This window comes from Setaria viridis, chromosome 3 (genome assembly GCF_005286985.2).
Source record: "Setaria viridis chromosome 3, Setaria_viridis_v4.0, whole genome shotgun sequence".
In the NCBI taxonomy this organism is placed as follows: domain Eukaryota; kingdom Viridiplantae; phylum Streptophyta; class Magnoliopsida; order Poales; family Poaceae; genus Setaria; species Setaria viridis.
In genome coordinates, this window is record NC_048265.2 from 7,277,105 (window position 1) to 7,338,460 (window position 61,356).

At 45.1% G+C, this 61,356-nt stretch overlaps 8 protein-coding genes across 8 annotated transcripts; 4 read left to right on the forward strand and 4 right to left on the reverse strand.

Annotated features, from left to right (window-relative positions):
• The first annotated feature begins 1,569 nt into the window (after positions 1–1,569).
• On the forward strand, positions 1,570–3,391 carry LOC117848989 (protein ANTAGONIST OF LIKE HETEROCHROMATIN PROTEIN 1-like). The gene has a single exon (XM_034730602.2). It carries the CDS (start codon positions 1,649–1,651, stop codon positions 3,164–3,166), a length of 1,518 nt encoding a protein of 505 aa, XP_034586493.1. The 5' UTR covers positions 1,570–1,648; the 3' UTR covers positions 3,167–3,391.
• Positions 3,392–9,132: 5,741 nt separating this feature from the next.
• On the forward strand, positions 9,133–10,837 carry LOC140222140 (uncharacterized). Its single transcript, XM_072292342.1, has 2 exons — positions 9,133–9,537; positions 9,584–10,837. Exons 1-2 carry the CDS (start codon positions 9,133–9,135, stop codon positions 10,262–10,264), a joined length of 1,086 nt encoding a protein of 361 aa, XP_072148443.1. The 3' UTR covers positions 10,265–10,837.
• A 1,741-nt stretch (positions 10,838–12,578) lies between these two features.
• On the reverse strand, positions 12,579–16,190 carry LOC117847119 (uncharacterized). The gene is made up of 4 exons (XM_034728281.2): positions 15,980–16,190; positions 13,880–13,969; positions 13,589–13,792; positions 12,579–12,916 (listed from the first exon to the last, which is right to left on the reverse strand). The coding sequence occupies exons 1-4, from the start codon at positions 16,164–16,166 to the stop codon at positions 12,828–12,830; spliced, it is 570 nt and encodes a 189-aa protein (XP_034584172.1). The 5' UTR covers positions 16,167–16,190; the 3' UTR covers positions 12,579–12,827.
• Positions 16,191–16,492: 302 nt separating this feature from the next.
• On the reverse strand, positions 16,493–17,836 carry LOC117847118 (chalcone--flavanone isomerase). Its single transcript, XM_034728278.2, has 4 exons — positions 17,560–17,836; positions 17,299–17,457; positions 16,961–17,190; positions 16,493–16,873 (listed from the first exon to the last, which is right to left on the reverse strand). The coding sequence occupies exons 1-4, from the start codon at positions 17,654–17,656 to the stop codon at positions 16,703–16,705; spliced, it is 657 nt and encodes a 218-aa protein (XP_034584169.1). The 5' UTR covers positions 17,657–17,836; the 3' UTR covers positions 16,493–16,702.
• Positions 17,837–21,933: 4,097 nt separating this feature from the next.
• LOC117848765 (uncharacterized) lies at positions 21,934–35,334 on the forward strand. The gene is made up of 22 exons (XM_034730301.2): positions 21,934–22,948; positions 24,207–24,322; positions 24,733–24,941; positions 25,638–25,754; positions 25,848–25,976; positions 26,060–26,185; positions 26,734–26,789; positions 26,883–26,982; positions 27,691–27,808; positions 29,377–29,583; positions 29,671–29,983; positions 30,835–30,928; positions 31,409–31,517; positions 31,947–32,218; positions 32,312–32,439; positions 32,565–32,799; positions 33,015–33,203; positions 33,285–33,568; positions 33,655–33,835; positions 33,940–34,182; positions 34,678–34,760; positions 34,858–35,334. The coding sequence occupies exons 1-22, from the start codon at positions 22,089–22,091 to the stop codon at positions 35,000–35,002; spliced, it is 4,314 nt and encodes a 1,437-aa protein (XP_034586192.1). The 5' UTR covers positions 21,934–22,088; the 3' UTR covers positions 35,003–35,334.
• Positions 35,335–37,488: 2,154 nt separating this feature from the next.
• LOC117849744 (protein CHUP1, chloroplastic) lies at positions 37,489–41,399 on the forward strand. The gene is made up of 4 exons (XM_034731409.2): positions 37,489–38,645; positions 38,765–38,829; positions 39,298–40,077; positions 40,305–41,399. Exons 1-4 carry the CDS (start codon positions 38,435–38,437, stop codon positions 41,148–41,150), a joined length of 1,902 nt encoding a protein of 633 aa, XP_034587300.1. The 5' UTR covers positions 37,489–38,434; the 3' UTR covers positions 41,151–41,399.
• A 303-nt stretch (positions 41,400–41,702) lies between these two features.
• LOC117849745 (pseudo histidine-containing phosphotransfer protein 2) lies at positions 41,703–44,012 on the reverse strand. The gene is made up of 6 exons (XM_034731410.2): positions 43,859–44,012; positions 42,739–42,869; positions 42,533–42,601; positions 42,276–42,347; positions 42,122–42,194; positions 41,703–42,001 (listed from the first exon to the last, which is right to left on the reverse strand). Exons 1-6 carry the CDS (start codon positions 43,916–43,918, stop codon positions 41,951–41,953), a joined length of 456 nt encoding a protein of 151 aa, XP_034587301.1. The 5' UTR covers positions 43,919–44,012; the 3' UTR covers positions 41,703–41,950.
• A 3,665-nt stretch (positions 44,013–47,677) lies between these two features.
• LOC117847164 (NADP-dependent malic enzyme, chloroplastic) lies at positions 47,678–51,038 on the reverse strand. The gene is made up of 9 exons (XM_034728329.2): positions 50,802–51,038; positions 50,000–50,347; positions 49,746–49,917; positions 49,553–49,648; positions 49,373–49,444; positions 49,201–49,284; positions 49,007–49,105; positions 48,834–48,881; positions 47,678–48,757 (listed from the first exon to the last, which is right to left on the reverse strand). The coding sequence occupies exons 1-9, from the start codon at positions 50,906–50,908 to the stop codon at positions 48,053–48,055; spliced, it is 1,731 nt and encodes a 576-aa protein (XP_034584220.1). The 5' UTR covers positions 50,909–51,038; the 3' UTR covers positions 47,678–48,052.
• Positions 51,039–61,356: the final 10,318 nt, after the last annotated feature.

Genomic DNA, 61,356 nt, shown 5'->3' on the forward strand with positions numbered 1-61,356 from the left:
TGTTGCATAGCTTTGCGGAGGACAACCTTAATCAATCCAAATTGACGTCTCTAAGAATTATGTTTGGACTTCCACTGTTTTTGATTTGGATCATGTACATGTCTGCAGTATAAATTAAACGGTTCGACAGGTATGAAGAAGCATGAGGTTTCATTGAAACAACCAGAATGATGGATGTAGATGGCAGTGGTCAACTGGTCATGGTCCGCCGCGCCGATCCAAGCCAGATGGCACAACACCTCGAGGTCGGGGGTCGGGCAGGTGCAGTCCCTGGCTCACCGCAATATTATAAGATCGCGGGTTATAGAATTTCAACGGAGTGCTCTTGGAAAAATTATTAGCGTTATAGCGTAGCTATAGCAGCTGCTATGACCTTCAACGGTATGAAAAAGATCAACAAAATTTAGACCTAGACATTCATAATTTCATCACCTCATATTTCATACATGTGAGCATTAGTACAAACTACAAACTAAGAAAAATCACAACTCACAAGGTAAATCATAAGTCATAACTTATAGTTAATAAATCACAAGAAGTTTGTAATTCGGATTTAACTCGAAGTTAGCAGTGCTAGGCTATTGAATTTATCAATGCTATTTCACGCTACAGCGCAGTTAGCGGTATTTAACGATAATATTTGCAATATCGTCGCGGCACCCACCTCTAGAAGCTTTAACAACGCTATAGCAGACTATTTGCAACATTGCTCATCGATCACGTCATCAGGAAAGCCTAGGTCGCCGTCCAGGGTAATCCCGCACGTATAACCCCCCACGTCATGTTAATACTACCACACAAATAACACAATGTATACAAACAGATATTTGAAAAACTATATGCCATGAATATTAATACAAATATATTTTAGAAACACCGTGTGCTGATTAGATACGTGTTTTTACATAAAATTTTTCAGAAATCACCATCTCGAAGATTTGATCATCACTGATGATCAGGTTTTTACACCCATCGAGGTAAGTTGTTTTTCGAGTACACAGTACAGATGCAGACGCTCACATAAACACACACACTTGTTCCTACGAACACACGCATGCAACCCTACACATATGAGTATCTCCGAAAGACTGAGCCAACAATTCTCGAGATTGATGAAGTCATCACTGACACTCGCTATCGACGGGCACGTTGCCTACCCTTCACTGTGGAGGGCCACATTACCAATTAATAATGGATATAAATAGCTGAATTGATAAGCAAAATACATAGCACCAAACATAAACCAAACCTCAGCAAAGCTGGTACCCGCCGGTTTTCGGCAAAGCTGGTATTTCACTTGTGCCGTCCAGACCCACAAATTAAGCAGCTGGCTGAAACTGAAAGGGAGCTACGTCACCTTCCATCGTGCCTCATGGATGATGTCAGCCAAATAGCTCGCTCCCGCTCTGCTCGCCTCTCCCCCACCCTCATCCTCGTCAGCCGCGGCACGCCCAGCAGCAAGCCAGCACCACACACGCCAGCGCTCGCTTCCCCCCTCGTCTCCAATCCCCGCCGCCCGATACGTATATATAAGAAGCCTCACCATCCCAGCTCTCCTGCTCCACCTCACTAGTCACGCATCGGAAGCAACGGCATCTCACGTACGCGGACGCGGCCTCGCAGAAGCTTTCAGACTTCAGAGCAAACTATGGGCACCTTCCACGCGCCGTTCCCCGGCTCCCGGCCCATCTTCCACACAGCCGGCCCCGAGTTCTCCTCCACCACCGCTTCCGCCGACGCCGAATTCTCCTCCATGCTCACCCTCCTCGCCATGCAAGACGACGTCGGCGCCTGCGCGCCCATCCCCGCCGACGCCGCGCCTTTGCCAGCCTTCTTCCCCGATGGACACGACCAACAACCCTTGGCTGGCGTCGGCGTGACGATGCCCCCGCAGATTTTTGTCGATGCGATGGTGACTCCCAGCAGGGTTCACGGCTTCCCAGCTGCGGGCCACGAAGCCACGAACAACGGCGCCTCCCGACCGGCCAAGAGGAAGCGGTGGCCGCAGACGCCAAGCTCGCCGCCGTCCGACGACAGCGCTGGCAGCGGCGGCCAGGCCCAGGTGCCGGCAGCAGCGGACAGGGCCAGGGCCAGGCGGCGGGTGTGGGTGCGGGAGCGGAGCACCGAGTGGTGGGACCGCCTGGACGCGCCCGCGTGCCCGGACGCCGAGTTCCGGCGGGCCTTCCGCATGTCCCGCGCCACGTTCAGCGCGCTCTGCGACGCGCTAGGCGGCGCTGTCGCCAAGGAGGACACCGCGCTGCGCGCCGCCGTCCCCGTGCGCCGGCGCGTGGCGGCCTGCCTCTGGCGCCTCGCCACGGGGGAGCCCCTCCGCGAGGTCTCCCGCCGCTTCGGCCTCGGCATCTCCACCTGCCACAGCATCGTGCTCCAGGTCTGCCACGCCCTCGCCACCGTGCTCAAGCCCGGGGCCATCTTCTGGCCGGACGCCCCCGCCGCCGCCGTCGCGGCCAGGTTCGAGGCCGCGTCCGGGATTCCCGGCGTCGTCGGCGCTGTCTGCACCACGCGCGTCCCCATCGTCGCGCCCAAGGCCAACGTCGCCGCGTACTACGACCGCCGCCTGACCACGCGCAACCAGAAGGCGTCCTACTCCGTCGCCGTCCAGGCCGTCGCGGACGCCCACGGCGCGTTCACCGACGTCTTCATCAGCCACGGTTCACTGTCCGACGCCGCCTTGCTCGCCAGGTCGGCGCTCTGCGCGGGCCGAGGCGAGTCGTCTGGCCTGCTCGGGGGCCAGCAATGGCTGGTGGGCGGCGCGAGCTACCCGTTAACGGACTGGATGCTCGTGCCGTACGCGCACCGGAACCTGACGTGGGCGGAACACAAGTTCAACGAGCGAGTCGCGGCGGCGCGCGGCGCGGCGCGGGGCGCGATCCGGCGGCTCAAGGCGCGGTGGCGGTGCCTGCAGCGCCGCACCGAGGTGAAGATGCAGGATCTCCCCAACCTTATCGACGCCTGCTGCGTGCTGCACAATATCTGCGAGCGCGCCGGCGAGGGGCTCGACCCCGACCTCATGCAGTACGAGGTCGACGACGACGAAGATGGCGTCGTCCCCCACGACGACGTGCCCTCTGCAATGGAGGCCCAGGAGCGTGACAGGATCGCGCATGGCCTCCTCCACGGCAACCATGCCAACGACGGAGCTTTTTAGCTGTAGCCTGAATGTGATCCTCATCAAACTCGCAAAGTTCAATGAGCAGAATTGTTCAGGGTTAGCGTGCTGCGTGTGGTACAATTCCCACGAGTAGAAAAACGACATTCCATCCTTAACAAAAATCTTGGTTGTTTTAGGATCCGGGACTAAAGAGGCTTTAGTTCCGGATCTAAATTTCATGGTCCGTAGAAACACCTTTAGTCCCGGTTGGATCCCCACGAGTTACTACAAAAGGATTGCATCCCCTACTTAGTTAGATGTGTTGTGTAAGTGAGATGGTAATTCGCGTGACTTGTGACTTGCGCGTGTGGGGGCCCTCCCGAGAATTTATAATATTTTTTTGTGCAAGATCCTTTAGTCCCGGGTGAAAAACCCAGGATTAAAGGTCGGGACTTTAGTCCCAAATGATTAGTCCCGGTTGGGAAAATCGGAATCTACGAGATTTCCCAACCGGGACTACTACTCGTTGATTCCATATTTGACCTAGGCCTAGAAAATCACCACATTTAGAAGAAAAGCAATGCAAAGTGTCTAAATATAATTGTCCATCGTGAATTGTTGGTTTGGTTCGTTGTGACGAAACATGCATGACTGAGTTAGAGTCCTTCACTTAGCACGGTGATCTTGTTTTCAGGATTTATTCCATGAATTAACGGTGTTACGTTGTTTTAGTGGTTGGTGACACACCCATCAATATATAGCGAGGCGTATACAGTGACTTCTCAATCTTAAGATATACATACCCAGTATCTTGAAGGTGCTCTTTGGGTTAGTGTGTGTAAGCGTGCCTTCGTATAGGGTGAGTGTGCGGATGCGTGCATGTATATGCAATTATGCATATGTATAGTTAAAATATTTAAGAGAAGAAGCAATGTGTCAATGAGTACTGAAACAAAGTGTCACGGAGTACTGGTGAAATTGTCTGAGTACTGAAACAAAGTGTCACGGAGTACGGGTGAAATTGTCCGATACCGAACGTGATCAAGGTAAATGTTGAGCCTTAGGTCTTCCACAACGTGGAAGTGATACCCGAAAAAAATATGGGCTCCACAGTTTGAATGGGCATCGAATCTTGAAGAGTTGAAGCGTGTAAAATTTTCAGCACCGATGCTCCAATCTCCTCTTTCCTTTACAGCCATCACTCTGATAACACGTTGGGGAGGGCCTTATTAAATTCATATAGGGTTACGACCAACACGTCACAAGGATGAGAAGCAAAGTCCGGAGCTCATCGTCAAAGCCGCACAGTCGATGACATCTCCCTACAACCATATTCTTTTTTCCCTCCAGTACTATGTAGCAATATTATTGAACCTGCGTCTATATATAATAAAAAATTATCTCAGGTGCCGATCCTGCGTGGTGCGCCAGACCGAAGTGTCTGCCGGGGAATGTGTGCACTCCAGATATGCCTTCGTTCGGCGGCCATGCTGCATGACTTGAGAGAGAATAGCATATCGAAGTCCGTGGCCAACAGGTCAACCATCGATGAGTCACCGGGTCGTCCTGAACTTGCTCGTTCATTTTCGGAGCCAAGCCCGGCCAACCTCAACCTGTGTGTACACGTGCGCGCCGAAATGCATGAAATGTGGTATCGCCTGTAGTGGCCGTCCATATATGCATGTAGTATAGCCTGCTGTCTGTCAGGATCAACAGTCTCTATCTTTCTGACAGACACACTGCCTGTCAGCGAGGCAGCAGCAAGAAAGGTCCAATGTTCCATGTGAAGCGACAGTGATACCAGCGAGAATTCGAGGCCCCCTGCCGGTTTGTTTCATGTGAAGCGCTGATCACCTGGTAATCGCTCGACCTCGTCCGATCCGGCATCATGATGGATATCATCGTATCGTATATGGCTGAGGCTGGAGCTGGGCCAGCAATGGGCGAGCAACGGGTCGTCCTATCTCCTCCGCAAGACCGAGGATTTCAGGTCGTCGCCTGAATACGTAGCTAGGGCCGGCCCGTCACATGCTCATGTCGTGTCAGGTAATACGATCAATAAAGTCAATGAAGTCTGGTCATTCCTCGCGGTTAATTTCGTGCAGTGTCACTGTCACGTCAAGCCGCACCATATATAGGACCACAGCAATTCAAATAATAAAACTATAGTCGTGCATTTCAAACTCAGAAGACAATGGTCAATGGGACCAAATTAAACAAAACCTGTCCATGAATCTGAATATGATATCACACATTTATTAAGCAAAGATCAACGAAACAGCAGCGTGGCAAAAGAATTAAAACGGGCAAGTGGCCGGGCAAAAGATTAGAGAGATTCTAGACCATGAAAAGTAGGCAGCTAGCAGGCGGGGTTTTCTTATGCACAACCGAATGTTGCAACAGTAATGGGGAAAAAAAAGGTTCTGGCTTCAACTCCAAAGAAGCATCAGGACACAAAAACATTATAGTGAGCATCACAGACTACGGTCCTATTATTTGAGCATTTGTTTCTAATCCTGGGAAAGCTACCAGGGCCCTCGATTGACGCCTAGACGCAGACGCAAACGCAGCTGCCTGGCTCGAGAGCGCATCAAACAAGCCCTGTAAGCATCACAATTCACACACCTATGATGATAGAGAAAATAAAACCTCATGACCATACTCCATTTCGTCCGAATAATTAATTTTAGATTTTTTTTTAAAAAAATATGTGCACGTCACACCCAGTTTATCATATAGGAGTACGAAATGTGGCATGGAGAAGAAAACGCCAAAGTTATAAGGGAAGAAATGTCATTTCGTTCATACTAAGGTAGTTACAGCATGTAGTTAGAGCCTGTTTGGAACGGAGGAAAGGAAAGTACAGAAAAAGAAAAAACGTAGGGGTAGGAATGGGATGTAGTGGTAAAATAGAGGAATGAAAATGGTAGGAAAATATGAAATTGAGTATTGCCTAATTTTCTTAGAACCAATATGATTTTTTTCCATTTTTCAAGTCATCATTAACGAGTAGGGTTATTTTTCTTGAGGAAAAGGCTCATTTAATTACTTAATTGTATTCCCTCCATCTATGTTTATAAGGCATGGTAAGACTTGGCACGGTCTTCCAAATAACACTTTGACCATTCATTTATCTTATACTCCCTCCGTCCAGAAATGATAGGCGTATTTGAACTGGGGAAAAGTCTTTCAAAGTAGATTTTAACTCTTAATTTCTCTTATAATATAATATCAATCGCTAAAAACTCAATGTCATCTCAAAATAAATTTAAGTGCAAATATATTAATGCAAAATTTATATACTAAATGTGCTTATAATTTAACGAATTGTTGGTCAAAGTTTGTAAAGTTTGACTTTTGATTGATCAAAATACGCCTATCATTTCTGGACAGAGGAAGTATTATATTATTTATAGTTATAAATTTATGATCATTATAAAGTATATTGATCACGAATCCAACCATATGAAGTTTACATTATAAAAAATAAAAAACTAATAGTCAAATTATTGGTCAAAACTTGCAAAATTTGAATCTTGATATGTGCGCACGCCTTACAAATAAATACGGAGGGAGTATAAGCCAACCAGCTAGCCCAAACACCACTAAACGACCTAGTACTTATTTTTACAGAAAAGCTATACGACAATCGTCATTTTTGGGAGCTTCTACACGTGATTTTTTTCTTGCTCTTTTGTGCTGTCTTCCATGCTCCGGCAGGCCATGGCTTAGGGTTTTGGGGTTCAAGACTTCGGGATTGGGAATTTGGGGGGGGGGGGGGGGTCCAGCAAGTTAGTTTAAAGGGAAGGCTGGGGCGACCAACCGGCCCGGTGAAGGTGGTGGGCATGGGGCAGTGAGGCTAGTGGCAGTGGCGCTGCCAGCCCAAGCAGTGGAGGAGGTTGGTTGGGCTAAATAGGAGCGAGGGCGACGATGGTGGCGACGGCGGTGGTGCGAGGCAGAGGCAGAGGGATGAGGAGGTGGCTGCCACGAGCGGCTAGCACCGTTGTGGTAGGGTAGCGGGTCGTTTGGGTGGCGGTGGAGCAGCGACCAGCGAGCTTAGAAAAGGAGAGATGCATTAGGAAGAACGGAGGTTGAAGAAAATGGCTTGGGCGTTCGATCTGTATCGTGCAGCCACAAAATTCGGGTGTCAAGAGCTCGAATAATACATAGACAATCCCTATTTTATCCCTTTCATATTGCATATTTTCTTTCCATCCTCAGGCAACCTTATCTCTTCCGCAAGCACTGCCTGCCTATGTAGTCCATGCCTCCGTGGCCTCTCGCTCATCTCACACCGTCATGTATAACCCCTGCATCCAACTCCCAAGCACAAAGAGCAGGCCCTCAACGCCTTTCCCATCAAGAAGCTCCACACCTGCTCTTGCACATGCACATGGTCCGCGGAGAATGTGAGAAAATACGTGCTTGATGGTGAGATGTCTCTATAGCTTTGCATAGCGATTCGACGCCGACAGCTGGCCGTCAAGATCCAATCGCTTCTTGTTTCTCTCGCCTCCATTTTTTCCCCGCACTCCTTTTCTCTTGCACACGCGTGCGCTTTGGGCATTCACGAAAACTTTGAGCTGGAGTGGATGTTCTTGTTCGTGCGTTTTGTGAAGAAACGAGTCTTTTCTAGAGGAATGGTTAGCTTCCTTCCTCCGTTCCAAACGACGCGTGACGTTAGCAGAACCTAGAAATTGTATTCCTTCTAAATTCCTTTTGAAATTCTTTCGATCCAGACGGGCCTATTAGATGGAGAGAGATCAGCTACCATATCTACAGTCGGTAACTGTTCCGTCACGTGCTATGAAATTTGATGTGTCGTTGAAAAAAACCCACAGGCATATGCAGCCATCGTCGTCCCTTGCAAGACACCAAGAAACGTCGAGGTCGATGGACGGCCGGGCAGCTGCAGTCCACAAACAATGCGGCGGGGACGCGTATGTCACGTGTGGTTATATGTCACGTTAGTGTGGTAAACCCCGACCCCCCTGCACCGCTGCACGGCTGCACGGCACGTTGATAAGAACACATGTCTATCCCGATTAGGCTCGTCCAACTGCCGTCCAAATCAATCATAGTCTCCGGTTCCTCAAAACACTCTTAATAGCAATGCTGACATGTGCATATGCAGTACTACATGAATACTATCATGTTTCATACTCTCTCCATTCAACAAGAACAGGTATATTCTTTTGGTCTTTATCTTTAAAATCTAGACTTTGATGACTATATTGTTTTCTCACACGTCAATTATAGTTCCAAAATCAATTTGAGTGAAAGCAATTTGAAATACATATGAATCTAATTGTACAATTGTATAGGCTATATATACATGCTTCTTAATTAAACTAAATGCGGTCAAAATTTATAAAACTTCTCCAAAACAAAATATACCTTGCAGTTTTGAACATACAGGGGCGTCAAGTTATCCGCATTTCAGGAATTAAGAAGAACCTTCACATGATGTAACCACCGTTTCACGATGCAAAGCAAACTATTCAATAGAAACATGAAGCATCATTTAGCGGTCTTATGTTTAGTGTTACTTGCATCGATATACATAAAATAATACTTTGACAGCGGCATGTGGACACTAAGACCGACAACTGGTGGGCTCGGTTTTGGCCAATACATTTTGAACACAATTTGATCAAATTTATCAAGTTTAATAAGGAAAAGCTACATGGTACCCACTACGTCCATGTTTATTTGACCTCCTGTGCACTTTTGGACCATTGGTTTTTGGGATCTCCAAATTAAAGTCAGAATATGTGCTTCTAGATATCAGTTTTATTTGGAAATCGGAATGATTTTGGCTAACGACCGCCGGTTTTCGGCGAAGTTCACTTCAGTGCTGCCGTCCAGGCCAACAGATCGATCCGTCCACATGGAGCAGCAGCTGCTGTGAGAAACGCGCACCTGTACAGCTCCGACGGAGGACCCACGTCACCCACGCGTCAGCTCGCTCTACTCGCTTCTCCTCCCTCGCTCCACCGGAACCAGCGTGCTGTGCAAACCACATGGGCACCTTCCTCGCGCCGCTTTCGTCTCCCCAACCCATCTTCAACGCCGCCAACGACCCGGAATTCTCCCCCATCCTCGCCATGAACGATGACGACGTCGGCGAGCCGCCACGGGCCGACGAGACCTTCGCTGCCGCCGATAGCACCACTCTCCCTGCCTTCTTCGTCGACCAACACGACCAACCCGCCGCCATGCTGTTCCCGGCGCCGGTTTCCCTTGGCCCGCCACCGCCACTTGCCCCGGTTGATGCTGCGCACCATGACGGCTCGGCCGGCGCCTCGCGGCCGGCCAAGAGAGGGCGGGGGCAGCAGACGACAGGCTCGCCGTCCGCCGGAAGCGGCGGCGGGAACACGGGCCAGGCGGCGGGAGGAGCTAGCGCCAGGGCCAGCCGCCGGGTGTGGGTGCGGGAGCGGAGCACCGAGTGGTGGGACGGCCTGAACGCGCCCACGTGCCCGGACGCCGAGTTCCGGCGCGCCTTCCGCATGTGCAAGAAGGCGTCCGTACTACGACCGCAGCCTCACGGAGAGGAACAAGAAGGCGTCCTACTCCGTCGCCGTGCAGGCCGTCTCGGACGCCGACGGCGCGTTCACGAACGTCTACGTCGGCCTCCCGGGATCGCTGTCGGACGCCGCCGTGCTCGGCAGCTCGGCGCTGTGCGCGCGCTGCGGCGACGCCGGGCTGCTCGGGGGGTTGCACGGGCAGGAACAGCGGCTGGTGGGCGGCGCGAGCTACCCGCTCACGGACTGGATGCTCGTTTCGTACACGCACCAGAACATGACGTGGACGCAGCACCGGTTCAATGAGCGGGTCGCGGCGGCGCGCGGCGGGGCAATGGGCGCGGTCCGGCGGCTAAAGGTGCGGTGGCGGTGCCTGCAGCGGCGCACCGAGGTGAAGATGCAGGACCTTCCCAGCCTGATCGCCGCCTGCTGCGTGGTGCACAACTTCTGCGAGCGCGCCGGCGAGGGGCTCGATTCCGACCTCATGCAGTACGAGCTCGACGACGACGAGGGCGACGTCGATCACGATGCAGCGCCCTCGGCAGCGGCCGTGCTGGCGCGGGAGAGGATCGCGCACGGCCTCCATGGCAGCCACGCTATAGAGAATAGCGACATGGCATTTCAATTGTAGCCTGCATAGATCCTCTCCGTTCAGTGAGCGTGATTATATTGTTGCAGCATGCATGGCACATCGTCACACTGAAAAATTGCAGGTCTTGTAACAAGGATGTTGGAAAGCTCATGTTCCCAGATCATAAGAGGATTATCATAAGAGGCACAATTTCTGATAGGATTTTATTTTGCAAGCACCTGGCAGCGGCAGGAACTTGATAAGAATTTGACCTAGAATTTGCAACAGAATATGTACTCCAAGTCTTCAAGCGTGCCGAAGATCCATCGCTCTCTATCGATCCAAGTTTACTTCGGTAGGAAGAAGCAGGAAATCAGAATCTCAATATCATCTTATGTGAGACTTAGTAACCTGATAATCATGTGTGCACCTATTTCATATTGCAAATGATGTTATATTTGGTTAAGGAACCGGAAATTTGTTCAAGTATATGCTTAAATTTTGCTTTAGCTTTTCTCGAAACAAAAATGAATTAGCCAAAGTCACACTTATGGTTTGTTTTAAGATGAGAAAGATCCTTGTATCGTATGCCACTGGAAATTATGCAACTCTCATGTACCAAAAACCTCACTTTCTTTCTATGCCACCTGTCTGGTTCAAATTTGTGATCCTGGGTCGATACCGCATGTTCACAACATTAGTTAATGAGTGCACACAAACCTGTGTACATAGTTGTAGACCAAACAAAATAACTGAACCAATAGCATTATTAGCTGAACATTCAGTCTGTACTTCTTCTTCCCCCACTTCTGCCCATTGCAGGTTCTTAGAGTCATTATTTTTCTTCTGCTGCCAATTGCAAGACTGCAAGGTGGCACCAAAATCTTGCTACTTCTTTGCCATCCTATATGCGCTTGGATGTTTTCACCTGAAGCTAGTAATAAAGGGTACTCAAACTCAACAGAAAGAGGCTAAGCGTGCAGTGGACAGATTTTCTAGAACACAAGTTATTTGTGCATCCCCGTTTGGGTTACAAATTTACAAAATATAGGTAACTCAGTGCAAAATTATCAAAAAAGAGAGAGAACATATGTCCACACTCCACAGTGAGAATTTATTTTTGTCAGTTGTGGAAGGAAGCGCCTGATCGTTTCTTTGGATGCATGGCTTGTGCTTCATGGTCGTTGTTGGACATCCAATCGCCTACCCAATAAAGATGACTGCACCTTCCCAGAATACTGGATTCGTGCTAGGAAGAACGTCCCCAAGCAAAGACCACCGTAAAATGTTCCAGGTCAATAGGTCATGCAGGGTGCTTCGGCAACCTGGATAGCCGCCTCGGTTCTGACTCAGTTAGCAGCGGAGCATTGTAACGTAGGTTGGGCGTGTGGCTTTCCGCACCCTTTCCCTCTTCTTTCTCGGCTCTTTTTTCCCCCTTTTTTCCCCTCTCTCGCGTTCTTTGTCTGTGTAAGATCTGTAACATAGGTCGCATGTACTGTTTTTTCTTTGCTACTCTATTCCCTAATTAATGAAAAAAACGTGCTATGCAAGTTCTCAGGAAAAGAAAAAAGAAAAGATAAAGCGGAGTTAGCAATGGAGTCAGGGTACTAATCCACACGTACAGTTTGATCCGGAAAGTCATTGGAAATTGCAGGTGCCAAAATCAACAACGTAGGTCTAAGTTAAAGCTGGGAAAGTTAATGTGGGCCTATTCGCTTCAACTTATAAGCCGGCTGAAAAGTTGAAACGGCTGATTTGTTGTGAGAGAAAAACACTATTTGGTGGCTGATAAGCTAGCTGAATAAGCTGAAGCGAACAGGCCCACATTTTCTGGAGTTCCCAACGGGTTTGATTATTTGTACACAAGTAACGACTTCAACGTGCCATCAAAACCAAGTACAATGAGCACTTGTTGCTTAACCGAAACCCTGTCATCGGAGGATTGTCCAAGCTTGCTGGAGAAACCAAACCGCCTCCACTAACCCTTAACCTGCTTGGCTGCTTGTTGGTGATGATCATCGGAGTTTGGAGACGGAGAAAGTGCACAATAAAGGGGAGGACAAGAAAATATTGAGCTTAAAGTGTAGTGACTTAGAGAAACACTTGATTGCATTATAGGATTCCCCTTTCGTAAGAATATAAGCGCTCTCCCGAATAGAGGTTAATGTCAGCAGTTGGGTCCCGACTAAACTCATACAGTAACATACAAAATGCTTGAAGAATCTTCATAGAAACCTTCACATTAGAATGTGCTTTGCACATAACTTGGGATGCAAGTGAGTTTCTCCGCGAAACACTTCAGTGTGCTTGGCGAGAAGTTGAAGTTCAGAACAGATGTACAAGGCACAAAAGATAATAGATATCAAATGCCAGATGTCCAGAACCAGTCGTATAATTTGGTAAATGATTACGTGATTACGGTTTCAAGTTTCACGCCCTCTGAGTAATAGAAACCATGAAACAAGTCAACCTCAAATACTTGACTGATATGCCATATGTACAAGCTGTATTCCCTTGCCGGATCTTGGTAGCTACAAGCAAGGTTTAGGACCTCTAGGTATAGTGTACTCTGACAAGAGTAAAGTCTATGAGATGTTCTAGCGGAAAAGGCATCTTTCAGTTGCTACACTTGGGTGAACTCCAACGCGTTCCCATCTGGGTCTCTTGCGAATATCGCTGGGCGCCCAGATTTGCTGAGTGTGTAGCTGATTCCTGCATTTCAGTTTAGTAGCAAGGCCATCAGATTTTAAGATGGTTGGTAAAGGAATGGTGATACTGTTATGCTGAATGAAGATCGTATCCAATGATAACATTATTTGACGGGAACTGTGGGGAGTTCCCCCACAGCATATATTTTTCAATTTTCAAGGGACTGTCATAAAAGAAAAAAAAGCAGTTAGGAAAGAGGTAATGTCAAGCTCTACATAAAAACTGAAACACGAGTCTCATGTTACAGTCATGTGGATCTAACTTACTTCATAGGAAATTTGTTGAACAGACTTCTGATGGATTATCAGAAAATCATCATTAAGATGACTGTAAAAAGTTATAGCTACTTCTGAACAGTCAACAACGCTGTGACAAAATGCTTGCTTAAAACCATGTGCAAGTTTTTATGGAACCTATTTCCCCCCAAGTGTGATTTTTATTTAGCAAGTCAGCTGCAAAACGAACACTGGTAGGCTATTCTTAGAAGTTTTGGCTCAAATAAACATGTCACAGCTTAATCTGTATAGCTATTTCATTAATAGTACAAGCAGTTATTTTAGGATGGTAGAAGGCATATATAATCAACAACACAAAGATTCAGGCAAGGAAGACAAAAGAAGAGTATCTACAGTGCAGAATGAGCAGCAGACAAGGAAAGTAAATATTCAGGCATACCAGCTTTGTCAAATATTTCTTTCAGCTTCGTTACATCTTTGATTGCTAAACAGGTATGACGATCGCGCCCACCGTGCTCTGGGCGTCCTGTCAGAGGATCAGGATTTGGCAGCTCCATCAAGTGGATCATCTCAGAACCAACCCAGAGCCAAGCCCCTCTGTATGGAAGCTTGTCAGTTGGCCTAGCAGGATTCACCTTAAGACCTGATTGACCAATGCTTCAGTTAGCTTTACAAGCACCACTGCAGAACAGCAGAAACATGGAACATATAGAACAGACAGCTAGCTTACCTAGGAGATCTTTGTAGAATGCCATTGACCTTTCAAGATTTTCACACAGAATTCCAACATGATGAAGGCTAACAACTCCATAATCAGGCTCTGCAACAAAGATCAGGCAACGATTTTGTTTAGACAAAATCTAGCTAATGGAAGTTCAATAAAACATACATGTTTGTGTCTGTAGCCACGAGAATGCTGAATATTCCATGGTAGGAGTAAATTAGGCTAGTAATAACTCCCTTCTACTGAGAGGTGAAGACCTGCTAAACACTTTACATCATTGTCATAGATTTGCTAATATATTATAGTATAACATACAAATAAAAGCAAAAAAGGATGCCAAACCCTCTCCATTTTGGAGAGGGGGTGATGTGGGCTGCCATAGCTAGGATTGGCTATAGGTGGCAAATAGGAGATGGTACGCAAGTAAAGTTTTGGGAAGACAACTGGCTGGCCTCAGCTACCTTGGCAGTGTTGTTTTAGGATGTGTATATTTTAGTTAATAAGCATTCAGCTACTGTAGCTGATCTGTGGGATGACACCAATCTGTGATGTGTGCCTTTAGAAGGCGTGTGGGGAACCAGATCAGGAGGATGCTCTGATCTGACAGTAACACCTCCTCAGGGGTGTATTCTTCCCAATCCTTGTACAGAATCATCAATTTCAGGGGCTTCAACCATGTGTTTGCATCAAACTGCATGTGCCGCCCAGGGTACATGTTTTCTTGTGGCTGCTCGGGATAACTAGCTAAGAGGAGGAAAGTAGAAGATGAAACTTGCCTTCTTTTGTTGTAAAAAAAAGAAGGCATTCACCACTTCTTTGAGTGTGTAGTAGCAAAAAAAATATGGTGCTGCTTCGCTTCATCAATTTGCATGCTGTCATTTGCTCTGAATCAATAGCCAAGATTTTTTATTTGTGATAAAAAGCATGCAGCTCTCAATTTATTGAGCTGTGCTACTCTGTTGGGGGCTGTGGAAGCTAAGGAACCATTGGTGTTTTCAGAAAGGAACTTGTCTGGACATGCCGATGGTGTGACGCCAGGTGATCCCAATATTCAAGAGTTAGATGCTGCTCTGCCCAACACAACACCTTGATAGTTGATACATACAAGAAATGGGCAGAAAAGCTGGAATATATGGTGTCAAAACCAGAGAGGCTATATCAGATGGATGGTGTGCATCACGATGCGCAATCTAACACTCCATATTGGTGGCAAAGGTGAGTTGGGCAAGCAAATTCTGTGGCTACTGCCGCTGGTCCAGCTACAGTTACAGCAGTAACATGCTCTGAGCTGCACACGAGGATACTGGATCCTGTATATGAATGGCTCTATGTAGCAGTTGTGAGTCCTAGTTCTATGTATATGTAGGCCTGCATCATATGGGAGTGTTTTGCTGTTTCTTGTCAAGAAAGTGGTGGAAGTAGGTAGAACTGTAATTGTTTCTTTAAATTGGAACAAAAATGATGAAATATTTGGTCATGTTGCAACCTGTATGGACCGGGGCTTTGGTCCCTGGAACTCTAAAACAATAACATACAAACCAACAATGTCAAAGAAAAATGTAGAAAGCATGCGTGAGCACTGAGTAGTAACCAATGGCCGTTTGTTCAGCAACCATGTTTCAGTAGGTAAGATGCTGTCACGAATTATACTAGTAGCAGTCGTAGTTCCATAGAACAATTTCAATGTATTTTTTCTATGGACATAATATAAACAACTTTAAAAAATTGAAAACAATAATATTTGTATGATTCAAAGCATGAACATCTGGATGGGACTTTTCTCTCTTCTTGGCAAAGAAGAGCAGCCACAAAATTGGACCTTTTTTTTTAGCATGACACAAAATTGGATCTTCAACTTTGGAACCAGTACTAAAATAGATCCTTGAGTACTAGCTCAGCTAAATGCGCAATTATATACTGCAACAAGGTTATAGGACAGAGACTGCCCAGTCAAGAGCCCAAATTCAGTAATTCAACCACTAATAATCACGGGAACATTTAATCACCTAAAAAATTCTATTCATACAGAGCAAGAGACCTCCCTTCTGCATAATCGAGAGAATTTATCAATTTAATAACAGGCACCAGCAAGAACCAATAACTCACCCTGGGCCGGCTCCTGCGCGGTGATGAGCTGCTGCTCCCCGCCTGTGGCGACCGAAAGGCGTGTGCGGACGCGGCGGGTCGCGGCTGCGTAGGAGGCAGGCTGCGCCCTGGCGGCCGCGGAGCTGGATGCGGATTGGAGGGGAAGAGACGCGACACACCTCGTCGCCATTGCTGCCTTCCTGGGCATGGAAAGAGATGCTCGCGTCGTTTGTGGGCTTTATGGGCCTCTATTTTTGTGTAGCTCTTGCCTTTTTGGCATTTTTTTTCCTTTCGATTATTATGTTTTGTTTTCTTCTGGTTCTTGATCATTGTGACTTGTGAGGTGAGGACGTGATGGCACAGGCCTGAAACCCAGGATAAGCGACTGGTACAGCATTTGAGCCGTTGGATCATGTGCGGACGGCAACTCTTTCTCTCTTTTTTTTCTTCAACGAACGGCTCACTGTTACTTTTCTTTAATATAGTTGGATCATGTGCGATCATTGAGCATGTACCAGAGTTCGCCGATGGCGGTAGCCAAAATTCAGATCATATGTCAACATTTCCATAACCGCAGCTTGCAACAGGTAACCACAATCAAATCTCACAGTAGGCCCACGATTGCGTTGGCACGCACAAGTAGCGACGGGAATCCGAAACAAGAAGACATGTTTCACCACCACGGACACGGGCACACGGCAGAGGACCGATGGAACACGTAGGAGCGACAATAATATGCAGTGATCATGCTCCGCCCTTGAGGATCTCCGGCACCCTCGTCGCGATGCTCTGCTTGGTCGCCGGCGAGACGCTGCGCTCCCCGATGATGGACTCCAGCACCGCCTCGCAGAGCGCCTTGTTATCTATCGCGGCGATGCTAGCCTCCGGCACCGACGAGTCATCGGAGAAGGCGACCTGGACCAAGACGAAGCAAATTGATTGAAACTGCACATACGTAGAGGTAAAAATCCATCGACACGTATGGTATGGATCGGTGCTCACGGTGAGGACTCCGGCGGGCGAGTGGGTGAAGAGGACGGACGCGCCCGGCGCCAGGCTCAGGTTCTTGAACGCCGCCTTGAACTCCTCCACGGCCGCGCCCTCGGCGTCCGTGTACGCGCCGGCGGCCTCCAGGTACGCCACGCGGCTCTCCATCACCTTCCCCGCGAACTCCTCGGCGGCGACCGCCTTCGGCCAGATGAACGTCACCCTCGTGAACTTCTCGAACTCGCCTGCAGTTGCGTTGCGTGCGTGAGATCGTCGTCAAACCGTATAACAATATATACAAGCACCGGCGGCTGCCGGCCGGCGGCGAGCCGATGAGCGCGTGACCTGCTTACCCGTGTACACGTCGCGGAAGAAGGCGGGGTCCGACGCGAGCTCGCCGGCGCTCTTGCCGGCCCATTTACCCGCCAGCGCCGCGACGGCCGCGTCCTCCAGGTACACGCCGATGGCGGCGATCTTGACGAAGTTGCCTTCAGCCTCCATTCCTCGCACACCTAATCATGTCAATGTCGTTAATTTCTGTGTGATATACTCTGCATCAACGTACGTAACACTGTAACACAGAACGTAAATTGTGTCAAAGATCGCCAACGCACCGCCACCGGCGAGGAAGTGCGTGAGGGCGGAGCCCGGCGGGCGTGCCACCGGCGGGAAGACGATGCCCTCCACCGTCACCTCCGACGACAAGGCCATGGATGCGCAGCAGCAGAGAGAGAGCTTGAGCCTGTCTATTACCTGGCTGGCTGCGCGCAGATGCGACAGAAGAGATTCGAATGGAGGGAGCTGCGAGAGATTTGACCTTTTAAAAGAGGCCTCGCGCTTTGCTGCCAGTGTTTAGTATTTCAGAAATAAAATGACTCTGCGTTGTGATAAGGGAGAGGGCAAAGCCATCATGTGCAAATCATTTCGAGTGACGAACGCCGCTAATTTTTAACAACTAGAGTTTGTCATGGTCTCTTTGACTTTTCAAGGTCCAAGATACGACTTTGACTGCTATTACTTTGATTGCTTTATATTAATAAATACTAATAAAATTTTACAAGAACCTGGTACATTTTTCATAGATTCGAATTGATAGTTTTAATGGTCAAAGTTTGTGTGTGTACTGATTCGCCAAACAAAAAAATAAAATAAAAAGAGTATACTAATAAATGTTGATGACTCTAGTTAACTAACTTAAACTCTCGAAAAAGGACCCGTAGTTCCTCTAACGTTCGTGGGTAATATTTAGATTTATCCACAAGGTTAAGAAAACTCGATAGAAAACTAAGCCAAATGCGAATATCAATTACCAAAGTTCCTCCCAAAAAGGAAAAGGAACTGCTTCAGCAAAAACTGGGGCACGGAAGGCGGAAAGGCCCAAAGCGCAAAACAGGCTTTTGCAGGCTGGGACTCGGTCATATTTGTAGGGGGAGAAGAAGGTGGCTGATTCTTTCTGGGCTCGGTCAGTCTGGCCCATTTCCTTCAAACTAGGCCTTGTTGGACTTGGAGTCGTTCAATTTTATCCGATCAAAAGCTACAGATCACCCACGAAAAGAAAAAACACACACACACACATCCTCTCCCTAAAAAAAATTCCCTCTGCCTCCATCTCAGTCCAGGTTTGAAACTGAATCATTGGAAGACCATGATGCATCCTGTGCCACTTGTACAAACAGAACAGACATCTAAACTACAATCTTAGATTGATCATACACCTTCAAAAAAAAAATATTGATCATACAGGGTCCCCTGCCGCCATAGCTGCACCAACTCCTGCACCCGGGTCTCAGTCAAATCATTCCACGCGCGCTTGACAAAAAAAACATAACCTGATTCCACACCCTCGGAACAACATTATTACTGCACTTTAGCACGGTTTGAACTAATTACAAAACTAATTGCACAGATGGAATCTAATTCGCGAGACGAATCTATTAAGGCTAATTAATCCATCATTAGCAAATGGTTACAGTAGCACCATGTTGTCAAATCATAGACTAATTAGGCTTAGGCCCTGTTTGGATACATTAGGAGTCCATTTTAGGACACTTTTAGGATTTTGCATCCAAACATGGATCCTAAAAGTGCACTCCTAAACTTTAAGAGGGCCATTTTCATTAGGAGGGCGAAGGGGTACTAATGGATCCTATTTCTCCTAAAAGTGATCCCCAAGTCCCCCTTTACCCATATTGCCCTCGCATGCATTAATGACGTGAACAATGCAGGGGTAGTTTAGAGGAGTAATTGGGGGTAAAAATGACATTTTCCCTCTAAGGTCCCAAAGATCAGTAGTTCATCCAAACAGCCATGTACTAAACTTTAGGACTAGCAATTTGAGGGTCCTAAACTTTAGAATTTTATATCCAAACAGGGTCTTAATAGATTCGTCTCGCGAATTAGACTCCATCTGTGCAATTAATTTTATAATTAGATTATATTTAATACTTCTAATTAGTATCTAACATTCGATGTTGCAGGTGGCATGTGGACCTCTCGATTAGTCACCGTCGCCGTGCAGACCAACGTGTGATTCAGGGACAGACATGGTGCAGTTTGAGTGCAACACTTGTGCAAGCAGGGCAAGCTCGCGCGTCGCTGTATTCTACAACGTTCTCCCGTTGCGTGCTGTCACTTTGTCGCACGCACCAGCATCAATCCTCCTCCTCCTCGCCAAGTCTCTGTCAAATCATTTGCCTACGTCTACGTGGGAGAGGATCAGTGTCCAGTAACCCTCTATTCAAAAGAAAATGATTGTACTTGTGCGTGTAGCGGTGATCAAGAAGCCTAGAACTTTGACCACGCTACGACAATCCTTGTGCGTGTCCGGCTATCCGCCTTAACAATTACTCCCTCTGTTCTGATTTACAGCTGGTTAGCTCAAATTCAAATAAAAAAGAACGGAGGGAATATATGTAATGCACGAGCAATACCAATAATTGAGAAGTTTTGCAATAATTTGAAATGGACATGGGGGCAAATTTGGAAAATGAAAACATGACCGTGAAAAAAAACTTCAGATGTGATGCCTGCATGCATAGATTGATTTGTCCTTCACAAAAAGTTACTACAGAATGTAACGCTGGGCTGTAACTAACTTCAGATCAATCATTTAAGTCGTGATACAGATGTCCAAGCTGGCCAGGTAATTTCCCTGTACCGTGTTCTGAAGGGTACACTGAACACTTATGCATGGCTACCAGGTTTCATGAATGTGACGTGTTCTTTAATAGATGATTAAAGAAAAACTAAACTCAGGCTCCTAGTTAATGGTAAAAAGAAAATTCGATGTGTATGAAGGGTAACATTTCTTAAGAGAAGTTCTCGTGATCCTATTTGATCGAGAAGAAAGATGAGGATAAATAACGTACGTAGTAATGCACCATGTCAACAAGAGGCAAAATTCTTGAGAATCTTAAACTGACCTCAGCGTGCGATCTGATTAGACAAGGAGCCTGCTTGGGACGACAGGGACCGCGGTTCCAAACGAGTCAAGGACTACCGACACGTGAGAGCTAATTTATTGGATTTTCACTAAACAGATCATGTAGTCCTTTTTTTTCCAGTTTCCTCTCTTAAATCTGAGATCATGTTAAGTAGTTCTCAACAAAGGGTCTCCTTGGTTCCTGAGAAGGGCTGTTCTTGCCTCGCCTCGCCTCCATGGCACGAGCAACGAAGTCCTTGCCAGGCCGGGCGAGTCGATTCGGCTCTCTTGCAGAAGCAAGGCAAGGGGTGTTTGGTTTTTTAGTCTCTTGTGACATCGAATGTTTAGATACTAATTAGAAGTATTAAATATAGACTAATTATAAAACTAATTGCATAGATGGAGGCTAATTTGCGAGACGAATCTATTAAGCCTAACTAGTCCGTGATTTGATAATGTGATGCTACAGTAAACATGTGATGATCATGAATTAATTAGGCTTAATAGATTCCTCTCGCGAATTAGCCTCCATCTGTGTAATTAGTTTTATAATTAACTCATATTTGATCCTTCTAATTAGTCTCCGAAGATTCGATGTGACATGGATTAACCTCTAATTCTTGCCCGCACAGGCACCAAGATTGCTACACAGGCAAGGTGATACGGTGTTCAGCAAGGGATCAAGCGGACCTAAAGCCCCTAGCATTTTCAATAATTGTTTCCAGCTCCTCCACCCAATCGATACAAAACATGGCAGTTTTTTTTAAAATCTAATCTAGCTCATTCAACCCTGTAAATAAGTTGCCAGAATTGTCTTATGTACTATGGCTTTCTATGTTACAGTGATGTAGTATAGTAAAAAAAAAAATGGACACACATCCAAAGCACATATCTGGAACACTAAAAGATGAGAGAAAGACGACAAAACCGCGTAGCACACATACAACTGGAGCAAATTTTCTACTTATAACAAAACTACATAGGAAACATATCTAGAACTATTTTGACTACTTACAATCATTCAAAGATTTATTATTCTTCATTTAAGACATAGCAAGGTAATACATTGAAGTTAGAGCTATGCCATTTATAACAAGTAAAGTTTAGTATAGCGTACAAGCTATCATCTTTAAAAAGATAAAAAGGAATGATAACTAATCCTTTATATAACCAATACATTCGACGCTAACGGACTCAAACAATATACCGTCAAGCATATCATAAACCTTACATAAACGTCATCTTTAAGAGAAGATGCACTCCGCGCTATAGGAGAAAAATGTCACAACACCTTTTAAGATTTTGATACCTACTAATAACAACATGCCATCCAGCCCATTTACACCACCATTTTTAAAGCAATACGCGCATAAGACAGTCGCTGTCTTCAGCTATCCATCCATAAATCGAAAACGCCGCTTTCCTTCGTGCGCATCTGTCTCTCTGCCGCGCGGCCCCACCGCCCACCGAGAGAGCCCCACCTACTCTTCCCGAATCTTGATGCGCATCCGACGGCCTGGCTCCCACCCGATGCCCGCTGCCATCCCCAATTCGTTAACGGAAGAGTGGAAAGCAAACAAGCCCAGCGGAGCGGAGGCCGAACCTTCACCAAACCCCAGCCCCGACCGCCCACCTCGCCGTCGCCGGCGATCGGCTGCCGCCCCCGCCGCCGCGCTAATCCCTGCCTTATCCGTACCTCCAACCCGCGGCGCTGGGGCTCTGATGCGTCCCGCCCCATGGCATCCCACATTCCCCTTCCCTGCCACCGGCGTCCTCCCCCTCCTCCTCCTCGGCCTCTTCGCCGTCGCATCCGGGGGGACGGGCCCTAGCCCAGGGGCTTTCAATCGGGGGGAGGCGGGCAGCGCGGAGGCGTACTCGATCCTCACGTTCCACGACTACACGCCGCCCCCGCCCCCCGCGTTGCCGCCGCCGCCGGCCGCCCCGGCGGCGACCTGCGCCGGGGACCTCCGCGGCGTGGGCGACCTCGACACCCAGTGCGTGGTCCAGAAGTCGGTGAGGCTGGGCGGCGGGGTGTACATCAGCGGCAACGGCAGCCTCGTAATCCTCGGCGGCGTTGCGGTCACCTGCGAGAGGCCCGGGTGCGTCCTCTCCGCCAACCTCTCAGGCGGCATCCTCCTCGGGCACAGGGCCCGTGTTGTGGCCGGGTGGGTTTCCCTTGCGGCGGCCAACATCACGCTCGGAGACGACGCCGTCGTCAACACCACCGCCCTCGCCGGCGACCCGCCGGACCAGACCAGCGGAGTGCCCACCGGGACGTATGGGGATGGCGGTGGACACGGCGGCCGTGGCGCCAGCTGCTTCGTTAAGAAGGGGCAGGCGCAGGAGGACTCATGGGGTGGTGATACCTACGCGTGGTCTGCACTGAAGACCCCAAATAGCTACGGCAGCAAAGGGGGATCGACTACTGTCGAGAAGGACTATGGTGGTGGAGGTGGTGGTGTAGTGTGGTTGTTCGCTAAAGAAATTGTGCTGAATGGAACAGTTCTTGCTGATGGTGGAAATGGTGGCACCAAGGGTGGGGGTGGCTCTGGGGGCAGCATCTATCTGAAGGCCGCAACAATGTGAGTATGCTGCAGTTGTTTTGTGGTGCATTTCTCACTTCTTACTTCCTAGTTCCTATTGTGTGGGTTGAGTTGTTTATCAGGCATTTGAGCGAGCTGATGTAGGAAGGCTGAAATATCTTTTCGATTGGGAAAATCAAGGCGGACTATAGTAGCTTCTGTGTTTGGGCCCAATCAGGATTTAAGATAATTTGTATAAAGATGTATGATTAACATGTTGTTTTTATTGTGGTAATTTAATACAAATACATACAGGAATCCTGCTTGAGGTTTCTGGATGATTAAGATATGAAGTTTATGTTCCTCTTGCAATACTTCATCGATAAACATAAGTAGCATATGGAATATCAACCACTTGAGTTTTTTTTTTTAGTGGAACAATTAGATTACTTTTTATGCTGATAATTAATAAACTTGAGCCAGATTTGAACTCAGCATGCACACAAAACAATCAATGACAATTAGTGCTACACAATCAGTGCTGAATGAGCAGAGGACTGCTGTATTTCTTTGGCATCATGAGATAAGATAAATAGTAGCTAATGTACTCCTATCAGACCAGCTGTTTAGTGTGCTTTTATTAGTTGCACCTATGAGTAATTATGTGACAAACTTAACATGGTCATGATCATGTTGATATTAACCCTCAAAGTCTGTTAGGAAATCAGAGTTAGCGTGACATTAATGAAACAACTGATCATTACAGAACAATGAGCTACTTTGCTAACAACCTAAGGTGCTACTCCCTCTGTCCCAAATTGTAGGTCGTTTTGGCTTTTCTTGGTGCATAGTTTTTGCTATGCTCTTAGATGTAGTGTATGTCTAGATGCATAATAATATCTATGAACCTAGAAAAACCAAAACGACCTGCAATTTGAAACGGAGGGAGTAGTAAATATTTGGCGGTAACTGCAAGCCCAATATGATTGTATCAGGTTTAGTTTAGCAACAGGATTGCTTGTCAGGTTGCAATAGAAGAGTGAGAATGATGGCTGATGGAGAATTTAAAGTGGTGGTGCAATCCTTTATCAACATTTCTTCCACTTAATAAAATTGCGATTTGGCATTTGAACTCATGTCCTTCCATAGCCTGCATGTTTCAAAGTGATGACGTAGACTTCTTTTCTGGTTCTTCTTATTTAAATGAGTATGGTTCACCTGTGTATTCTTAGGAAAAAAAACTCTTTTTGGCTAAATTTGTTGGTGAAAGATTGTTCATAGTTCAAGTGCTCCCCTTCTGATACATTATCTGAACCAGGCGAGGAGGTGGCAGAATAAGTGCTTGTGGAGGCAATGGTTTGGCTGGCGGAGGTGGAGGACGTGTTTCCATCGATGTTTTCAGCAGGCATGATGATGCCCAAATCTTTGTTCATGGTAATTTACTTGGTTTTGTTTTTGCGTTAGTGACTGCACATTTTTAAACGGGCTACCTTTGTTTGAATCATTATATTGAAGTTATTGACCCATTTCTCTGCCACCGTCCTCCCTACCTTATACAATCTTACTTCCGGTCTGTTATTCTATAAGGCAGTTGATGAGGTTAAGTTCTAAGTATCAGTAATCCGGTATTGCCCATAATAGTTGGTAAACGGAGAGTACATGATCTTTTCAAGCTTCTTGATCTACTGTTTTTAAATTTGCCTTTTTCTTGATCTACTATTACTACTATTATTATGGTTACCAATACCCTTTCACTTCCTCCTTGTGGTGCCTCTTGCTGGGTTTCATCACTAGTTTATCCCAAGTTGGGACTAATTGGATTTGTTGTTGTTGTTCTTGTACAGGGGGAAAGAGTTCAGGATGCTTGGACAATGCAGGAGCAGCTGGAACTCTTTATGAAGAAGTGCCTAAGAGTATTACTGTTAGCAATGATAACTTGAGCACACAAACTGATACAGTTTTTCTAGATCCCCCATATGAGCCACTCTGGACAAATGTTCTTATAAAAAATCATGCCAAAGTTTCTCTTCCCTTACGCTGGAGTCGTATTCAGGTTGGAGGCTTACACCATTATCTTTATTGATAGTGTAGCCAATACAATTTTGCTGCAAGCATTGCACTTGACAGGTCTTGGCTTTGTTTGTCCTTGAGTCTTTCATATCCAGCAAGGGGGCTTATCTGTACTTTTCGTAACAATTTAAACCACAATAATATTCCCTCCAATCGCAAAAATTGGCATTCTGGACATGTACATGATCCCCAAAACATAACATTGACCACCATTTTCTACTAAAATTATATGTTTAGAACAAAGAAAAGAATGATCTTGTGAAAGTTCTTGAGACATTTTACAAATCTTTATATACTACCTCTGATCATATTTAGATGACGTCTTGGACAACAAAAAGCAACTAATTACAAGTCAAGTTGTCCAAAATGTCATATAATTATGGCCAGAGGTAGTACTATTTTTCATTTGACAGATGTAAATACATATTAAAATAGTGTGTAGGTTGAACCTTTGAGTGCATGCTCTCCAAAGTTTTTTTTTTGGTGGCTGAAGGGAGTACATCTGTATGAGTTAGTGTTGCATATATAACAAGTAGATAATGCACATTGTCATTGCCGGCTGGTGTGCTTGTTTTCTTTTCGAAATAAGCAAAGTATTACTGGTTGTTAGTGCGGTATAATTGGGTGAAATGTTTCTTCCCTTCTATATTATCCTTTCTTAATTGCTTTCTATTTTCAGGCTCAAGGACAGATTCTTTTAGCTGGTGCTACTCTAACTTTTGGCCTGACACATTATCCGTATTCAGAATTTGAGCTGTTGGCTGAGGAACTTCTTATGAGTGATTCCACAATCAAGGTTCTTATTTACTTTTGTTTCTCTGTTATTTGCTGCACGTGTGGCAATTAATATTCTGTATGCTGTACTAACTCCATTTTCAATCAAATTCAGGTCTTTGGCGCTTTACGAATGTCAGTAAAAATGCTCCTTATGTGGAACTCGAGAATGACTATTGATGGTGACAGAGAATCAGGAGTAGCAACTTCACTACTAGAAGGTAGCAATTTGATAGTCCTGAAGGTATGTTGGCAACTGTAAGGTGTGTTACATCCGTTTCTGTCTGCCTTTACTGTATGTGATATTTTTGTTCACATGCTTGTCAGGAATCATCTGTGATACATTCAAATGCTAATCTTGGGATTCATGGTCAAGGCGTTCTAAATTTATCTGGTCAAGGAGATACAATAGAGGCACAACGCCTTATATTATCACTGTTTTACAACATAGTGGTATGTTGAATGCTTTTAGGTTTTGTTCATTCACAATCTATCTGAAATTATTTTATTTGTATCATATTGCATGCCCATTGTGCCTTTCTTAGCACATTTCTATTGGTCTGAAGAGGTTGGATAGTTTTTCTATCTTTGACGTTATTTAAAATAAAATTTGCCCTGTTACAAAGCTTCTGTCTGGAGACTTGATCATTGGTTTCCATCTCTTTTTATGCCATTTTGCTGTTTCTCTTTTAGCCTGTGGTATTCTTTGCTCTGGTATTTCTTATCTGAGTTCAAGATGTTGAATTTAGATGGTTCAGGGTTTAAAATTCTCCCGAGAGAATCATGTTGCTTTTCATAACTGAAGCAATCAAAATTCTGTGTCTTGCTTTCTTTGGATGGTGTGTGCTCGACTGCTGGTACAGTCATAATACAGGCAATGCAGTTTTTGATATTTGTTTAACTGGTCCAGTTCAATACTTCATTGTTGCAGTTAGTAGATTGTCTGATGTCTGTTAGCCATTTGAAGAAGATTCAGTAATTGATAAGTAATTCTTTTTTAGGTTGGACCTGGAGCTGTTCTAAGGGGCCCTCTTATAAATGGAAGTATTGGCGAGATGTAATTTACCACCTTCAGATTTGGTGTTAATTGCTTTTTTTTAATTGTTTTCCTCATTGGTCAATTGTTAATAAGATTTTGTGGCAACACCAGGGCCCCAAAGCTGAACTGTGAAGATGAGAGTTGCCCTATGGAAATTTTTCATCCACCTGAGGATTGCAACTTGAACTCTTCATTGTCTTTTACTTTACAGGTGTGCTTTAATTCTCCTAATCTGTAGAGTCTCCCAAGCTGTAGCGTCTCCCAAGTTGTGATGTTTTATCTACTTATTTTAGAGTAGAATGCCTTTGCGGTATTGTCCCATGGTGTCATCCAGGTCTCTGAACTCTAAAAATATAAAATGCATATTTGGGTCTCCAAACTTGTAAGTGTGCCATGCAAGGTCCATATCCCACTAACCAAAATGAACCTTCCTATGCTCATGCTGATTTGAGTATTTGACAACTCTTGAGGCATGCCAAATAGGCAAGTTCATGTTGGTTAGGAAGATTTTGACCTTGAGTGGTTCATTTAACAAGTTTAGGGACTCAAATATGCATTTAACTTAAGGCCTACTTCTTGGCAGCTCCCGCTACTCCACATCAAATCAAGATTTTGTATGCTAATTAAATTTCTGTTTTTTAGTCTAAAGTATAAACAAATTGCTTTGCCCAAACATCCTTGACGTTCCCCCAGCTTAACCTCCATGGATTCTTGGAGCTAGAGGTACCCAGCTCCAAGAGGAGTTGGAGCTCTGCCAAACAGGACCTAAGGGTTTAGGGACCTGGATGACACCGTGGGATAAGCTTGAGGACTGCTGGTGCATTTCACTCTTCATTTGGTTTCCTAAATTTCCTCTCTTTTTTGTGAGGATATTGCCTTTTAGTTTTACTTGTAATCCATGGTGGCTTTTGGCATGCAGATATGCCGCGTTGAAGATATTGATGTTTCCGGCCTTGTGCAAGGAACTGTTATTAATTTTAACAGAGCAAGAAGTGTCACTGTGCAGACATCTGGGACCATAAGTGCAACAGGATTAGGTATCCTATCATTGTTTTGTTGGTCTGAGAACCAGAAAGTTAGGATATCATGTTCTGTTGACCACCTAGCATGAACAATGCCATAAGCCAGATAACATACTTTTGCTATAGACAAGTTTGGAAAAGTTCCATGATAAGATTTTCAGTTACTTGGTTATTGTCACTTATCATAATCTGCTTACTTATTTGAGTCTGTACTGCATTATGGGCCTTAAATTAGAGGATGCCTGTCTATTCTCTTCACACTTTGTTATACTATAATTAAATATTTACGTTACGCATTTTGAATAGCTACATTGGCTGTGCTATAGTTTTTTTTTTAAAAAAAATTAGACCCGCATATATCCAATGATTCAGTTAAGGTGCTGAATGGTCTTTACTACCAGTAGTCCCTGCAGATTATATAGGTATACTTCATGACAGGTCCTACAACTTAGTACTTTCACTCTTGCGTTAATTTTTCATTATTAAACACCGGTTTCCAAAAGGTAATTCTTTTCAATAAGTAGGTTTAATGTACTAGATTTGACTGACAATCTAACATCAATCAAGCACACAATCCTTGAACTGTTCAAGGATAACATAATTCTTAAAGTTGTATCAGACTATGCTTGTTTTGCTTGTGTTGCTTTCAGTTTACTTAATGAAATATTGATTATTTTGTTAATATTTCAAAATTTTTGTAGCAAACTATGCATGGTCCAAATTTCGCAGTTATGCACTGAAATATTCCCTCTATTGTTTTTTGTTAATGTGTTCGTTTTTGCTTGTCTTGTAATTTCAAGGAATTTTAGTGGGATTAATCGCTGAATATATTGTTATGAATAATGCTTGTATTGAATCGTAGCTCCATGGGGGCTATTTTTTAAATGTATTTTTTTGCAAGCCTCGTAGTCCTAAAGATCTTTTATGAGACTAATCACTGATTATATTGTGATAAATAGCGCTTCTATTGAACTAGAACTTCATGACTATTGCCCATTCATGACCAGTTGGGTCCACATGTCAGCAACATATTCATCAAAGTTGTCATGTGGGCGAGCTGGCCATGGATTCAGTAGGTTTGTGAAATTTGCTCTGTATAAGTATGAATAATGAACTAACCTTGTTTTGCGGCTGTCTGATCTGAGATAAGTCCAGCGGTTTCCCATTCCCAATTCCCTTTCCCTATATTCTGCCATGAAGGGGGATCGAGGGGAAAGATGATGCTCCACCAGATCCACTTTCCCTTCTTTTGTCACTGCTTGACCCACTGAGAAGGAAAAAATAGATTGACCCACTGACAGGATATCAGGAGATATTGGGGATGAGGTTGTTGGGTAACTGTTGCAGCACCCATCCCCTATATGCTGAAATGGTTACTGGGGAGTTCTCTCTAACAAGTTATTGGGGATTGGTGAAAGGGGGATGCTCTAAGCTAGCTTGATTCAATATCTACTGGCTGAGGGATATGGTTGAATAGATTATTGGAATTTGATGCATACATGTATTGTAGTTTAGAGGTTCTTTTTCTTTATTCACATAACTTTTGCCAGCTATTTTGGAATTTAAGTTCCTTCCGTTTCCAGGCTGCCAGGGTGGAATTGGACATGGGAAAATGTTAAGCAGTGGAATTAGTGGTGGGGGTGGGCATGGTGGTAAAGGCGGTGATGGCATTTACAGTGGTGATCATGCAGAGGGTGGACCTGCATATGGTCATGCTGATTTACCTTGTGAACTTGGCAGCGGCAGCGGCAATGTCAGTGCATCTTCAACGGCTGGTGGTGGTATAATAGGTATCAAATATTGTATATATATATCATTTTTGCCCTCTGTTCAGTCATTGTACCTCTTAATAGCACTGCTATTGTGCAAATTTTTAGTGATGGGTTCTCTGGAGCAATCTCTGCCAAACCTCTCCCTTTCTGGCTCAATTGAGGCAAATGGTGGTAGTTTTACTGGCTTGGCATCTCATGCTACAATTGGAGGACCTGGTGGTGGTTCTGGTGGTACAATTCTTCTTTTTGTGCGGACTTTACTCCTAAAGGAGGACTCTGTACTCTCAAGTGTCGGCGGGATTGGAAACAATGGCAGTGGTGGAGGTGGAGGGGGTCGGATTCACTTTCACTGGTCCGATATTCCCACTGGAGATGATTATGTTCCTTTTGCAACTGTTAAGGGAACAATACTTACAAGGTGTGTTTAATTCTGATGCAGTCTGTCAGCCCCCTTCTTGTTTTGAATTATGAAGGCCTGTGTGTTTGTGTGCGTTGCATCTGCATGATTGTTTAGTTTTAATAATATCTACAGCATTTTGTGCTGCTGATTTTAGAATGTTCAGGTTGGAGTAGTTCAAGAACTTTCGGCTGGTCTTTCATATGTATGACATGTTTAGTACAGTTTCAGTATTTATAGAATCGTAGGATAGTGAGACTGGGAGGGAACAAAAAGGCAGAATCATTGTTCACTTTTAAGTTGATTTTTCAGTCCTTTGGTTTTTCACCTCCAGTATAAATCTATCATTTTGCTTTCTCTTGTTATTGCCTTTTTCATCCATTCCACATCTTAGTATTTGCCTTCTTTTCATTTTTGTTTTGAACACCTGGGCTCCATAAATTTTGGAGTATGTGCTTTCATCGACTCCAGTTAGCATGTGAGAGGTAAATCTTGCATGTTCGAGAAAAAATCAACTGTGGTTGAGAGGCCACCTGCCCTGGCTTGAACTGCGATGCTTGTAGGTCATGTGAGTACCTCCCTGAGACCTTGTTTGGTTTGAAGGGGATTGGGAGGGATTAAATCCCCTACAAGTCAAAATCCCCCTCAATCCCCTTGGGAAGGGGATTAACCGAACAAGGCCCGAAGGGTTTGGTTCCCCCTGCTCTTAAGATAAAGCCAGGGAGTGTCTTCTCCCAGTCCCAGTGATCTCTTTTGAATCTGTGCTTTTTTTTTATTGTACTTTATTGTTAAATGATGATGCCTTAAGGGCCTTCAATCTTTTTTTCCTTGTATCGCTAAACTGCTGAGCTGACCATTTGTTTCTGCTATAGAGGAGGAGTCAGTGAAGGCCATGGTTTTCCTGGTGAGAATGGAACAGTCACAGGAAAGGATTGCCCAAAAGGTCTTTATGGAACATTTTGCAAGGTAACTTGTGAGACATCAGATGTGCTGCCTTACCTCCTTTGAGCCAAATCATATAATGTGTTACATTCAGAAGATTGGTTCCCTGTTTTAGTTTCTTGTGTATCAGGGACACAATCCAATGTAGGGCAAGCTTTTGTGCTTTGCTATTTTTTAATATAACTTGGAGAATGGCCATAGCTTTGTGGTGAGATAGCTCAGTAGGTTAGTGTCATTGAGACTGCTGTTATTATTACTACTAATACCTCTTTTTGCTTTTTCTGTCCCTTTTCTGTGACTCTTGTTGGGTTTCATCTCTAGCCAAAATGGTCGTGTTAACTAAAAGGCCGTGTTGTAGTTTACTATCCATATTTGTACAATCATGTCATGAATATACACTTATCAACCTGGCAGAAACCCTCGATTATACCTCTAGTTTTTAGTTTATCTGGCTTGTGCTACTTCTACTTACACTGTCGCAATGCTTTCCGTGGCAAAATGCAGGAATGTCCTTCAGGAACATACAAGAATATTACTGGATCATCTAAGTCCTTGTGCTCACCATGCCCTCCAAATGAGCTACCTCGCCGTGCTGTATACATAAGCGTCCGAGGTAGTTCATGCTATGTTTTCTGCCTGTTTGAGAAACATTAATCTAAACTGCAGATCGAGCTCAAGTCTTATAAGTAGCAGACCAGAACTATATCCTTTTGATTTCTGACATACATATATCTGTGGAGTCTGTTTTTCTAAATTTTCTGTAGTGTCACAGGGATTTTTTTTCATGCACTTCTTGTCTTGTAGGCGTGTCTGTAAAGAAACCTTCGAATGGTGTCCTCCGCTTTTCTTAAATCATGTTAGATAATATGAAATGGTGTTAGGCTGGGCCTCACTTGTGTATATTTTTTGTTCTTGTGTGTGGTTATTTCTGGTTATTTTGATTCCACTTCGAATTTTGCTGTTTCAGAACCTTTTCATCAACTATGAAAGATTTCTGTCAGTTTGCCTGAGTGTTCTAAACTTAGCAATATGTTTTTGACAGGAGGTGTTGCTGAAACCCCATGCCCATACAAATGTGTGTCTGATAGATATCGCATGCCTCACTGTTTTACTGCTCTTGAAGAGCTGATATATACGTTTGGTGGACCTTGGTTGTTTGGCCTGCTTCTTTCTGGCCTTCTTGTCTTATTAGCTCTTGTTTTGAGTATTGCTCGGATGAAGTTTGTTGGTACCGATGAGTTGCCTGGGCCAGCACCGACTCAGCACAGTTCCCAAATTGATCACTCTTTTCCCTTCCTTGAATCACTGAACGAGGTTGTGAAATTCTTTCTGTCCGACTGATTCAATACCTTATTAAGCTGTGGTGCGATCATTTTCAGTGTCACTGAATTTCTGCTAATGGGGCAGGTATTGGAAACAAACAGGGCAGAAGAATCTCACTGTCATGTGCACAGGATGTATTTCATGGGCCCAAACACCTTCAGTGAGCCTTGGCATCTCCCACACACCCCACCAGAGCAAATTTCAGAGATTGTGTATGTGTGCCCATCCTCTTTTCAAGTTCTACCCGTTTGTTGTTTGTTTTCAATTCTTTACTTATTTCTTTCTTGTATCCAAGTTTTACCTGATCCCTGAATGTCCTCTTTGACTCTTTTTTCAGGTATGAGGATGCATTTAACAAATTTGTTGATGAGATAAATGCTCTTGCAGCCTATCAATGGTGGGAGGGTTCAGTTTATAGTATTCTCTGTATACTTTCATATCCCCTGGCATGGTCCTGGCAACAGTGGCGCAGGAGAAAGAAATTACAGAAACTACGTGAATTTGTTCGATCCGAATATGATCATTCATGCTTACGGTCCTGCCGTTCACGTGCACTTTATGAAGGGCTGAAGGTATATATTGTTTTCTGCTTTATTTGCAGATCTTTTCCAATATTTCAATTTCATGGTTGCATTATGCCTGGAAAAAATTGCAACTTTGTGTGGTTGTGCATTACCTGCAACTTAATTAGTATCAAAAAGCATAGGTTGCATTCTTACTCTTGCCGATTGTCATACGGGTGCCTGTCTCATCATGGATAGATAATTTCTGATTTTCAAATTTGTAGGTAGCTGCTACTCCAGATTTAATGCTGGGTTATTTAGATTTCTTCCTTGGTGGTGATGAGAAAAGGACTGATCTTCCCCCTCGACTTCATCAAAGGTTTCCAATGTCCCTCATCTTTGGAGGTGATAGAAGTTATATGGCTCCATTTTCACTTCATAGTGACAGAGTGGTTACAAGTCTTATAAGTCAGGTTGATTCTGAAACATTTCAGATTGTACTAAATTGCTGGATTAAACCAATTATTCTCTTAACTTATTGATCTCTTTTATAGGCTGTACCATCGTCAATATGGCATCGTCTTGTAGCTGGATTGAATGCCCAGTTGCGTTTGGTTCGTCGTGGAAATCTAAACACAACATTTCTTCCTGTGCTCAAATGGCTTGAAACTCACGCAAATCCTGCATTGAACACGTACCATGTGCGTGTTGACCTTGCATGGTTCCAAACTACAGCATTAGGTTACTGTCAGTTTGGTCTTGTTCTTCATGCTGTGGGGGGACCGGTGGCTGCTGAACTTCAAGGTGACTCTGTAATTATAACCGAGCAGCATTCAGTGTGAGTCATTTCTTACCTGCCTGAGCAATTGTATTCTTTCCCTCTGATCGACATCTGTCCCTAATCACTTCCCCTATATCGTACAGAAACCAGAATACATATGCTGATTCTCAGTTGAGCCACTCAAGGATCAACGATGCTCTTTTGTGTAAAAGGATAACTGGCACCGTTCTCAATGTTGAAAACTTAAAGATGCTCAAAGACAGGAGAGATTTGTTTTACCCTCTCTCTCTTATCTTGCACAATACAAAACCAGTTGGACATCAGGTGACACTGCCATTTTCACAGATATAGTAACTTAGCTATAGTGTGCATATGACGAGACTTGCTGCATCTTGCACTCACCATGGTTCTTTTGCTTTGAACTGCAGGACCTCGTTGGCCTAGTCATCTCAATATTGCTTCTTGCAGATTTCAGCTTAGTCTTGCTTACTTTCCTCCAACTATATTCATATTCCATGGTCGATGTTTTGTTAGTCTTGTTCATTCTTCCTCTTGGGATACTGGCACCGTTTCCCGCTGGGATAAATGCTCTTTTTAGTCATGGACCGCGGCGGTCAGCTGGCCTTGCTCGTGTGTATGCCTTATGGAATATTACATCACTGGTCAATGTTGTAAGTATTCATCCATCCTTGCCTGCATCTGGATTTTTCTTTTACAAGCTCATCAAGTTGTTTAGGTTCAGAATCATGGCAGTTATGTAGTATCATTGCTATCGGCTATAACATTTATTGGGATTACATATTGCCATTAAGAATTCAAGCAGGCACCATCTGACCATGATGTACTTTTTATATAAACAGAAGATAGAGAATGAGCACACAGAACATTATTCCTACCCCCAGTTTATCATGTAAAACTCAGCAGTAGACAGTAGTGCCCTTTTTTCCCAGTGGTTTGTCCGGAGAGAAAAGATGCCGAGAGAACATGTGATCCAGTTGGGTTTTTTTTTTGAACTTTTGATGATTTCCCCCATTTGAATAATATTTGCTATTATTATGCATGTGTATGTTGTACATTTTTCATGTCGAGGGTGCCTACTGACTTTCTTCAGAGTAGCTAGTTAAGTACAGTACCATGTTTAACCTACAAGTGCACGTTGCTCGCAGGCTGTGGCTTTTGTATGTGGTTTTCTGCATTATAAGTCATCAAACAAGAAACATTCAAGCATGCAGCCATGGAATTTGGGCGGGTAAGCATCTTTTTCCTTCCTGCTAAGAGGTGGCAACTGAACGCCATTCATACCTCAACCTTTGACCTAAGAACCTTAACCTCGAAACTCTTGGCAGGGATGAAACCAGCTGGTGGCTATTCCCAACAGGACTTGTGCTATGCAAATGCATTCAAGCAAGGCTTGTTGATTGGCATGTATCAATCTTAGAGATCCAGGACCGCGCAGTTTATAGCAATGACCCAACAATATTTTGGCAGTGACAGCATTTTGGATCACAGGAGTGCTCATGATGGGAGCTTTACACAACTCAAGTTTTTTGGGAGTTGATGAAAAGAAGACTAGGAAGAGTCCGTTCTTTGTCGGCCAGTCAGGGGAAGCATGTACAAAGTAGAATGCTTACAGATGCCTGCCTATAGACTTATAGTGCATCGTTGACCTTTTGTCCAGTTACTCACCCATCTTTATTTTCCTTGTACATAGGAAAAGGGTTTAGTTGATCCATTCATTGTAGGATTTAGGATTTAGATACCATAGAATTATAATTTTACCTAAGCTAATTTCAATAGATAGTGGGAAATATCTTTCTTTTTTTGGTTGAAAGCGTTCTCGTGGTATTTTACATTTGATGTTTTGCTGCAAAAGGGGTGACCATCAAATATGACGGTTCCTCCCTCGCCCCCCCCCCCCCCCCCCCCTAATTAGATTGATTAAAGCAAAATGTTAAAATGCTGATGTTTATTGAAGCCTCTGCCATATGTTGCTGTGGCTATCCCTCTTCAACGGAAAATTCAGTGTGCTGCTAAGAGCCCATGATGTAGTACCAGAAGTGGGAATATTTTCAGTTGGTAACGGGCGTAACAGGTATCGTTGGGTCAAAATTTAATGTTTAGTCATTTCTGTGAATTCTGGCCATTGTTTTTTTAAATCATTTGAACACTTCGTGCAGTAAACCGGAGGTAAAAGTTAAAATATATACTGGTATCCTCGGCAAATCTACCATTGCTATGGTGATGGATGGTGGAGATGCATATTCTCATATGCCGTAGTTAAGGTTGAGCGAGAACGGGGATGCCGTAGTTAAGGATGAGAGAAGGAAGATGCCGTAGAGAAATGGAGAAGAGAGGCGTGTTGTCCAAAACAATGTGTTCTGTGCTATTCTTTTAAATTTGTAATTAGAAATGCAAATTATGCTGGACTAGCACCAAACTTGTTGGGTTTATGGCCAACCTCGGTGGTTATTTTCACGTGTCCCGGCTATCCCCACGTCTCATCCTTGAACCCCTTAGGCTGTTTTCGACCTTTCGAGGGCAGCACACGGTTTTATGGTCGAACATGTGTCCCATGGCTATTTTCACGTCTTTCGACTGTATTCACGTCTCCATCCTCAAACCCTCCCAGGTTATTTTCATTCTCATGAGAGGTGTAGCACATGATTTCTTGGCCGAACACGTGTCTGATGGGCATTTTCACGTGTTTCAGCTATCGCCCACATCTCCATCCCTAGACCTCCGCTGGTTTTCAGCCTCCTATGGGCTATAGCACACGATTTCATAGCCGAACATATATTCGGTGGCCATTTTGATGTGTTCGGCTCATTCCCACATTTCTATCCCCGAAGCCCATTCTAGTCGTTTCCCTTGGTTGCTTGACGAACAGGTGTTCTGTCCACTCTTCACGTGTTTCGACCATCTTCCATGTTTCCGTACCCTTCCGTACCATTTCCCCGCCTCTCGTGGGCTATAGCATAAGCTTTCTTTGAATGCAAGCTGGTTTGAGCATTTGGTTACTGAAGCACATATTTGACGGAGTTTGACAGGTATATAGATTCAGTAGTGTTTTGGTAGAATCTCAGTTTGAGGGGTCAAACATATATACTTATTTTGGCTTAAACTTGGGCAAATCATAGGGAACTCGTTGATCTACATTTACCAATTCTGAGAGCATTTTGGATCTATGCTTTGATCGATGGATATAACAGTCTCCTCTGCAATAGTTGAAAAAGTTAGCACATGTTACATCTTGCTTTAGCGTTATCGCTATTACTATTGTACCAAGGGTGTGGTTACCTCTTTGGTATCATTGTTCTTGCGATGTACATCCATATTGCCCGATGGTTTTTACTTCTGATTGAAGGGGGGGTTGACTCTGCATATGTTAATCTTCACATGGTACCCACGCAGGCAGTTCAAAACTTCCAAGTTCCAACCGCTCAAAAATTATAGCTGTCGATGTGTCAATTATTTTGTCAGACACGTAGAGCATGTTTGTTTCTTTAGCACCTCCTAAAATTCCTGTCACATCGAATATTTAGATACTAATTAGGAGTATTAAATATAGGCTAATTACAAAATCAATTGCACAGATGGAGATTAATTTGCGAGACGAATCTATTAAGCCTAATTAGTCCATGATTTGACAATGTGATGTTACAGTAAACATGTGCTAATGATAGATTAATTAGGCTTTATAGATTCGTCTCGTGAATTAGTCTCCATTTATATAATTAGTTTTATAATTAGCTCATATTTAATCCTCCTAATTAGCCTCCAAATATTCGATGTGACGAATTTTAGTCACGACTAAAACGCATCAGGTCCCTTTCCCCATGTGAACACGAGGATCAACCAGCAACGGCCAGTCCAGCAGTCCGCTCGAACAAAACAGCACACGCGTCCTCGCTCGTAGCCGCTGCGTGCTTGGCGTGGTCTGACCGGCGGGATCTCGAGAGATGCGTCGATCTCCCAACCGCCAATCAGCCCAGTTGCCACCACCCTTCACGTTCGTCTCCTCGTCGCCATATGAATCCCACCGTCCACTCGCGTGCGAAATTAAACGCGAAGTGGACGGCGACGGCGAGGTCTGGCCACTGAGGCCGTGGAAGGTTAGGTTGGAAGGGGGGAATTTCGCTGTGCAGTTGCCCGGTAACAACTGTGTGTTGGATCAGCAAGAAAGGGACGGGAGAAGGCGAAAAGGAGAGGCCAAGAACCCCGAATAAAGAAAGGCGAAAGGTGGCCGGCACTGTGGCGCAAGCGGACGATGTGTGGTCTCTCCTGTTGCTCTCGCTGAAGAAGGAGACGGGCCAAGAAGCTTGCAGATTCCGGCGTCGCTTGGAGTTTGTCCTGGCCTGCGTTTTAGTTTGAGGGGCAAGAACAGGCCAAAGCGCAGACGGAACAACCTGAAAAAGTGAGGAGAGGGAGCCCCCAATTTTGTCCTGCTTGCTGCTTCTGCTTATTCTCCTACTCTTCCTCCTCTCTCTCCCTTGACCTTCTTTTGTTGGTTGCGAGCTGAATTCGGAGCGTGCCAGCCTAATTTTAGCCGAACCGGAGATTGCCACGGGACGGATTCTTCAGGGGTAGCTTCGGTTGGTTGCTAGGCTGGGCGCTTCCCCCCAGTCTGTTCGATTCGACGCCATGGAGGTCTAGCCGGCCACTTGCAGGTGCCGGAGCTCGCGTTTCCTGACGCGCGCTTTCTGGCGTTCTGCAAGAATCTCATCCCTCCAAGAGCAGATTCTTCACCCACAACCTTGTTGTTGGAGTTGGAGCCCAATTTTTTTTTTTTTTTTTGAATTTGGCACGGCTCCGCCCCTCGCGGCGCAAAAGGATGCTCCTTTCGTGACCGGCAAGGTTGGATTCTCATCACCTTCGTGGCTGTCGATTGGGTTCTGATGTTCTTGGCGAGGTAGGCGGCGTCAGATGCCCAAGCCTGGAGGTTGCAGCAGCAGCAGCAGCGGCCGCGGAGGGAGTGGTGGTGGTGCTGGGCCGAGCGGCGGGGACGCCAAGGACTTGCCGCAGCTTTTGCTCAGGGTGGGCGTCGCCGTCACGCTCTCCGTCGCTGGGCTGCTCTTCTCGCGGCGCCAGCGGCCGCCCCGGCAGCTCCTGCTGCCACCCCCTCCTCCTCCCTCAGGTACCAGCCATGAGCAGATTTGTAGCGCCTGTGAAGATGGCGCATCGATTGTCAATTGTGCTTTTGTGCTGTGGTACATGAAATTTGGTGATGATGTGCATGTGTGTTTGTGATTGTAGAGTCGGATGATGCCCCAAGCATGAAGGCCAGAACAGGGCTCAAGGAGCTGAGGATCCTCAAAAATGTAAGGATTTGGATTTTGAATAATTGAATTTCATGGTTTACTTGTAATTCATAGTTCTGAAGATTCAACCACCCTTTAAAATTTGTCCATGTTCGTGCGTAGTATTTGTGGCTTTTGATGAAAACTTTTATTTTTTTTAATGCTTAAATTTTTTTGGTTCTAAATACTGGTGTTTTGATCTTCTCTTAAGTGATTAAACTCATTTTACACTGCTAGGTGATGTTAATATCGCCTAAAACATTATCCTAACAGATGACCCTTTCATTGCACACTTCTTTCAAATGGTATCTTGTGAAACAAGGTTAAGTTTTCGATTTTGCAGTACAAGTACAACACGCATGAATGTAGTTTGTCTTCGATAAAACACGACTTGACTTCTGATTGACCATTCATGTTTTATTTTGCATATTATTCCTATTGAATTGAACGAGTGTGTTGACATGTTGACCTTTTTTTCTGTTTGTCAAGGAGGACACCAGGGCAAAAATCATCAGTGGAAACTCTGTTCACACAACCACTACAACCACAACGACCACCACCACAGCCTTAGTGCCATTGGCCCCCAAATGCAGAAGCATTGCCGATGATGAAGGATACCTCCTTCCAGAGTTCAATGAAATGGTTCTCAAAGAATTTTGCCGAGACATAGACAGTATCCCAACCACACCTGCAGCAAGAGTAAGGGAAGATGTATCTAATGACCATGAAATCCACAAGCTTAGAGATTTGGTGAGATCCCTGCAAGAAAGGGAGAAGACCCTGGAGCTACAGCTTCTGGAGTATTACGGTTTACAGGAGCAAGATGCCGCAGTGAGGGAGCTTGAGAATCAGCTGAAGATTAACAATGTTGAATCCAAGCTGTACTCGTTGAAGGTCGAATCTTTACAGTCTGAAAACCAGGAGCTGCAAGCACAGTTGTCAGAGAACTCAAAGATAATCTCTGAGCTTGAGGCGACAAGAGCGAAGTGCAAGTTGCTAAAGAAGAAGTTGGCATTGGATGCAGAACAGTCAAAGGAGAAAGTGACTTCCCTTCAGAAAACAGTCGATTCATTGCAGCACAAAGAGACTGATGAGGTGAACAATCATATTGAGGTTGAGAATAAATTGAAGAGGCTAGAGGAGCTGGAAAAGGAGGCAACAGAGCTTAGAGCTACGAATTCAAGGCTGCAGCAGGAGAATGCACATCTTATTAGGCGACTGGAGCTTACACGCCTACCCCCTGTACCCAAGCCTAAAAATAGCATAGAGGTGATTCTTTACTGTTCTTGGACTTGTAGCTGGCACTTACTAAATCAATTTTAATCCTTGGAGTGGTCATTCCTAAGGACGACATGGTGTTCTCAATATTTCTTTTGCAAATGAGACGAAGTCACATAATTCTACCACAAAATAATTTTTTATGTTAGTTTAAAGTTCATTGTGTTCTTGATATTTTGTTGTTCCCTCATGAATTCAATAACCTATAATGTCTTCAGGTAAAAGCATTGGAGGAGGCTGATCGGTTGAAGCAAGAAAACGAGAAGTTGGCTAAAGAGATTGAACAACTGCAGAGTGACAGGTTTGCAGATGTTGAAGAATTGGTATATCTGAAATGGATAAATGCCTGCCTACGGTATGAGCTGAGAAACAAGGATGCTCCATCAGGGAAGACTGTTGCACGGGATCTTAACAAGACCCTGAGCCCTAAGTCTGAACTGAAGGCCAAGCAGCTGATAATGGAATATGCCAACGCTGGTGCGGAGGACAGTCACTTGAGCCATGTTGAATTTGGTTCAGAATGCTCTTCTTCACGGGCATCGTCAGGTGAACCGGATGATGTATCAATTGATGTCGCTGCGATGACAAAGCATAAAAACCCGAAGAAGAAAAAGTTCTTCTCTAAGCTTCGAAAACTGGTGCTTGGAAAAGGAAAGGAGAACCATGAAGTTTCTACTCTGGAAAGGAGAGTATCTATTTCAAGCTGTTCATTCGATGACTTAACTGGAAGGGATTCACATGATAGCTATTCTTCATTCATGGCAGAACCAAATGTACCTGATAGTCAACGACATGGCGATCATGGCTTCAGTACGCATTCTTCTTTGCACAGTGTGAAATCTTGTCCTGTTGGAACAGAAACTGGAAATGAGAGAAGTGATCATTCTGATGTGAAGAGTATATCTTCTAGAGAGGAAAGGGTAAATTCGTTTGGTCACAGTGCTCGCCTTGATAGCGGCAAGGCCATACCTGTGGATGCGGAGATCCATAAATTTGCCGATGCACTGAGCACATCAAGGTCAGGTTCCATGTCATCAAGAAGGTCGTCGTCCTTCCGACACTGATACACGAATAGATTAGGAGTCATCTGCGGCTGACCCATCTGCCTGGATGTATATTTGTACCAGTGCTTGATTGGGAAGTTATAGGAGACGTTACTGGAATGAAGTTCTCAAGGCTTTATTCTTTGTGAAATGTACAATCACGTATAGAGTGTAGTTTACTAACCTTAAATACCAACCCTTGCCATTTGGGTTGGTAATGTGTATCATAAAATGCCACAGTTCAATGGCAAACATACAATACTTCTTTTATGTATCTTGTGTCATTGTGTGCATGATGTTCAATTGCACTCAATCCGCAGTTAAAACTTTGTTAGAGAATGTTCCGGCTTCTGCATCCTATCATACACAAGCGACATGGCTGGCTGTTACTACTGCGTCACAGTTTCTCCTTTTTACCATCACAGTATCACTGTTATGTTGCGTCAGCAAGGCGTCATCAACTTGGTGGCGAACCGGGGATTACTTCACCTAAATCTGGGGTTTCAGATATTGGGAATTGTTATCAGCAGCACGAGTTCATGAAGCAGAACAGATGAGTGAGACAGTCTATCATTTGACAAAACCCAAATATATTGACCATTACATTTCATTTTGGAGTACAGAAGCATTGTGAGACTCCATAGTCAACCAGGGAGCATGCAAATTGTATATAATAACAACATCAGACGGTATAGAAACCACAGATACATCACCGACGAGCAACAAAAGGGGCAAATTTTCAGGAGCATACTACTCTTCCAAAGGAACAGAGATAGTCCACAGCACTATTTCCCTCGGAACTGCATTCCATGCTATTCTTTTTACTTGCATGAGTTCACCGCGCGTTCTCGAGGACCGACTTGCCTCAGCAACTGGATCATCAGCAGGCAGTAAATATGTAAGAACAGATGTTCATCCATGTAAGAAACGCTGCAATTAAGGTGAGCAGCAACAGGACCTTTGGTCTTTACAGGTTAGAGTGTTGCGTTTACCTGAAAATATGTCTCCATCTTCTGCTTCAGAGTGGCATGCTCCCTCTTCATCTTCTGGAGCGACCTGCGGCATCTGAGACATGGAATGGTGAAACAGGTGAGCACACTGGAAAAGAATGAGATGCAGATATAGAGGAAGAGTCGTGAAGTGTACCCTTCGAGATTCCTGCCATCGCAGTGTGCTTTAAACATGGAGCACGCATTTTTCATCCTCAGAGCACCGATGCTGTGCCAGAAAAGAGGCTACCTTTAGTGAACTTGAACGATATATCTTAATAATCATATTTTGCATCAGTGAGCTGAGCACTCCAAAAGCTAGACCATAATGGATAATGAGAAGATTCTGAATTGCCGAGCTATGAAAAACAATTGTTTGCAATATGTTTCTAGGCATATTCACCGCCTCTATACCTTGATCCACTGCCTTTGAACTGGTGCACCAAAGAATCCAACCGGTAGAAATCCTGAGGGTACTTCTCACTGTATCACAAGAAATTGAAAAGTGAATGCACTAAACAGGATTGTTTCTACTGCTAATCTTGTCTTAGAAGTCATGTGTGTGCAGTATACCAGAAAATCCCAATTGTCTGTAGATGAATCAGTCATATACTACTTACAGTGCTTGTTCTATGTTTGTCAACAACCTTGATGAATCTTTGAAAAACAAAGCCACTACTTCCTCAACAAAATTGGGGCTTGAATCATCCTGCAGATCTTCCAGATGATTAAACTGTTCATCCAGGTAACCCTGCAGGAAATTACGGGTTAGATTAAAAAGCAAAATAAAGAAGAATTAACTCTCTGGTAAAAAGCAACTTGCTCTTGAGAGTGGCCTCTTCTAATTGTTTGAAATATTATGAAGGATCAAAAAATCCTTGATGAAATAATGGATATAGGGTATGTTTGGACATGGAGACAAGCACATTTTTGGTGACAAGTATGGCGGCTCGTTGGACATAAAAGAAAGACGCATGGGATCAAAATGTATAAGAAAAAAACTATATCTCATGGGTTTCCTGTTTTTTCATTTGCTCCAAATCATGTGTTATATGATAATGAAAAATGAAAGATAAAATTAGCAGCTTGTATGCTATTTGAGAACATTTTTAGAATCAACCGTTTGGATTGTGCTTGTCCCTAAGGGTTACAAATCTTCACTCTAAAATACACAACGAAAGATTGCCTTTTGGACAGTCCACATAAAGACCAACCAACTGAGTTCCAGCAAGTGGTTTTAGGCTTCAACCTAGCTAGGCATAAAGGGGACTCTGATGTTTGCCTACCAGAAACTAATGTATGATCAAAATGATCCTAAATTATGATGACTCTGTAAAGTATGAAAACCCACCTTTCTGTATATTCTCAAAGGAATATGAAAATAGGAAAATAAAGTGGCACGCTATTCTGTATGGTCGGCGACTTCCTTCCATTTATCTACTAAATTCCATTATCACAAATTCACAATGTGTGAACATGATGTAGCAGAATATGTTGTGTAACTTTTAGATAGGAAGATTGGAGCTACTTGAATTATTTCAAATCATCTAACAAAATGAGCTGTGGTTCGTTACAAAACTAAATTTGAAATATAATGAGTGAATAATCTGCCTGACAAAATGAGTTATGTTGATTATCCTATGAAACCTATAAGAGCTCCAGACATGAAAAAAAATATGTTAATAGGTGTGACACTGTTAGTCATTACGATCCCAGGTTCCCAGTGAACTGAGACAAAACCTGATCGAAGAGGCTTTTCTTCATGGAGATGATCTGGCGCCGCAAATTTGAGTAGTCCATATTTGGCTACCTCAGTGCAGGCAGGTATAGAGAACTGAGATTGGCACACTGAGACACAAAACGAACGAGGGTGTGTATATATAGAGGGAAACAGGACATTTTTATAACATGCAAAATCTTTATTCTACATTGATAATGTCCTCCTGTGAATAAAGCATAACAAAAAGACAAAGAACTTTCCTTTTTCCATGAAACTGTTGGAAAATAGCTCAAGTACAAATGCTGCAAGTTGCTCTATTAGTTCTTTACTTTATAAACCAAAAAAGGGGGTTCTCTACTACATAAGGTTTCTGTGGCTACACTGTAAACAGCGAGGAACTTCAGAATATCATGAAGCTGCACAACAGAAATGCATAGAACTGTCAAACCATAGAACTTGTTCCTTAAGAACTCACTTACAAATAAGATAAATAAAGTATTTTTAGATACTAGCTAATGAAATTACAAATATAGACAATTGCACATTCATCTGTATCACTTGTACATAAAGCTCTTTCTACCATTCAGAGAGTCGGGATTGAGCCAATCTCACTATTACACAATGAACGCCATCAAAGATTGTCAGTGACTGATGAAGAGGACAGATTCACTAAATCTAGAAATGCTAACTTTACACGATATCTTCTACTGCAAAAGAGTTTTTGGAAGAATTAGTCTCTTTAAATGACATCAACCGTTGAAATTCCTTGTAAGTTTTTAACATAAAGAAAATTTCCTTTTAATTCATAAAATTACAGACAAGTGGAGTAGTAACTATGGCCATTGGCCAAGCTGCCTCTAGAAAAGTTACAGTTATCGCTGAAACAAAACGAAGATGATGGCTAGCTCTTGTAAACTAAGACTAACTACGTTTCCACAAATACAACACGAAAATGCATTGGAAAAGGTAAACATAAAAAGATGTTTAATGACCATTGTTTTTAACATGGGACAACAGTATACTTTTCACGGAAAAATTACAGTATTGCTGATGTCATAATTCCTGATACAGATGAATTACTGAAAGCATATCAATCCCACCTCTTCCATGAGTACGCAAAAATATTCCAATAGCCTTTCAAGAAAACAGCTAAAAATTGCAACTCTATGAATGGACTGGTACTAGCACAACAGAAAGAGATACTTGGTACTACAAGAAAAGAGAGTCTAAATAAAAAAAATGATTGGAGAATCTTTTCAAGAAGTCACTAGCTAACTCCTTAAAGTCACTTCCTAAAGCGATAGGAACAGTTGGAACTCAGACATGCCACGTAGCCATTACACTAGAACAAATGGAAATAACAGCAAACTAAAATATTGCATAAAATTTCAAAATTCTAAGACATTCAGGCATTTAAGTTGAAATATCGACATCAAAGTTCTGTTAGTTTGAGATATTATCTTCATCTATTTTAGAAATGTTTACAGGTACCTAAGATGCAACGTCAATAGATCATAAAGGTGGACACCTCAGGCAGATCTGTCATCAGTCATCAGATGAACCAAAGGAGCTCAACTATCTGCTGCTTTTCGCCACATCTCACATATCCTGAAACATTGTCCAGAGAAGACTAACAACAAGGAATGGGTGTGAGGCATAATCATCAAATGGGCGAAGCAGGCACCCTACTAAAAAGGAAGAAGATAAATAGTGGCATCACCATGCTACACTAAAACCAAAATGGAGAATTGGATGATAAAGGGGAAGATGCATAGTGGGCAGGAAATTCCCACTTTATTCCTTTCTAGTAGCTACTCCCATGGTTTTTCGGTTGCAGTTATATATTTTATTTTGTTTGGTCCCATCCACTGCTTTCGATAAATGCTGAAAAGAGGAATAAACTGTATAATTGGAGCAGTGAAAATGACCTCTAGGTATCTCTGCTGGATAGTGATAAGAGAATATGAACCTGGAACAGGACATTAAAATGACGGATATTGGTTTAAATGGTTAGTGTCAGTAAAGTTCTTATCTGGGCGAATCATGACAGCAAGATGCATAACAAACACTAGCCGCAGAGCACAAATCTGATCACGAAGTGAGAGGTGGCATAGCCAACACATCACTACCTTGACAGTTGCAAGAATTGTTGCACCTCTTTTTCTATATGTGCACCTAAGCATCTTGCGATGCATATTCCCACACACATATCGCATTTAAAAATGGACCAGATAAGGAGAGACAGCATCCTTTCCATGTAAAGTAAGAATCGATGCAGGACAGTAGTTCATATTTCATATTTATATTCTGCGCAGATCGGATCGTTCACCACAGAGCTCTGTCAATGGCTGGCAGTATAAGAAATCAAATCAGGAGCTCATTCATATATAGGAATAGACATTTTTTACTTTAAACTGATGTGCTAACAGCGAATGGTACTACTGAAACAAACCACGTAAGATTTCGGATCCACCAGCCAATTACTCACGGCAATTCATAACCACTTGGCTTGCAAGATTGGAATATAAAGCTGGATGATTCTCACAAGACAAGATTCCAGCCTCATGTCATAGAGCATTGCAGGTGAATTATCTTTACCGATCATATATTGTTGGAGATAAATCTATCTCCCTAGCCTAAATACACCCAAATCCAAGACATGACTTCAGTTTCATATAAAGCTTCAGGGATAGTGTCTGTTTGGACTTTGGAGTTGCATAAACTATATATCATTGGTATAATCGTAACCACCAGAGCCTGAAGCCCTGAAATCAACAGGTTTCAGTTGCGAGCAGCTGCGTGCGGATGATGTCACGGCCAGGTTCTTCCAGACGTCCAGGTTCCCTCCTCCCATGACGACGCCACCGGCACCTACTTGATCATTCTGTGTCGCCGTTCCGCATTCTGTGTCACCGGCACCTACTTGATCATTTAGGTTGCGCATGCACCTACTTGATCAATGGGGGTCATGAAATGCAGAAAATCTACACAACTTGGTGGAACAGGGTAATAAACAGGATGGGATTGTGGCACTGTCACAACAGTCAGGCTGCTGAAGAATATATGTGTATCCATCTCCAGCATAAGGCACCGGTTTGCTAAATTCAGATGCTTCATGCTTCCCTGGAATTAAAGCTCGTTCAGTGAACCAGCATCCTGGTTCCCTTAAGATGTAAGGTAGGCAATGATTTGAAGCTGTGGGTCACCATGGAAAGTGTTGAGCATAAGCATCTGAATTTACAGGATATTGAATAAAACCCATGCATCACTGATCACTAGAGGGAGCAGTACAAGCATGAATAATGTACCGTTTCAGGAAACATGTAAAGCAACATCAACTGTTCCATCATGATCAGTTCTCTGCCTCATAGAGAGCTTCTGACAATGCCAAACCAACTGAGCTGGCGTCTCCAGAACAGAGAAGTTGCAAGATGCCATCTGAAGGGTGCACTGCATATTTGAAGTTCTCATCATCTCATCATCTTTTGCGTAACGTAACCTGAACGATGAACGAGCTCTCCTGCGTATTCACGAAAAAAAAAGAAATTTTGAATTGTCAACTCAGCGTTAATCTCAAAAAACAGGTTAATCTCAACTCAGCGTTGCTCCTGTACTTGGCAATATATAATTGTCAAAAGATAGTTTTCGTTGTGCATTGATGCGAGAACCAATTTAGACTGTGCTTAGACTTTGGAGCCCAGCAGTAAGGCTTTGGGCCGTTGGACCTGTTTTAATCAACGGTCCAGAGAATGGGCGGGTGCAAGTGAGAATTTTGTAGGATTTTTATTTGATTCAAGTAGCTTTGTTAAGAAACCGAAGTAGATCGATCAAGGCGAAACTGAGTGAACTTTGGCACCAATCAAATCAAATGTGTCTTTCTCTTGATTTACACTGGTTTCAAGTAGTATCAAGACTCAACAAATTTGTCAGAAGAATGAACGAAAAGCACCTCGATCAGGTACGCACACCAGTGATTGACACACTAATAACAAAGTAAAAATGACTGACGACCTGTATGGTGTGGTATACTGGTATGCCGTATGGCCCGTATACGATACACAAAAATACAGTACGAAACAAGGTATAAACTCCTCTAGCAGCAGCAACAAGCTTCAGCTCAACTTTTATTGACTCAACTCACACGACGGCCCAGCAGCAAAAATGGCGTCCCTTTCCTCCTCGGCCGCCAGCCGGCCATGGTCATCACCTATGCTTTACCGGTAGCTGCGGTAGGTTGGGGTGTACATGCAGCTCTGGGCGTACTTGACAAGGTCGTCGGGGCGCGGCAGGCGGCTGGCGAGGCCGAGCTCGTAGGCCTTTTCGGCCACCTTGGCGGCGATGCGCGCCGAGATGGTGCGGATGTTGGTGAACGGCGGGAAGATGAGCCCCTTGGCGAAGTGCTCGTCGGTGACCTGCTCCGCCAGCGCCTCCGACGCCGCCAGCAGCATGTCGTCGTGGACGCGGATGGCGCCGGAGATGACCACGCCGAGGCCGAACCCAGGGAATATGTAGGCGTTGTTGGACTGCCCCGGCACGTACACCTTGCCTTCGTGCTCGACGGCGTCGAAGGGGCTGCCGCTGGCGAACACGGCGCGGCCCTGGGACCAGGTGTAAGCCTCCTCCGCCGTGCACTCCGAGTGCGACGTCGGGTTGGACAGCGCGAAGATGACGGGCCTCTCGTTGAAGGACGCCATGGCCTCCACCACCTCCTTGGTGAAGGTGCGGCCCACGCCGGAGGTGCCGATCAGCACCGTCGGCTTGATGGACTCCACGGCCTCCAGCAGGGTCTTGAGGGGCTCGTGATCGTGCGCCCACGGCTGCTTGAAGTGCTGCAGCGACTCCTTGCGCGACTCCACGATCAGGCCCTTGGAGTCCACAAGCCAGATCTTCTTGCGGCAATCGTCGATCGGAGTCTCCGACTGTTTGGAAAAAAACAATCAGCACATCAGGAATTTTTTTTCTTGGGATTAATGGACATTGAGATTAGTTACTTACATGTTTTGACATCTCAAGAGCAATGAGGTCAGCAATACCAGTTCCAGCCTGCAAGTAGACAAACAATGAAATCAAACGAACCAGCGAAAGCATGCCAAGTATAGGTGCATTATCGATCAGTAAAAGCAGGGCATTGTTCAGAACATGAGGAATAAAAGATTATCGTGACTGACCTCGCCGGCACCAAGGAACAGGTAGGTGTGGTCAGCAAGAGTGCCACCGACCACCTTGAGCGCCGCCAAGAGACCTGCGAGGACCACCGAGGCTGTTCCCTGCAATCCCATCGTTTTATATCAGCACACTCGAAACAGAGGAGGACAGAACAGCCCCTGTTCGGCTGTTCTGAACTTGGCATGCATAATCCTACCTGGATATCGTCGTTGAACACGAGATGGCTCTTGCTGTACTTGGCAAGCAAGTCAAAAGCATTGTGGTTGGCAAAGTCCTCGAACTGTCGTCAAAAGGAACAGATTGAAGACCTGGCACCTAGAGAAAGGCCAAAAGGCACAAAAAGCTAAAAGTGTTCCACTGTGACGGACCTGGGTTAGGACTTTCTCGCCGTAGTTTTGCTTGACGGCGGTCATGAACTCTTCGAGAAGCTCGTGGTATTCCTGTGAATCATCGGAAAACAGAAAATCACATCTCAATTCAGAAAAGAGACCACCAAGTCACCTATTGCAGGTGTTCGTCAGAATTATAAAGTGCGGACAGCGACGAACCTGGCCGGTGGCACGTCTTTGGCGGAGGCCAATGTAGAACTCGTCGTTGAGCAAGGTCTCGTTGTTGGTGCCAACATCGATTGTGATCGGCAGGCACTGCAGCATAAAACCATTTGCCGTCATCAGCAAAATAAGTCATGGATCGTCATCTCTTTTTTTGTCGATTGTTATTACATTACAGAAGAACACTTACAGCGGATGGGCGAACGCCTCCGAGGGCGGTGTAGAGAGACAGCTTGCCAACGGGGATCCCCATCCCCTGGCAGCCCAGGTCCCCGAGCCCCAGGATGCGCTCGCCGTCGGTGACGACGATGACCTGGATGCTCCTCTCCGGCCAGTTCTTGAGCACCTCAAGGATCTTGCCCCTGGAACGAAACATTCCGTCAGGCAAGCAGGCAACGAAGACGGCGCGAATACAGAGGCGCTAGCACCATCAGGAAATCTTACTTGTCCTTGAGGCTGATGTAGAGCCCCTGCGGGCGCCTGTAGATGCTGCCGTACTTCTGGCACGCCTCGCCGACGGTGGGCGTGTAAACGACGGGGAGCAGCTCCTCGACGTTGTCGATGAGGAGCTTGTAGAAGAGGCGCTCGTTGCGCTCCTGCAGGTCCATCATGGCGATGTAGCGCTGCAGGGGCACCGTGTACTGGCGCAGGTTGTGCATGATCTTCTTCTCCTGGAGCTCCTGCGACGCCAGCGCGGGCGGGAGCAGGCCGCGCAGGTAGTGCGCGTCGCGCTCCGCCTCCGAGAAGGCCAGGCCCTTGTTGTGCCGCGGGTCGCGGAGCAGGGTGTAGCCGCTGCACGAGGAAGAAGAAAAGGAAGCATGGTCAATGAGATGCTTGTTATTGCCCGTAAATTTCGTCGTCGTCTTTTACACGATGATGATGAATGATGCTGCGTTGCTGTTGATCGAGAGATTCAAAGAAGGTGATGAAAATAAAACAAGAAAGGAAAAAAAAGGAAAGTTTGGAGAAGATTGGAAAGGGGGAAAAAACAAAGGGCGGCTTTAGGCGCGTTGCGTAACGTAGGGTCCCCGGAAGGGGAAGAATGTTTGGTAACGTAAGCTGGCTGGAGATGGTGGCAGAACCATCCATGGCCGAGATCGACCGGACGATCTGGTCTCGCGCAACAAACGAACAGTGCACCAGGAGGCACACACAGACAGGATCATGGCAGGAAAAGGAGATTCAGAGGAATCGAAACGACGGGCGTGAGGCATATGCAGGATGCATGGGCGATCCGACTACTGACCTGGCGACGGAGAAGGCCCACGGCGTGACGAGCTGCTCCTCGGTGGCGCGGTCCTCGCCGTACGCGTCCTCGACGCCGCCGCCGGCCATCTCCATCTCCGACGACATATCGACGATCTCCTGGGCGAAGCTACCTAGTGCTCCTCTGTTTCGTGCTGTCTGTTTTCCAGCGCCAACCGCGGGTCGAGACTTGAGAGGGCAGGCAGGTTACAGGTGGAAGGATGCGGGGAAGGAGCGAGCGGCGGTGGCGCGCATTTATAGCAGGGCGAGCGTCATGGGCCCCACGCGGCGGGGGCGAGTCCTAGTCTCGATTTGCCACGGCGAAGGAGGGGCCCGCGTGTGAAAGGGAGGAAAGGTCGGAGAGGAGGGGGACGCGAATAGTAAGCGCCAAGGGAACCAAGGGAGGCGTCCTCCACCTCCTCCCGTTGGAAAGGAAAGGAAAGCCCAAAGCCAAGGGTTGGAAAGGTGGTGGGGACTGCCGGACTAGGGAGGGAAGCTGCCCACGGCCAGAAAGGGGCAAGGTTAGGTGGCGGAGGTCAGGAGGTGGGAGAAGAGTCGCCGGCCGCCGGGTGCGCGGTGCGCTCGGGTCCGGTGAGTTCGGTCTTCACCATTGGCGCCGGCGCGGCGTACCCGTCGGCCATCGGTCGTCACGGCGTTCTCATCGTGCCGTAGCCGCGAGTCAGGAACCGGTTGGTTAGCGTATTAATTAGTAGGAGCGGTTATACGAGTGCTAGTAAGTGCGCTGGCTCGATCATCCGCTTTCAGAATTGATGAAGGGCATGGCCAGGCCACGGCGTCAAACCGTGCTCCGATCATCCTAGTGCCGCGACCGCGAGGCAGTAGTAAACATCTTCCAGTGTCGACGACGTAGCTGCACGCGCGCGTACGAGCGTGCACGAAGCCAGCATGGATGCACGCGCCAGTGCAGAGAAAGGTCAGGCAGACCCAGACACGTAACGACTTGGTGTCTACGTACCTTGCTCAGCTGTTCGTAATGACATAGTACTACCGTTTAACCGTTAGTCCTCCCTTTTGACCTGCATGCAGAAACTAGTAGTACGGTGTATCACGAGCATTGTTACGCGTATTCGTTGAGTTCCGACAGAATTCTTCCAGCGATTTGACCATGATAATCTCCTGGAAACAGTCCAGCGGCCATGGTCAACCCCACGACGTTTCTCACCTGACGTGTAGGGTTGGGTTCAAACTTGAAGCAGTCAGGTATGCAGAGGCTCTGTATCGGTGGACTTCAACTCGGCCAAAGTGGCCACCTAACATTCCGTTATGTTATGTGGCCAAACAGCTAGTAGTGGCATGCAGATGACCTGGCGCTACGTGTATACAAGTAGCTTTTCGTTTCTTCTATTTTTCTATCTACTGACTTGTTGTTCTCTTCAAAACACACGAGTGTCATATAACTTTTTCCCAAAAACTAACGCTGTCACCTAACGAAAGCGCGTGCAGAGCGCCGCGGCGGGTTGCCGCAACACCCGCCACCAGCCCACACAGCGAGCAGCGTCGTTTCTACGGCGCTGACCATTCACGGCTCCTCCGCAACGTGGCCCGACCCGCTCCGGCTTCTGGTCCACCGCGCAGTGAGTAGCAAGCTTGGGGCCTGGGGCCTACCGGTGGTCGTCGCTCAGGTGGGAAAAAGAGGCTGGTTGGTCCGACAACGAACGGGAGATTGGTACGCCGGTGTCGGTTGGGTTAAAGCCTGTCCGAGATGCGCCTACACACAAAAGCAGCCGGATGGATCGACCACACAGCTGCTGGTAGGGCACCAAACTCGTTTGAGGTTAACATGTTTGTAACAGCGTCGCACGAAACGTCGTTACTACGAGCGTGACGCTTGAGGCGATGGGCCCGTATCCTTTTGTGCGGCGGAAGGCGGATTATGCCAAAAGGGCCGTATTTTTTGTCAGGATTGTGTTCAATTCGCGCGTGGCTCTTTCACGGCTAGGATGAGTCGGCCCGCAGCAGCGATGTCTTTCGGATCCGCAGTATCTGGGCGTGTAGTGAGCACCCAACGGTTCCGAATTTAAGCACAGGAACTGGTTGCCATGAACGTAGAGGAAGGAAGTATATACGACTGGTATGCGTGATGAATCTCACGTCGCAGTTTACAGGTTATCCAACAGTGATCTGTGCCATCGTCCCGTCCGGCCCGTCGCTTCTCTCCGCGTGCACCAGCATCCATACGTAGCGGTAGCAAAAAGTCGGACGTGTTTGTTGAGGGCCGACAGAATCAAACCGTTTAATTCTACGGAGACGGCCACCTGGTTAGCACCCACACGGCCTTTAAATTCTACGGAGACGGCGGCGGCGACGCTGACCGGTGACCGTTCCACCCGCCGGGGATGTGGGCAGCAGGCAGGTCAGGTGGAAACGGAAAGGACCGGAGGATCGGAGCTGGTGGGGTGGACGGTGCCCGTTGCCGTTGGTTTTTACGGCCTGCAGCAGAGAGCTGCCGGCAGACTGCCCGCAGCTGCTGCTTCTTTCACAACAAGCTAGCTATTGGCCGTGTTTGATAGGATTCTAGAGCGATTCTAGTCATTTTAGAGGTGTTTGATACGATAGGCTAAATTTTAGCAGGCTCACGTTGGATATTCGGATGCTAATTAGGAGGGTTAAACATGAGCTAATTACAAACTAATTGCACAGATGGAGTCTAATTCGCGAGACAAATCTATTAAGGCTAATTAATCCATCATTAGCAAATAGTTACTGTAGCACAACATTGTCAAATCATGGACTAATTATGCTTAATAGATTCGTCTCGTGAATTAGACTCCATCTGTGCAATTAGTTTTGTAATTAGCTCATGTTTAGTCCTCCTAATTAGCATCCAAACATCCGATATGACAGGTGCTAAAGTTTAGCACGGCGTATCCAAACATCCCCTTAATTTTAATCTAGTGAACCACCCCAAACGTTCTGATTTTGATACGCTTCCATGGGAATTGATTCCCTGACCATCGAGCGAAACAACGTGAGTGCAGAATCGTCCGCCTCAGGCGATTGTGGGGGATCAGTTACTAGTTCGGCTCGCACCCCTTCCATCCATTCCGCCGCCCCCGAAGGTAGGGACGAGCGGCTCCTTCCTGTCGCCCGTCGCCGTCACCCCTTGCGGTGAATAATCGGCATGCTCCTCGCTGCTTGAGGCCCGTGCGCCAGCGCGCCGCCTGATGCCGCTTGGGCCCCTCCGACTCCGCCGCCTGACATGCCTCCCCCGCCAATCGCACCCTTCTGCCTGGCGAGCCCCCTCCAGCAGCAAAGAGCGTCAAGGCCGGCACCAGCAGCTCAAGATTTGCAACGAGCAGAACCCCCGAAGGCCTCCCTGCAGCGCACACGCAGTTCATTACACACTAAGCACAGATAATCTTCTAACAGAGAATCAGGTTGTCAAACACTCTACTTCTCTTGCCGGTAGATTTTGTACTTCTCTTGCTAGTAGATTTTGTGGACAGCAATTTTTCAAAGCAACTAGATTTTTATTTTAGAGAATCGCTGCTCAAAAATACTGAAACAACCAAGGCCATTGTCTGTCCAGTCCACACGACACAGGATCGAGAAGACCCTTGCTTCCGCGCCTGCATTGCAATTGCAACTGCATCCGTCAGCCGTGTACGCTGGAGGGAAGCAGCATCCGCCGCGATCGATTGCCGCATGCAGTTGCTATGTATCATCCCATCCGTTCCATCCCATCCGGCGCCCACCTCCATGAGCGAGCGTGGCAACGTGTTCGCCGGCGGCCGGCGGGCCGAGGTAGACAAAGCTCTGGATCGAATTTCCTTCCATCCATGGGGCACCGCACGCTCATGCTGTCTCGCTGCCTCCCGATCCGCGCTTAATTTCCTCAAGGCGCATCATGCGCCGTGGTGCTGCCGGCCGGCCGGACGGGATCACGCATCTGCACCGTACTGGATTGGCACGTAAATAAAAATATGGTCGTATAGCACCATGATCAAGGGGCAGCGCCGCTGCTTTCCTGTAGCTGCGTGCTAGCGGATCGATCGCCGCCTCCGCCTGGGCGTTCGACCTCGTTCCGGTGGACGACGGGGTCTTTTATCGCCTTAGCAAGTTTAGCTGGTTCAATCACTTAAAAAATCTTTAGTCAGCTAAAGTTTAGTCAGAATCCTACTTCGATCCTTAGCTGCTACGGTGGATCGCCTTTGTTGCGCCGCTAGCTAGCTATAGTGATTTTGGTGTACTGTAGATTGGGAGTACAATATACTCCCGTTGAGAGAGAAAAAAGAGATGTGGCCGACAGGTTTTCAGTTTTCACCTGTCACCTCTGTAAGGAGAAGCGAAAGCTGGCCTGCCTGCTCCCTATAAACCTAGCACTAGAGTACCTGCACGAGATACGTACTAATATGGCGGTGCAATCATATCTTTGTGGACATTTCGCAACTGTCTCTGCAAAAATGAACAGGAGAGACAGTGCAGGAGGGGAGAGAAGAGAACCCTCTCCATTCTATTCTTCTTTTTTCTAAGGTTCACTGGTGATTTTCATAAGATTATCTCAGGTGGAGGCATTAGGCCCACCGTACCATGGGCCACTTGCCACTCACCCTTTTGGGCCGGACTCGAACACCGCGCTAGCTAAGTTCCTTGTAATTTTGTCTCTGTTTTGCTAATATAAAACATTACTCTTAAATCAACCTGTCAAACGATTTGTGAGTCGTCTGCAAGTCAAGTGGTACACGAACTGTACGCTCGTGGCTTGTAAAGTTTTTGCGTTTGCTGACGTGTAGTGCATGTATGGAAATCTCAAGCTGTCAGCCGCGCGTGCATGCTCCCTCCAACTAGGAAATGAACAACTAGAGCAGTTCCAAAGTTAGTGTATAGTAGGATGCGCGCATCGCACGTTAAGTACTTAATTGCATCATGATAGTTCAAAAACATATCCGGTGGTGGTGTAATCTATTCGCATGGATCGTGTGCTCATGTGGTTTTTAAAGTGGGCAGGGCATTACAGCAACATCAAAGCTTCTTGATCGGGTAAATTAACCAAGGTGTGCGTAGGCCGCACGTGGTGATTTGAACAGTTTCGAAACATGATAGATAGAGACGTGGACGCTTTACATGTGCATGCCCGCAAAGATGCAGGACTAGTGGGTCTTTTAGATTGTCAGGGGTGCTTGATACACCTCACTAAAGTTTAGCACCTGTCAGATCGGATGTTTGGATGCTAATTAGAGTATTAAACATAGACTAATTACAAAATTAATTGCACAGATGGAGTCTAATTCGCGAGACGAATCTATTAAGCCTAATTAGACCATGATTTGACAATGTGGTGCTACAGTAACCATTTGCTAATAATGAATTAATTAGGCTTAATAGATTCGTCTCGCCAAATTAACACAGGGTTCCGCAATTAGTTTTATAATTAGCTCATGTTTAATCTTTCTAATTAGCATCCGAACATTCGATATGACACTGCTAAAGTTTAGCACCTAGTATCCAAACACCCCCTCAAAGTCACCACAAGCGTACAGTTAGTTCCCGGTAGATATATCACATTCGAATAAAATAATAATTACCAAAAATATATGAACACCCGTGTTGATCAAGCAAGGTTCATCCCAAGGCACCAGAAAACAACCGACCTATTCTTATACCACCATAATATATTAGAATTTTTCCCCAAAGGGTTGGAGTGTCAATTTGGAGCACTCGTCCCCATCAGAAAGAGGAAATAAGATCAAGCATGCGCGTAGAGTCTTGTTTGGCTCTTGGAGGATAATCCTAGCCTGGCGGCGAGACTGTGTCCAGTGCCACAACTCGCCACACGTGCTGGACCCACCAAATACTAGCACGATTCTAGTTCATGATTAGGGGCCACGGTATGCCATAAGATCATGATGGGGTTACGATACGTGCCATGGAAAGTTTCCCAGCGTCTATTCTTTGAGATTTATCTTACTAGTTTGTCAACTCGTGCTTCCGCATGAGCTAATAATTAATTTTTAAAATTATAGTTATTTAAAATTAAATTATCCAGTTAATAATCAAAATTATTTATATGTGACTCATTTATTTATTGATAATTAAACTTTTTCCTCAGATTCGTACTTTTTTCACCTTTACAATGCAGCTCCATACGTTGCATTTAACATTGAAAATTAGAATTTTTCAACGCTACCTCCCATGCATGTGTATAAATAGTCTACACAGTGACACACATCATGTATATATACAGTATACAGTAACTTAGTATTTCTATATTAACAATGATAAAAATAGATAATGTAGAATTATATATTTTTTCTTTTGGATATTTCTTCACAATGAACATGCAAATAATTAGATTAAAATTTAGGTGCTTACTTTAGTTATTTTAATTGTGGGTAATTTAGATACAACTTATAAAAGTATTTTAAATTATTTTATGATGACATGTATGGATAACTTAGATGAATATTATGGTTTACTGTAAGTTAATTTTTTATATTGCAAAGGTGGGTAGTTTAGATATTGGTTTAGGTTTTATTATATTTTTTTAAAAAAATTCCACGTATGTTATTATGAAAATTACCCATATATGCCATTAGAATATCTTCACAATGATATTGCTGGGTAATTTTTTGAAAATATAATAGATCGATGGCTATGATTATTAGATTCTAGGGGACTGATGCCCAGATGTTTTTTAATTTTGTTAGAATTTCATAGCACGTCTTGCGAAAAATTAAGGGAACATAGCTTACTATCAAAATTGTTACTTTGAACTCTCTCTCATTTGTTAAATATGCTAACACAATACTTATACAACCGATTGTGACAGACTTTAGTTAGTAATTACTTTACAACTTTTTCATACACATTTAGAACCTTTCTTGTTTTTCAGTTTGCATCGCATGTATGTGCTTGAATTTATTTAATGAATTCTATGTTTGAGCTAGATTTTAACATCATATGTGTATACCTTATTATTATTTTTATATCAATAGTGTAAGAAATAGACAATTTAAAATCATATATTGATGTACCTCTGGACATATTTAATGAGGATGATTGGATTCAAATTTTTAATAATGGCATATGTGAGTATAATGTAGTGGTGGGTAATTTAGATGCAAATTTAGGGGGTTATTTGAAATTATTTTTTGTAGTGGTATATTTGGGGAATTTGGATGAAGATTAGGGTGTTACGTTAATTTATTTTATATAATAGCATAAGTGGGTAATTTAGATATAGATTTAGTGGGTTACTTGTGGGTAACTTTTTTTAGAAAATATAATAGATCCAAGGGCTATGATGATTGAGCCTACCAAATTGATAGCTAAATGTTTTTTTAGAGAATTTCTAGAATTTCTCTCTTTTTCTAGAGTGTCCACCTAAGTTTTCTAGGTGGCTTCATGTGGAGACTTCAAAAGGAGCCTCCAATTAGTAATAGTAAGATAATCACAATGCTCGAATGTCATTTCTGATAAAAATGCCACACGTCATTTCCGATAAAAATGCCACACGAAGCTTGAATTCACTGCCTAATTCCTCTTTCTTTTTATATTTTACTACTCGATGGTGATGTTGCGTTTTATTTCTCATTCACCGCCCCACGTTGCTAATAATCAGAAGGAAGGAAAGTTTAACCTTTTATATTTATCAATTGGTTTATTTTTAGGTTGTAACCGTAGCTTTTGCGTTCCGGGCTTTATTTCTCATTCACAGACGTTTGCTTGCAAAGACTAGCAGGCCTTTATTTTGGTGATCAGTGTGCTGCTGTGGCTGCGGGTACAGGACGGGAAAGAAACGGCAAAGGTTGTTGCGACGTGACACCGTGTGGAATTACGTCCCCTCGCCATAATTTCCTCGTAGAACTTGCCAAAGGTGTTCTTTACGGATCACTTTTGTGTTTCCAAATTCCACTCAAGTGTCTTGAAATGATTTTCTTTTTTGAAATGATTGCCACTTGGGATTTCAGGTGGTGCGAAAAAGCCGCTTGCAAAATTTGCAAGCCATGTAAAGCCACCTGTTGTATTTTCCCTTTTGGAGTCATGGCGAAGGCTCATTTCTGCTAGATACGTACATGCAATAATATTTAAATAAATTATAGGGTAGCCAGAGATGTAAAAAAACTATTGTACTCTGGTAAGAGAGAGTTTTTCGGATTCCATAGTCAAGTTAGTTATTAGTGAGACTGGTGTTTATGGCACCAAAGCTCAATGCTTTCAGCTATTTCAAAACAATGCAAAAATGCTTAGACCATGCAATTATTAATTTTTACCCATAATATTATTTTCATAACAAGGACTAACTTGCTGATCATGGAATTATATGTTCTACCATAAATTTTCTGTACTTTTTCACAAGCATGTGGATCCGATTATCATTGAATTTAGACAACACAATTCCGAATTGACGCCTCCGAGAGGAAACCGTGTCGCAACCGAACCAACCGATGCAAGGTTCCATTGTAGCCCTACATATCATCTTGTGGTCGAAGAGCTGGCTAGCATTCGCCGTCGCCGTCTTCCCCTCCGCTCTCTCGCTCTAGTACCAACAGTCCCAACACCTTATCTCCGCGCATGAGATGTCGAGGGGGTGATCGTGAAGGATGCCGATGGCGCCCGATTTGGCCCCGGTCGCATGCTGTCGTGGCGCGGCGGCGTCACCAGCCACAGTGCCTGTTGCCTAGTGCCTAACATACTGACGGCGACGGAAAACGTGCGCCGCGTGTTGCTCCGCCACTGGCTCACGGTGGTAGCACGCCTGCGTGGGCCCTCACGAGCAGTGGCGCTAGCTCTCTGTCTGATGGGGCCTCCGTTGCACACTTGCACGAGCACGAGCAAGAAATCCAAAAGTTGATTCGAGCCAACACACAAATGCAATGCAAGCGCACCACTCTCTCTTCCTCCGGCACCAATGACGATATCAACCGTCCATGCCTGCCGGCTCCTCCCATAGAGGCTAGAGCCTTCACCAACTGCACTATATGCAGTTACTTTAGGAGGACGTTTGATCCCCGAGCTAAACTTTAGCCCCTGTCACATTGAATGTTTGGACACTAATTATGATTATTAAACATAAACTAATTACAAAACTAATTTCACAACCCTAGGTTAAATCGCGAGACGAATCTATTAAGCCTAATTAGTTCATGATTTGATAATATGGTGCTACAGTAAACATTCACTAATGATGGATTAATTAGACTTAATAGATTCGTCTCGCGATTTAGCCTAGGGGTTCTACAATTAGTTTTATAATTAGCTCATGTTTAGTCCTCCTCATTAGCATCCGAATATCCGATGTGACGCGGACTAAACTTTAGCTCTAGGATCCAAACACCCCATTAACTCGGCCGATAATCAAGAACAAACTTATTGTTTGGAACATGTCGCTACGTAATGTGAAAGCATTTGAAATGTGAATCTAATTGCATAACTTTTATACACAAAAAAAATACTCATAATGTGACTAGTCGTTGAACAGTTTTTTAAGGAAAAAATAATAATATGCGCTTTTGCGTACGGATTACTTGTCTAGCGAACACACAGGTTCCGGAACAAGCACTATAAAACTACAGAATCCACACATTCAAGATTTATGCTGGCCATCTTACTGAAAGAAATTTCAACTTGGTTGAGATGAACAGCTGTAAAAATTAAAGTGCAGGCCCCTTCTTTTAGAACACATGCCGTCCCCAAAAAACGGTGGCATGCAACCCATTCTCATAATTCATGTGGATTTTTTGCATGGCAAAAGGAGGTCCTGTTGAGTTTGACATATGCTAAAATTTCTGCTGGTAGCCGTTACAAAGCCGTAAAACCATAAACACTGGCCTGCTGGCTTGCTGCCAGAGAGAGAGACAGGGAGGGGAAATGTGGTCAGAGGAGGAGAAAGAACAGAAATGTGGTCAGAGGAGGAGAAAGAACAAATGCAGTCAACAGGTGCTGGTACAGTGCCCCTTTTACCTCCGGAAAAGGAGCAAAGTTGGCTGGCTGGCTACTATTAGGGTATGTTTGAGTCGAGTGTTAATGGGTGAAAGTGCTAAAGTTTAGCACCTTTATACATTAGCCTATCCAAATAGGAAGGTTAATGGGGAGGGCTGAACTTTAGTCCACCTCTAAAAAATGCAAAAGCATTAGCTGATGGTAACGAGCTAATGGGTGCTAATAGGCACGCGGAACTTGAAAAAAGATTGAAATACCCCTGCCTCAACCTTATCCATTCCACGATTCGTCTCCTCCCTTCTCGATGCCGCCGCTGGTGTGGCGCCCTTCGTCCTCCCCTCGCCACACGCCGCCGCCACTTGCTTCTCCCCACCTTTATTCGTGTCGCAGCGCCCTCCCTCCTCCCCTCACGAGCCACTGTTGTCGCTTGCTCCCCCGCCCGCCGCCGCTTCTCTCGCTATCCCTGACCGTTCGCGCTCGATCTACGACGCCGCTGTCCCTCCCCCGCTCCCGCACTCCACTCCACCGCCGTCTTGCCCAGTTCGCCGTCGTCGGAGATGGAAAAAGCACGGGAAGGGACCAGGGAGGCAAAAGCAGGAGCAGAAAAGGACTTTCCTCAATACGCTAACTTTACATTAACACTGGATCCAACA

What these genes read in the sequence shown, in the direction of transcription:
- LOC117848989 (XM_034730602.2), top strand. Translation starts at nt 1,649, where the DNA reads ATGGGCACCTTCCACGCGCCGTTCCCCGGCTCCCGGCCCATCTTCCAC.
- LOC140222140 (XM_072292342.1), top strand. Translation starts at nt 9,133, where the DNA reads ATGGGCACCTTCCTCGCGCCGCTTTCGTCTCCCCAACCCATCTTCAAC. An exon ending in GGGCCAGCCGCCGGGTGTGG is followed by an intron (nt 9,538 to 9,583) that starts GTGCGGGAGCGG and finishes TGAACGCGCCCA; the next exon opens with CGTGCCCGGACGCCGAGTTC.
- LOC117847119 (XM_034728281.2), bottom strand. Translation starts at nt 16,166, where the DNA reads ATGCCCAGGAAGGCAGCAATGGCGACGAGGTGTGTCGCGTCTCTTCCC. An exon ending in CGCGCAGGAGCCGGCCCAGG is followed by an intron (nt 13,970 to 15,979) that starts GTGAGTTATTGG and finishes TCTTTGTTGCAG; the next exon opens with AGCCTGATTATGGAGTTGTT. An exon ending in AGAAATATTTGACAAAGCTG is followed by an intron (nt 12,917 to 13,588) that starts GTATGCCTGAAT and finishes ACTGAAATGCAG; the next exon opens with GAATCAGCTACACACTCAGC.
- LOC117847118 (XM_034728278.2), bottom strand. Translation starts at nt 17,656, where the DNA reads ATGGCCTTGTCGTCGGAGGTGACGGTGGAGGGCATCGTCTTCCCGCCG. An exon ending in GCACTTCCTCGCCGGTGGCG is followed by an intron (nt 17,458 to 17,559) that starts GTGCGTTGGCGA and finishes TGACATGATTAG; the next exon opens with GTGTGCGAGGAATGGAGGCT. An exon ending in CTTCCGCGACGTGTACACGG is followed by an intron (nt 17,191 to 17,298) that starts GTAAGCAGGTCA and finishes ACGCAACTGCAG; the next exon opens with GCGAGTTCGAGAAGTTCACG.
- LOC117848765 (XM_034730301.2), top strand. Translation starts at nt 22,089, where the DNA reads ATGCGTCCCGCCCCATGGCATCCCACATTCCCCTTCCCTGCCACCGGC. An exon ending in CATTGTCTTTTACTTTACAG is followed by an intron (nt 26,983 to 27,690) that starts GTGTGCTTTAAT and finishes TTTGGCATGCAG; the next exon opens with ATATGCCGCGTTGAAGATAT. An exon ending in TTACAAGTCTTATAAGTCAG is followed by an intron (nt 33,204 to 33,284) that starts GTTGATTCTGAA and finishes TCTCTTTTATAG; the next exon opens with GCTGTACCATCGTCAATATG.
- LOC117849744 (XM_034731409.2), top strand. Translation starts at nt 38,435, where the DNA reads ATGCCCAAGCCTGGAGGTTGCAGCAGCAGCAGCAGCGGCCGCGGAGGG. An exon ending in ACCCCCTCCTCCTCCCTCAG is followed by an intron (nt 38,646 to 38,764) that starts GTACCAGCCATG and finishes TTGTGATTGTAG; the next exon opens with AGTCGGATGATGCCCCAAGC. An exon ending in AGCTGAGGATCCTCAAAAAT is followed by an intron (nt 38,830 to 39,297) that starts GTAAGGATTTGG and finishes CTGTTTGTCAAG; the next exon opens with GAGGACACCAGGGCAAAAAT.
- LOC117849745 (XM_034731410.2), bottom strand. Translation starts at nt 43,918, where the DNA reads ATGGACTACTCAAATTTGCGGCGCCAGATCATCTCCATGAAGAAAAGC. An exon ending in AGAAAAGCCTCTTCGATCAG is followed by an intron (nt 42,870 to 43,858) that starts GTTTTGTCTCAG and finishes AATTTCCTGCAG; the next exon opens with GGTTACCTGGATGAACAGTT. An exon ending in ACAAACATAGAACAAGCACT is followed by an intron (nt 42,602 to 42,738) that starts GTAAGTAGTATA and finishes CTTGTGATACAG; the next exon opens with TGAGAAGTACCCTCAGGATT.
- LOC117847164 (XM_034728329.2), bottom strand. Translation starts at nt 50,908, where the DNA reads ATGTCGTCGGAGATGGAGATGGCCGGCGGCGGCGTCGAGGACGCGTAC. An exon ending in GAGGCGTTCGCCCATCCGCT is followed by an intron (nt 49,649 to 49,745) that starts GTAAGTGTTCTT and finishes TTTATGCTGCAG; the next exon opens with TGCCTGCCGATCACAATCGA. An exon ending in TGTTCAACGACGATATCCAG is followed by an intron (nt 49,106 to 49,200) that starts GTAGGATTATGC and finishes ATGGGATTGCAG; the next exon opens with GGAACAGCCTCGGTGGTCCT.